At 46.0% G+C, this 70,427-nt stretch overlaps 5 protein-coding genes across 5 annotated transcripts; 4 read left to right on the top strand and 1 right to left on the bottom strand.

Moving 5' to 3' along the window:
• Positions 1 to 2,593: 2,593 nt before the first annotated feature.
• LOC129695093 (zinc-binding protein A33-like) lies at positions 2,594 to 9,394 on the top strand. Its single transcript, XM_055631843.1, has 6 exons — positions 2,594 to 3,070; positions 3,161 to 3,256; positions 3,852 to 4,085; positions 5,111 to 5,133; positions 5,237 to 5,355; positions 8,669 to 9,394. The coding sequence occupies exons 1-6, from the start codon at positions 2,660 to 2,662 to the stop codon at positions 9,196 to 9,198; spliced, it is 1,413 nt and encodes a 470-aa protein (XP_055487818.1). The 5' UTR covers positions 2,594 to 2,659; the 3' UTR covers positions 9,199 to 9,394.
• Positions 9,395 to 23,423: 14,029 nt separating this feature from the next.
• LOC129695092 (zinc-binding protein A33-like) lies at positions 23,424 to 31,723 on the top strand. The gene is made up of 6 exons (XM_055631842.1): positions 23,424 to 23,876; positions 25,242 to 25,337; positions 25,754 to 25,987; positions 26,947 to 26,969; positions 27,067 to 27,185; positions 30,996 to 31,723. The coding sequence occupies exons 1-6, from the start codon at positions 23,466 to 23,468 to the stop codon at positions 31,523 to 31,525; spliced, it is 1,413 nt and encodes a 470-aa protein (XP_055487817.1). The 5' UTR covers positions 23,424 to 23,465; the 3' UTR covers positions 31,526 to 31,723.
• A 5,742-nt stretch (positions 31,724 to 37,465) lies between these two features.
• LOC129695101 (zinc-binding protein A33-like) lies at positions 37,466 to 43,721 on the top strand. The gene is made up of 7 exons (XM_055631851.1): positions 37,466 to 38,152; positions 38,244 to 38,339; positions 39,289 to 39,522; positions 40,716 to 40,738; positions 40,836 to 40,954; positions 41,572 to 41,582; positions 43,002 to 43,721. Exons 1-7 carry the CDS (start codon positions 37,742 to 37,744, stop codon positions 43,524 to 43,526), a joined length of 1,419 nt encoding a protein of 472 aa, XP_055487826.1. The 5' UTR covers positions 37,466 to 37,741; the 3' UTR covers positions 43,527 to 43,721.
• Positions 43,722 to 48,969: 5,248 nt separating this feature from the next.
• On the bottom strand, positions 48,970 to 56,024 carry LOC129695096 (zinc-binding protein A33-like). The gene is made up of 6 exons (XM_055631845.1): positions 55,101 to 56,024; positions 54,918 to 55,013; positions 53,797 to 54,030; positions 53,120 to 53,142; positions 52,672 to 52,790; positions 48,970 to 49,703 (listed from the first exon to the last, which is right to left on the bottom strand). Exons 1-6 carry the CDS (start codon positions 55,509 to 55,511, stop codon positions 49,174 to 49,176), a joined length of 1,413 nt encoding a protein of 470 aa, XP_055487820.1. The 5' UTR covers positions 55,512 to 56,024; the 3' UTR covers positions 48,970 to 49,173.
• Positions 56,025 to 59,866: 3,842 nt separating this feature from the next.
• LOC129695089 (zinc-binding protein A33-like) lies at positions 59,867 to 66,656 on the top strand. The gene is made up of 6 exons (XM_055631839.1): positions 59,867 to 60,303; positions 60,394 to 60,489; positions 61,913 to 62,146; positions 63,359 to 63,381; positions 63,480 to 63,598; positions 65,923 to 66,656. The coding sequence occupies exons 1-6, from the start codon at positions 59,869 to 59,871 to the stop codon at positions 66,456 to 66,458; spliced, it is 1,443 nt and encodes a 480-aa protein (XP_055487814.1). The 5' UTR covers positions 59,867 to 59,868; the 3' UTR covers positions 66,459 to 66,656.
• The last annotated feature ends 3,771 nt before the right edge of the window (positions 66,657 to 70,427 follow it).

Raw genomic sequence — 70,427 nt, 5'->3', positions numbered from 1 at the left:
CAGCGCGGGCAGCCGCATGGTGCTCGCTCCGGCGCCACTTGTCGTCGCCCGTTAACCTCCCGCCGACCCAACTCTCCAGCCCGTTAAACATCCCGTCTCCCCCCGCCGTCGACGCTCTTTCGCTCAGCGCCCATCAACCTGTAAATCGAACTGTTGCCGACCTTTCCCGCCCGTACACTCAATCAATTGTTCAATGCCCGTCAACCGCCCCCCACCCAACACGACTGTCGTCCAGCTGTTGACCCTCGCTCATTCACCTACCTCAACAGTCGACCATCACTCCTGGGCGGCCCGAGACCACACTGTGGATCGCGCTCCCGGCCCGAGACCACACTGTCAACGCTCGCGCTCCCGGCCCGAGACCACACGGTGGACGCTCGCGCTCCTGCGCCAGACCAACTGTCAACGCTCCCGCCCCCGGCCCGACCAACTGTAGACGATCGCGCTCCTGCGCCAGACCAACTGTCAACGCTCCCGCCCCCGGCCCGACCAACTGTCGACGATCGCGCTCCTGGGCCAGACCAACTGTCAACGCTCGCGCTCCTGCGCCAGACCAACTGTCGACGCTCGCGCTCCTGCGCCAGACCAACTGTCAACGCTCGCGCTCCCGCGCAATGGTCGCTTCTTTTCTTTTCAAATCCTAAATGCCGAGTCATTTTGCCCGGCTTGGCGCTGCAGATACTGGTTTATACCGAAGATAGATTTAAAAAAAACAGCGGGTCAGGCAGCATCTCTGGAGAAAGGAAGGTGAGGTTTCGTGTCTCTCTCCCCCATCTCTTCCCCTCTCTCCCTCCTTCCCTCCCTCCAACCCGCACTGTCCCCTCATCCTCCCTCCTCTATCCGCCCCTCCCCCTCCCTGCTCTCTCCCCCTCTCCTTCCCCCTCTCCTTCCCATTCCCTTCCCTCCCCATCTCCCCCTTTCCACTCTCTCCCCATTCCCTCTCGTCCCTCCCCGCCCCCTCCCCCTCCCTGTTCTCCTCCCCCTCGCCATCCTCCCCCCTCACCTTCCCTTCCCCCCTCCCCCCTCCTCTCCCTCCTTCCCCCTCCCCCTCTCCCCATCACCCCCTTTCCCTCTCTCTCCCATCCCTCTTCTTTCCTCCTCCCCCTGTCCCTCCCATCTCCCCCCCATCCATCCCCTCCCTCCCTCCACCCCCACTGTCCCCTCATCCTCCCTCCTCTATCCGCCCCTCCCCCTCCCTGCTCTCCTTCCCCCTCACCTCACCTCCCCTTCCCCCTCCCCCCCCCTCTCCCCCATCCCCCTCTCACCTCTTCCTCCCTGTCCTTCTCCATCCCATCTCCCCCTCCCTCCACCCCCACTCTCTCCCCTCATCTGCCTCCCGCCTCTCTCCCCCAATCTCCCTCCCCCCCTCTCTGACTTTCTCATTCTAGCCCCCCTCTCTTTGCCCCTCGAGATAGGGTGGGGATGGGGTAAAAGGAGCCAATGAATAATAGTAATATAATATCAAGGGGGGGTGGAGGGTGATTAGTGTCCATGCACTTCAGCCTCCGGCGCTACAATTAATAAATCCTTCCCTGCCCAACCTCTCCCTTTCGCTCTGGCCCTCAAATCCTGGCACCATCTTCGTGAATCTACTCTGCAGTTTTTCCCAGCTCTTTATCCTGCCTTATATTGTCCCAAGCGCTACTCTCCGCTTTCATCTATATTCAGGACAGTTTAATGTGTAACTGACCCCTCCCTGCGGTCGAGAGCGGGAGAAGAACCCTCCATAGTTTCCGCGGGTGGATTTGTCTCCTTCCTTTAAAACGGTCGTAACGATGGTGACCCTCGGGTCCTGTGGCCGGCGCTCCTCTTCCCAGAGGAAGGCAGACATTGATGGTGAAATTCACCAGCGGCTTCAGTGCACCTGCACAACCTTTGGCCGTCTGAGGAGAAGAGTGTTTGAAGATCAGGACACAATTTGCAAGTCCTCGATCATTTTTAATAATAATAATAATAATAATAAATGTATTTGTATAGCACATTTAAAAACAACTCACGTTGACCAAAGTGCTACACATCAGTGCAGGTACTAATTTGATACATACAGTGGCCTAACAATACATGCATAAATCTGTTTACAGCGCCCACACAGAGGAGCTCAAAAACGCGAGGGAGTAGAAATAGGTTTTGAGGCGTGACTTAAAGGAGGGGGCAGTTCTGATGAGGAGAAGGATGCTATTCCAGTCACACACGTTCTGTGTTTCATCTCTGCTCTTTGTACAACTAAACCGTCTGCCTTTCAACTCCTCCCGCTCCCCCTCAACTGTGTCAACCTATTACCAGCCAGGCTTTGTCCTGCCAACCTTCCTCCATCGTTCTTCCATCTCCCACCCACCGCCCCTACAATCAGTCTGAAGAAGGGTCCAGACCTGAAACATCACCTGTCCACGTTCTTCAGAGGTGCTACTTGACCCGCTGAGTTAATCCAGCACTTTGTGCCTTTTTGTTGTGAAGCAGCATCTGCAGTTCCACGTTTCTGCATCTTCACACTGAACACTTGCAGCCGAATTACATTCATTCCCCGAGACGGCAGCGTGAGCAGTGAACACACGCGGTACCAAAGATCCTCTGCTATAGGATCTTGCGCTGTACTGCAGGAGGGGGTCAGCAGTTTAGGGAAAGGGAATCCTCTTTTGAACCAGGAAGAGGAGGAGTTAAAATGGCTTCGAACGACCAGGTCGAGAGTTGGACCGCGGAGATAATTTGTCCCATCTGCCTGGATTTCTTCACCGATCCGGTGTCACTGGATTGTGGGCACAACTTCTGCCGCTCATGCATCACACAGAGTTGGGACAGGGAGGGGAGAAACTCCTGCCCGGAATGTAGAGAGGAATTTACAGACCGCACCCTCAGGGTGAATCGGGCCTTGGCGAGACTGTCTGAGAAAGCTCGAACACTGAGCCTCATTCGGACAGAGAAGGCAAGAAAACTTCAGTGCGAGGAACATCAGGAAGAACTGAAGCTGTTTTGTGAAACTGACAAGAAGCTGATCTGTGTGATTTGTGCAGCCGGGCAGGAACACAAAGCTCACAACTTCACGCTGATAGCAGAAGCTGCAGAATTCTACAAGGTAAAGCAAATCGATGTTGATCGCATAATTGTTTAATTACATTTTAATTGTCTAACACTTTTATTCTCTGATTTTCAAACACAATCCCAGGATCAGGTGAAATCTTCCTTCGAATCTCTCACAACAAAGGAATCAGACATCCAGCAAATGGAGCAGCAACAGAAACAGAATATTTCTGGAGTACTGGTGAGACTTTCCAGTTTCGATTTCCTGATCTTTTGTAGATTTGATCCCTGTGGTGCGTGTAACGATAGTATAACCTTCATGCCTTCTCCCTGTGACCGCATCGGATTCCTTCCGCGACCCCAATACACGCTGCTTCAATGTTTAAGAAGGAACTGCAGATATTGGTAAAATCGAAAGCAGACAGAAAATGCTGGAGAAACTCAACTGGTGAGGCAGCATCCATGGAGCAATGGGTCTTGACCTGAAGGGTCGCCTACTTCTCCTTTCCATAGATGCTGTCTCACCCACTGAGTTACTCCAGCAATTTTAGTCATTTTCATTCATGCTGGTTCAATGGTCAATCGGCGACTGTAAATTACCCCTCGGAAAGTGGGCGGATGAATTGGAATTAAAGGGCACATGAAAAGGAATAGGTAGCAGGGAATTGCATTGGGGGTAGAGGATTGATGGGTTATAAGATTACCGTCATGATATTTCAGAAACATTTGGAATTGAATTGCCAAATGAAAAATGCACAGGACAAATGTCACGGTCAAAGTCGTGAGGAAACACAATCAGTGACATTATGTAGTGATCTTCACCTTTCATTTCACAGGAACAGTCACACAACCTTCAGTCCAAGATCACATCCCAGTTTGCTCAACTGCACCAGATTCTCACTGAGAAAGAACAGCGCGTACTGGCAGATATCCGAGAGGAAGAGAAGAAGATTCTAAATTCAATGGGGAAAAATCTTGGAGAGATTCAAGAGAATTTAAAATCTATTCAGGAGGACCTCTTTAAGTTGCAGCAACACATGGGTCAAAAAGACAGTGCGGTGTTTCTGAAGGTGAGGGGTTACACTACAGTTTGTCAAAGTGAAAGTGCAGTCACAAAATGGTGGGTGACATTTCCGAAATAAATGCTGCATTTACCAGTAATTGAGAATTAGGTAAATGTTCCCTCTTTTCCAGCAAACTGATTGGCCTCCCATATAATCCATGGCATCTCTGGAATGCCTGGCCGGAATGTAGAGAGGTGTTTGTATTCTGTAATGTTTTGAACAACGACGGGTGATCCTATATCTGATCCCAAGGACCATGAATGGACAGAGGGCAGTAAATATCTGGGATTCTCCAACCAAGAGACTCTGAGAGGTTTAACAATGTAATCTAGAAGTGGCGTGCACATCAGATTGATCATCTATATCTGGTTCCCATCAGCAGTGGGTGGTCACCTTGGGGGAATTTGCTCTTTTTGTTTTGTCCATCTTGTTTCACCATTGAATGAATCCCATTCTACATCATAGACAGGCCATTTGGTTCATCCCTCCCATCTAATCTCCACACCCGGTAACAATACCCCAATTCCAGGAGCCCTAATGTGTTTATCCCGCTTGCACTTAAATTTATCTCTGCTGTTGGCTTCAGTCCCTCCAATGCAAGTGAGGTCCATGTTCTCATGACTATTTCTTTCGGTATATATTGAAGACCACGTTACATTTCAACTTTGATTATTGGTCTCCCCTTCGATTTGAGATATTATTTCATCCCCACACATTTAAATCCACCGATAATATTAAATTCCCTCCCATCATTCCTGACATCTTCTCCAGATGAAATCCCATGACCTGTCCAGTCTTTTCATTAAGTTCCATCCTCTCAGTTATGGCGTCATTCTCATGAACATTCCTTGTGCTTTCCCCCATCGTTCTACATCTTTGCGGCAATATCCACTTTCTGTCTGCATGTCAGTGGCGATAAGAGTTGGGAAATGGGAATTATCAGAGGGTTGTAGAAATTTGGTGAAATTCCCGCTGTCGGGATGAGGACTGTCCATCTCAATCAATTGAGATTTGTGTTTTATTTCTTTCAGGAGGAAGCTGGTTGTAAGCGAAGGTAAGACATTGTCTTGACCGAAACATGGTACGTTTTTGTGGAACAACTCAAAACATTTCTAATGCTCAGTTTATGACCAGATGTTAAAATACTGTGTTTCCAGGGTTTGTGATGATGCCAAACCACTGTCGGTGGTAGATGAAGCCTTGCAGATTGAAAAGTTTAATTGCCCTGTTTTGTTCAACACGACATTCAAAGAAGTATCTGATGACTTCAAGCGAGGTAAATCCATTATTCTTGTGTCTCAGATTCACATTTATTGTCACGTGCACCAATTAAGGCACAGTGATATTTGAGTTACCATGCAGCCGTACAATTAAAAGAACACAACACAATTAAAACGAACGATAGAACTTAACGTAAACATCCACCAGTGTGGAAGGCAATAAAGTTCAGTCAGTCTTCCTCCTTTTGTTCTTCCCTGTTTGGGGCCTTGACCCTCCGCAGTCGCCGCCAGGGACGGCCCGATGTACAAGCCTTCTCGTCGGGATGATCGAAGCTCTGACGTCAGGACGGATGGAACACACTCCGCGGCTTGGAGCACCCGAATCGGACACTTTCTTACTGGAGACCGCGGCTGCTCGCTGATATAGGCCCCAAGCATGCCAGCGGTCGGAGCTAAACCACTAAACTCATCAGCCGGGAAGCATCACAGAATCAGATGTTTAGACTCACCTGCCTTGGGTAAAATACTCCGGCTACTCACCTTATCTGTGCACATTATATAAATCTTATATACATCTGTAAAAGCTGATGGACTCCAAAGACGAATGACCCTGCCTGTCCAACGTCTCCTTATAACCCAGCCCTTCAGACCTGATGAAATTATTTTAAATCCTTTTGCTCCCTCTCCAATTTGCTTACAAACTTATTGTGTCAAACTATATTTCTTATTCTGACCTTTGAAAATATGAGCAACAAACACATTCTTCACCACCCTGCCTGTCCCTGCTGCATCTTCCATGGCACTGTGTACCTGCAGCCCGAGATCTCTCAGTTCTATAAAGTTCCCCGTTTACTGTGTATGTCCTGCCCTGGTTTGTCTCAGCAAAGTGCATCACCTCACCTTCACATGAATAAATCCCACCTGCCGTTCCTGAGCCCATTGGCCCAGTTCACAGGGATCCTATTTACTCTCAGATAACCTTCTTCACTCTCCACAATGTCACCAATTTTAGTTTCATCTGCAAACTGACTAACCGTGCAACCTACATACACACCCAATCGTGTATATAAATAAGGAACAACAGTGGACTCTGTCTCCAGTCTGAAAAACAACCCTCTACCAACATCCTCTGTCTGCGACCTTCAGGTAAATGTTGTATTCCATCGGCTAGTTCACCCCGGATTCCATGAGATCCAACCTTCCAGAGCGGCCTCTCATGCGATGTGTGGAAGTTGCATCTCTCAGAGGGCAGTGAATATCTGGAATGTTGTGCCCAAGGTGGTGGTGAAACGCTGAGTTATTGGATATGTGCAACTTGGCTACAAATAAATATTTGATTGATCGAATATTTTAGATTATGGGGAACTCACACAAAAGAGGAATTGGTGCCAGTTTATATCAGCCATGATCACATTGAATGGAGAGGCAAGCCTGAGGAGCGGATCCTAAACCTGCTCCTGTTTTCTTGTGTTCCTATGCTTCTGTGTACCGATAAATTGACAGACTTGACACAGAGGAATTGAAGCAAAGAATAACAATACTTGTTCCTGGGACAATGATTTTGTTGTGCGGGGTGAGATTGAGTAGACTAGGTCTGGGTACTCGAGAGTTCGGGTGTATTGGAGGAGATCTCAGTGAAACAAAGTTCTTACAGGGCTCAGTGGGCTGGATGCAGGGAGGATGTTTCCACAGTCTGTGGGGTCTGGAGAACGGGCACCTTCTCAGAATGTGGGCTGCACCTTGTAGGACAGGGATAAGGAGACATTACTGCACGCAGAGACTGGGGAACCTTTGGAATTCCCTGCACCGGTGGCTGTGGAGACTCAGTTTTTCAGTGCTCTTGGTGCTGAGAACCATGGTTGTACATTACAGAATCAGGCCCTTCGGCCCATCACGTCCATGTCCACCTATTTCCCAGCTATACTAATCGATTTGCCCATTTACATTGCTATTCTGCACCTCACCTATTTAAGTGTCTCAAATATAGTGATTATATCTCACTCCACCATCTCTCTGTAGCATGTTCCAGATATCACCCACTCTCAATGTAAAGAAAACTTACAACTCAGAACCACTTTAAAATTCCTTGCTCTAAAGATAAACCTGCACTCTCTTGATCTGATATCCCTGCATGCGTATACGATTTTGATAATCTACATAGAACATAGAACATAGAATAAGGTGCAGGAGTAGGCCATTCGGCCCTTCGAGCCTGCACCGCCATTTAATATGATCATGGCTGATCATCCAACTCAGTATCCCGTACCTGCCTTCTCTCCATACCCTCTGATCCCCTTGGCCACAAGGGCCACATCTAACTCCCTCTTAAATATAGCCAATGAACTGGCCTCAACTACCTCTGTGGCAGAGAGTTCCAGAGATTCACCACTCTCTGTGTGAAAAAAGTTCTCCTCATCTCGGTTTTAAAGGATTTCCCCATTATCCTTAAGCTGTGACCCCTTGTCCTGGACTTCCCCAACATCGGGAACAATCTTCCTTCATCTAGCCTGTCCAACCCCTTAAGAATTTTGTAAGTTTCCCGATATCCTGCAGCAGACTTTGACAGCCATCCCTGCTATCCACAATTTTTCCATCCTGCACAAATTTACTAATCACACCTCCTACTTTCACATCCAAGCCATGAACATATAACATAAACAGCAAAGGTTGCAGCACCGATCTCTGCTGCACTCCACCAGTCACAGACCTCCAAGCAGAAAAATCATCTTTCTACCGCTACCTTCTACCTCCAACTACCAAACCAATTTGGGATCCATTTCACCAGCTCGCCTTGGATCCCACCTGCCTTTCTGGACCAGCCTTACATGCGCAACATTGTCAAGTTCCTCAGTGAAGATCATACATTGGTTCACAATGAGATCAGTGTGTTTTTGGTTGTAGATACCCATCAAATCCACCCGTGAATCCCCTCTCTTTCGGCGACCATACAACCACAAGTCTCCACCCATTCTGTCTAACGCCCGATCATTCAACCTCTGCTTCCTTCCATGGTCCAAGCCACCCCTCCCTCTCTCTCACCCTCCTCTCAAAGAAACAGGGGCAGGTCATCTGGCCCCTTCACTATGATCATGGCGGCTCCACCCCACACCTCTACCTCCTCTTTAACAACCGCAAATTACCACTCACCTCAATATCCTCTTGCTCCGTTCTGCCTCCATATCTATTTAGCCCGCTTCATTTCTCCATCCCCACCGCAATCTTGCAATTCTCCTCACTCTCCACACTTGTCCTTCCTGTCCACCCTCCCCCATGATGCTGAGCGGCTTCTCCCCCGGTCCCGGGGCTGCGCTGCCCGAGTCTCCCCCCCGACCCCCGGGGACTCTCTGATTCTCTTCTTCTCATCCCCAGTCTCCGTCACCATGGATATGGAATCAGCGCATCCGCGGCTCGAGGTGTCTGAGGATCGGAAGAAGGTGAGATGGGCCGAGACCCGGAGGAGTCTCCCTGACACCGGGAAGAGGTTTACAGTCGCGGTGTGTGTGCTGGGATCGGAGGGATTCACATCGGGGAGACATTACTGGGAGGTGGAGGTGGCGGGGAGTCGGGGCTGGAGTTTGGGAGTCGCCGCAGAGTCTGTGGAGAGGAAGAGAGGGGTCACACTGACCCCCGAGACTGGTGTCTGGAGGATCTGGCGGCGGCAAGGCGAGTTTGATGCACTCACCTCCCCAACATCCCGTCTCCCCGCCCGTCCCATCCCCGGGAGGGTGGGAGTTTATCTCAGTTACGAGTCCGGGACAGTTTCATTTTACGACGCGGACACCAAGTCCCATGTCCACACCTTCACTGGGAATAAATTCACGGAGAAACTTTATCCGTTCTTTGGGACTTGGGACGGAAATTGGCTGAGAATCTGCTCCGGTTCCGCTCTGGGTGTGTAAAATGGTCGGGTCCCAGGACCGGCGTCAGGAGCGGGGCACAGTGCTGTGGGGCAGAAACCCGGTGGACAACAGGTCGGCACTGAACGGCTCCCATTTAATCCCCAAATTCCGCGTCGTAAAATCCCAGTGAGCGTGGAAATAAAACCAAGAAGAATGTAAATGTGGGAAGATTGAAATAAACCAACTGAAATCAGAACTGTCTGTCGATCCGTTCATTTCAACGTGTTAACCGCGTCACCAAAGACCAGCTGTAACTTTGAGAATTAACTTTGACAATTGCAGAAACAGCGGGAATCTGATTTAATAAGTGACTTTTGTGACCTGTTACCACACCTGCGGCCCAAACCTAATGCATGGCTAAAATGTCGAGGCTTTAAAATGTGGGATAAAAGAAGAAATTGCCCCAAATGCTCAGCTGGTCAGACAGCATCTGCAAGGTGAAACAGACCTTCCATTTCAGATCTAATACTGATGATGAATGGTGTTGAACCTGAGTTATTAACTCTGCTTCTCTCTCAACAGAAGCTAACCGACCTGCTGAGCATTTCTTGAATGGTATGTCTTTATTTCAGATTTTCAGCATCTGTGTATTTTTTAGTTTTTCCAGTTGAATGAGAGATTGGAATGTATATCTGACCATAAACTACCAGCTAAAACAGAAAATGTTGTTGGCATTCAGCAAGTAGGCAGTATAGAGTATCTGGAACGGGAAGGGTTAATATTTCTGAGCTACTGTGGAGCAGTCGGGTTGAACCGCTGCCTTGCAGTGCCAGAGACCTGGGTTTGATCCTATCCTCGGGTGCTGTCTGTTCAGAGTTTGCTCGTTCTCCTTGTGACTGCGTGGGTTTCCTCCTGGTGCTCCGATTTCCTCCCACATCACAAAGACTTTCGGGTGTGTAGGTTAATTGCCCCTCTGTAAATTTCCCCAAGTGTGTTGGGAGTGCACGGCAAAGCGGTATATCAGAGTACAAGCTTAAATTGGTGATCGATGATCGGTGTGGACTCGGTGGGCCAAAGGGCCTGTTTCCATGCTGTATCTCTAAAGTAAAGTAAGCTCCACTCTGTAGGAATGTTACACGATTTTGAGATTTAAAAAATCAAGCCTGTAATTTATCCCATCAGATAAAGCACATAATAACTTTAATTTGATGCCTAATTCACTTTCATATCTTCAGTATTAAAAAAGTTATGATCATTTTCATACTCAGAAATTAGCATCTTGTTCCCTCTTGCTTTTCCATAAACTTAATACAAAAGCTGTGATCAAGGACAGCCAATTGACATAAAAGCCCATAACATTCTTAAAAAAATAAGAGAACTGAATGAAATGTTCAGTTATTATAGACTGAAACAAATATGATACATTTTAGGTACACAAAAAAGGAACTTCAGATGGTGGAAAATCGAAGGTACACAAAAAAGCTGGAGTTTCTCCAGCTTTTTTGTGTACCTTCGATTTTCCACCATCTGAAGTTCCTTCTTAAACACATGATACATCTTACTTGGATGACCTGAAATTAAAGTGTTTAATTACTTAGTTACCTAATTGTAGATAATTACAAAATTGACCTTTGTGACGGAAATAGTAATAAACACCCAGACTGCCTTGAAAATTCAAAAATGTGATATTCTCAAGATCAGAACTTTAATATTGTGGGCCCCCCTCGGTCATGACTGACCATGGGTGATGCTTCCTAGTTGTTGGCTTCTTGTTACAAACCTCGGCTGGAGCAGCGTCGCTTGTGGCTGAAGAGACCAATGTGGGAGTGACAGTCTCTGTCGCAAAGGTCACATTTGCGTGTGGTCTCTGGTTTGTTGAAGTTGCTGCGCTCCATTCTGCGTGCCCCACTTGTCTGCTGCTGCGTTCAACAGTTTCTCTTCCTCTGTTTTGAGATGTTGGTTCAGGGTACCTCTCCACCTCATGCGGACAGCTGCAAGGCTCTCCCAGGACACCACATCGATGTCGAGCACCTTCATATCTCTCTTGCAGACATCCTTGTAACGTAGCTGGGGAAGGCCAATGGTTCTCCTCCCAGATGCAGCTTTCCATAGAGGATGTCTTTATGGAGAGCCCACATCAGACTGCAATGCCTCCACCGTATGTGCCTCGACCACCACTCCAGCAGTGCGTTCCAGGCACCCACCACCCTGTGTAATAAAACATGCCCCGCACATTTTCTTGATAGATCCCCCTACAGTGCTAAATTCAATGTCGTCTCGTCTTTGACTTTTCCACGCTGGGAAAATAGCCCTGAATCATTCCAACGCTTCTGAAACTAAATTTATCATTAAAAAAATCTCCAGGCTTACATCGATCTGTATTCCTCAGTCAATATAATTGTGTTGTGACCAAGTATTAATGACGCTGCGTTCCTTTGAATAAAATTCACGGGAGAATTTCTTAAAACTTACTGTCATTAAGGGCTCCGTATCGCGAGCATAGGCTTCTTCCTGCTGTGCAGGTATAGGCATTCACCCATGTTATTTTAAGAAGGAACTGCAAATGCTGGAACAAACGAAGGTAGAAACAAAAATGTGGAGAAACCCAGCGGGGCGAGGCAGCATCTCACCCGCTGAGTTTCTCCAGCATTTTTGTACACCCACATTATTTAGTAATTTGTATGCGTTTTGTTTTATCTCTCTCCTTCAAGGTTAGTTCTTCTGTTTGCCTTTATTTGCTTCTGTTTTATTTAGAGTTATTTATCACGTTGTGGTTGTAGCCTTTGAACGATTTAAACCTATCGGATTTTTAAAATTCATATAAATTCATAGCGTTGCCAGAGCGCCAAATCTCTTCAGCTGTACCTGCAACTGTAGCTTCGGGTGGATTAGTAGAACTTGAAGAGGCATTGACACTTTGCTTTTATGTAGAAGGGTAATAGAGAAGGAGTCCGGACCGCGAGCTCGCTGACTGAATGATTCAGACATCCTGACTGAAAATCACACCCTTCCGATCAATTATTTTAGGATAAGCCTTTCTAGAGAACATGCTACTCTTTTCTTTGCCCATTTTCAACATGTAGAATTTTGAATTTGGCGTTTGATTGGTACAAGGAGTCTACAATTTTCCAGATATCTATTTTTTTACACACTGTAACTTTCTACATTTCTACTTTTGGGTATGTATGTGGCTTCTTCTTTCGTGTGGCGTGCACAGCCTAAAGTTGTTGGACAACTTGTTCTATTTGATCTTCCGTTTGTGCACGTCGAGTTGATTGCATTAGTCGAAACAGGGTGAAGGTTGCAATCTTCCACCCCGGTATGTATGTGGCAATTGTAGCTCATGGAATTTTACCCCACACTACTGGTTATATTTGTAACATAATATTTAAATACGTAAAATTTTGATCTTTCCCAACCCCTTAAAAATGCCTGAAGGAGGGACCCGACCCTCAACGTCGCCTAGCCATTCCCTCCATAGATAGACACAAGATGCTGGAGTAACTCAGCGGGTGAGGCAGCATCTCTGGAGAGAAGGAATAGGTGACGTTTTGTGTCGAGAACCTTCTTCGGACCATCCATTGATCCAGCTGGACCTGCTGAGTTCTCCAGCACATTATGTTTTGCTCTTAAAATAAATCGGTGGTCCACTGAAGAAACAACATGATAGACCACTCTGGAAGTGCAAGTTTTGCTGTACACTTCATACTGTGGAACACATCATAATACACCTTGAGTTAATTAATGGGGTTAGATTATTTTTTAAATCTGTTGTTTAGAATTAATCGATACCCACCCTATGTACCTTATATCAGATTTAAATTGCAATTCCGATTTTTTTTTTGTTTCCCTATTTGTCAGTTTTTGTGCCCGATTATTTGGCGGCCAATCAAGCGCTGTCTCGAAGGGGGTTGCGTCCAATCTCCGACCAGCTCCCCTTAAAATTCCCGTCCAATCAACAAATCGGTCTCCTCCCATCCAATCAGCTGCTGTCTTCAAGGGCATTGTGTCCAATCACGTAATGCGCTGGTCACTCCATGGCCAATCAGACACAGTCTCTGCGGGGGCGTTGTGACCAATCACCGAACAGGTTCCCTTAACATTCCCGTCCAATCAACAAATCGGTCTCCCTCCCATCCAATCAGCCGCTGTCTCCAAGGCCATTGTGTCCAATCACGTAACGCGCTGGTCACTCGGTGGCCAATCAGACACAGTCTCCGAGGGGCGTTGTAACCAATCACCAGCTTCCTTCACCGAAGCAGACGATGGCCAGAGCCACCGAGAGAGAGAGATGCAAGAAAGCAGCTGTGTCATATAATACACAATAAACAAGTTATGCATGCGTGTACTCTTACATGGGTATGACCGCACATTAAAAAAATCCCCCTCCTCCCCTTCAGCCTGACGGACCTTAGTGTACCCTCTAGTTCCATCACTGGAGGAGACCCTTCTTCATTATAGTATTTGCTGTATAAGTAACATTAGTGTGCAGCCTAACATAATGAACAATTCACGATAGGAAGCACTGATGTATTTAGTTTAAGGGAATGAAATTTACCCGCAGCCGATTACAAATGACATCCATTTTCTGGTCAGGGCTGTGATTGACGGGGCTGAGCTCCGCCTCCCCTCAGCCGGGCCCCGCCCCTTTCATTGATGGTACCAAAGATTATAGAGGATCTTTGGATCAAAGATCTTTGCTTTGGATGGTTCCGCCGCCGTTTCGCGCCCAAAACCCCATTGACCGCGGGTTCAGCAGCAGCAGCGGCGGCGGCTCCACAGCTCCGGGCTCCCCGGGTCTTAAAGCCCGCTCTCACGTTGTGTTTACATCGTGTTTGAAACATTTCCTATTCACGCAATAGATTCGTTTTCTAGTGAACTGATCTGTGCAAGAATGGGTCCAAAACAAATTCCAGATTCCGGGTGGGAACCCGTTAGGGATCAGGCTCTGCCTACCTCTCTGTAGACTACGGGGAACGTTCCTTGTTTCAGTCGTAGCCACAACCCTCCCCCGCCGCTTCCTCGGGTACTTTATGGCGGTTGTTTGAGGCATTTAAAATACATCTGGACAGGTGCATGGGCGGGAAAGATTAGATGGGGTGCATGGGCGGGAGAGATTAGATGGGGTGCATGGGCCAAACGCGGCAAATAGGACTAACTTAGATGGGGCATCTTGGTCGGCATAGAACAGCTGTGCTGAAAGTTCTGTTTCCGTGCTGTGTGACTGTATCGCTGCTGCTCTCGTTCACCACTTTAATGTTTTAGAAACATAGAAAATGGGTGCAGGAGGAGGCCATTCGGCCCTTCGAGCCAGCACCGCCATTCATTGCGGTCATGACTGATCGTCCCCAACCAATAACCCGTGCCTGCCTTCTCCCCATATCCCTTGATTCCACTAGCCCCTAGAGCTCTATCTAGCTCTCTCTTAAATCCATCCAGTGACTTGGCCTCCACTGCCCTCGATGGCAGGGAATTCCACAAATTCACAACTGGGTGAAAACGTTTTTTCTCACCCCAGTCTTAAATGGCCTCCCCTTTATTCTCAGACTGTGGCCCCTGGTTCTGGACTCGCCCAACATTGGGAACATTTTTCCTACATCTAGCTTGTCCAGTTCTTTATCTTTTTATCGTTTTATCTCCCTCACTTTCCAAATAGTCCCCACTTTCCTCTGTTTAGTTTCGCACTGCCCTCCTCCATTTCTCGGCGGCTCTGTCTCCATTTCTGGGCAAGGGCTTTCCAACTCCTACTTCTTCTTCTATGTAGTGTTTTTTGGCGGTTGGCAAACAAATTTTTTGGTGCCACCAACTGGCATGGAGTGTGGATCAAACAACACCATTACATACTAATAACCTATATCCTTCCGAACAAATTGGTTACCCTAAGAAAAAGCAGGGCTTTCCAACACTTCCACCTGGGCTTTTTATAAGGGAGGATTTGTACTTACCAAGTGGGTCAGCAACAGTCGTGCTGTTTTGGAAAGCATTCCACCAGATGACAGAGCGGAAGAAAGCAAGGAGTTGGATTTAGACAAAGACAACTTGCCAATGGAAAGGGCACTGGGACTGCACTGGTGCGTGGAAACGGATGTGTTTAAGTTTAAATTGTCGATTCAGGAACGACCATGCACAAGAAGGGGTGTCTTATCTGTGATTGGTTCAGTATATGATCCTTTGGGATTTCTTGCACCATTTACACTGCTAGCCAAGTTAATTTTACAGAATCTGTGTAGAGAAAAACTTGGTTGGGATGAGAGTATAACTCAAACATCCTCGCACAGTTGGACAGAATGGTTAAAAGACCTCCACAAAATTTCAAAGTTTAAAATAGATCGGTGTATAAAGCCTAAAACCTTTGGTAAAATCGGAAATGCACAACTTTTTGGATGCCAGCGAAAGTGGTTATGGGACTGTTTCATACTTAAGACTACAAAATGTAAACAAAAGAGTGCATGTTGCATTCTTAATGGGGAAAAGCCAGAGTAGCACCATTGAAGCAAATTATTCCCTGAATGGAACTTACAGCAGCAGTCTTAGCTGTTAAAATTGACATAATGCTGAGAAAGGAACTGCAATTTCAACTGAAAGAATCTACCTTCTGGACCGATAGCACTATGGTTTTGAAATACATTAACAATGAAAACAAACGTTTTATGACATTTGTTGCAAATAGAGTTTCCTTTGTACTAGGAGCTACTAATGTTTCTCAATGGAGATATGTTAATACAAAGGAAAATCCTGCGGATGAAGCCTCTAGGGGACAAACAGCAAATTGCTTTCTTAATAACAAGAGATGGATCAATGAGCCAAAGTTTCTTAGTAAGCCAAGTAGAGAATGGCCAAAGCTTGAACTCGGATCTGAAATCTCTACAAAAGATCCGGAAATTAAACAAAACATTTCGGTGAATGTGATTGAAAAAAAACTCATATGACACCGTGAATAATTTAATTACCCACTTTTCATCATGGAATAAATTGATAACATCGGTAGCCTGGTCTCTTAAAATAAAAACAAGATTGTTGATGAAGATTCGGGAAAAGAAACAAATAACAGAAAGTATCTTGGAGGAGAATCCTGAGGAAAGGGAAAAGGAGATCAAAGTCCAGATGCAAGTTTTTGAAGCTTCACATAGTCATCTATGTCTTGATGATCTCCTCAAAGCAGAAAATGCGATCATTTCTTTCTGTCAGACAGAAATACAAAGAAGAGATATTAACATTACAAGCTGGAGGAGAGGGGGTAAAAAGAAGTAGATGATTATCCATTCCACGCCCGCGGACACCTTCGGCTCGCAACTTCAGTTTCAGCATTGGAAATGGAGTGTTTCTTCCAAGCCCAAGTTCGTGCCACAAAGCACCTTCTTGCATTCATACAATATCCCCACAGGAGACTCCAAAGTGCTTTACTGACAAAATAATTTGGAAATACAGCCACTATTTTGCAATGTAGGAAATATTGCAATTACAAATTGCACGCAGGAATATTCAAAAATGGAGTTTAAAAACAAGCTGCACAGCCAAGCATTTTTGGGTTGATTTCCATCTTAAAAGCACCAAGGTACTTACTTTATTAATTTTTTTAAATTAATTTATTGAACATGTTAAAAAATACAAACACAAATAAACCTGTAAGCAATAAAAAAAGAAAATAAAACACAAAGGAAAACAAACAAATAAGTAACTCAAATAATACAAATACTTAATTCAGATGAAAACGATTTTTTCCATGAGATTCTTGTGCATGTTACATGTTGTGCACATTATCCAAATTCAGTGAAGTGACATCTACTTCTTCTTCTTCTATATAGTGTTTTTTGGCGGTTGGCAAACAACTTTTTTGGTGCATTACCGCCACCAACTGGCATGGAGTGTGGATCAAACAACACCATTACATATACTGATATCCTATACCCTTCAGAACAAATTGGTTACCCTAAGAAAAAGCAACATGATTTGATAGCACTTATTTGAACTCCCTTGCAAAATATCTACCAAATCAAATTGTACTCCTTCTTTTCTGAACTGCTCACTCATCCGTTCTCTCTCCTCCTCATACCTCTCACAATGTACAATGACATGCTCTATCGTTTCCTCTTGCCCACAGTATTCACATCTGCCTGTATTATGCTTGCCCATTACAAAAAGTGTACTGTTCAGACCAGTGTGTCCAAATCTAATTCTTGAAATCACTGTCTCCTCTTCTCTGTTCTTTCCTGCACATCTCATCTCTCCCACTTTCCTCTGGACTCTGTAGAACCACCGTCCTTTCCGCTCTTCCTCCCATTGCTTTTGCCATCTTTCCTTCAGTCTTTGCTTAATAATGTCTTTGATTTCAGTTTTACCTATGTTAATACTTAAATCAATCTTACTTCTTTTTGTTACCTCTTTTGCTACCTTATCTGCCATTTCGTTTCCTCTAATGCCAATGTGTGCTGGTACCCATAAAAATATGACTGTAAGCCCCATCATTTGAATTCTGAATAGTGTTTGTTGTATTTCTATCAAAATGTCTGGTCTACTGTCTGAATGGCTGTGCTGTAAACTCTTTATTGCTAAACTTGAATCTGAACAAATAACTGTCCTTAAAGGCCTAGTATCCTCGACCCACTGTACTGCTAACAATATTGCAATCATTTCACCTGTGTATACTGAGACCTCATTATTGATCCTCTTCCCTACTTTGATGTGAAATTCTGGTACAATAAATGCTACTCCTACTTTATCTACTGAATCTTTTGATGCATCTGTATAAATGTGGACAAAACTGTAGTATCTGTCAATGTATTCCTGTATGATGACTGAATTATACATATGCTGTTTATCCTTGTTTTTCTGTTCTAATATTGTAAAGTCTACTGTTGCATCTGGAAGTATCCAAGGTGGAATTGAAGGTAATGGAACCGTTGGAACCACATTTAATTGTGCTATGCTGATTTGTAATGCTCTCTGGGTCACTGTCCATCCAAAACTTTTTGTTTCCCTTCTCTCCTTTTCCCAGCATGGTTTGACAGTAACTTGTGCTGGGTGTTCTTGACTGTGGCCCTGTAGGTTAATCCAGTAATTCAATGAAAGCTGTATCCTTCTCATCTCTAGAGGCATCTCCCCCATTTCAACCTGTAATGCTGCTGTTGGAGTTGTTTTTATTGCACCTGTACATATTCTCAATGCCTGATATTGAATGTTGTCTATTTTCTTAAGAGAAGTACTTGATGCGGACCCATACACCACACAACCATAATCTAACACAGATCTAATTAACCCAGTGTATATAGCCTTCAAAGCTGTTCTATCTGCCCCCCAATCACATCCAACTAAACATCTCATTACATTAAGTATCTTCTTACATTTGTCCACTACTTTCTGAATATGAACCATCCATGTAATCCTCTCATCAAACCATAAACCTAAAAATTTATAGTATTTTACTCTCTCCAATTCCTGGTTATATAATTTTAGTTTTACCTCACTATCAATTTTCTTCCTAGTAAAAAACATTATCTTTGTCTTTTCCACAGAAAATTTGAATCCCCATTTATATGACCACTCACTCTTGTACCTTTATTATAGCCCTCTGTAGTTTCTGCACAATAAACTTCACATTTCTCCCCCTTTTCCAGATTGCCCCATCATCCGCAAACAGTGAAACTCCCATTTCATTTACAATTTCTTCATATACATCATTTATCATTACTAAAAATAGTAAAGGACTTATTATGCTCCCTTGAGGTGTTCCATTTTCAATATCTAATGTTCCTGAGTATTGATTTCCAACTCGTACTTGTATTGACCTCCCAAATAAAAAATCCTTAATCCATTTAAATATACGACTTTTAATCCCCAATTTACCTAGTTTTACTAATAACCCTTCTCCCCACATCATATCATATGCTTTCTCAATATCAAAAAACACAGCTACTACACTTTCCCTGTTAATTTGTGCTCTCCTAATTTCATGTTCTAAACATATAGCTGGATCCATGGTGTTTCTCCCCTTCCAAAAGCCACTCTGGTAATTGGATAAATATCCTTTATTTTCTACATAAAAGAGGGTGCTCAGGAAGAATAACATCAATCAGAGACTGCTGCTGTCCTTTTATCGGTGCTCCATTGAGAGCATCCTAACATACTGTGTATGCGTATGGTATACCAGCTGCACAGCGGCTCAGAGGAAAGCGCTCCAGAGGGCCATTGACAACGCCCAGAGGATTGTCGGCTGCCCTCTCCTTACCTTGGAGGACTTACACAGTTCCCGCTGCATCAAAAAATCCCAGAGTATTATAAAGGACATTTCCCACCCCGGACACTCCCTGTTTGAACTGTTGCCGTCAGGCAGACGGTACAGATCTACAAGGACAAGGACAAACAGACTTAAAAATTTATTTTAGTTGTTTATCTTTTAATATTTTATTTTTATCAATCCAATCAATCAACCTTATTGTCACTGCTATAAAAGCACTAAATGTAGCCGCCCAGTGAACGCCTCAGGGGCGATACATACTAAGGACTGTGGTACACTGTGTCCCTGATGGAGGAATAAATAGTTTAAAATGGGTGTTAAAAACAGTAAACCAATCATAAAAAAATGTCCGGGGCCGCTGATTTGCCCCAGTTATTGCCAGTTATTAACTGTGAGTGCAGAGGAAGTCAAGTCCGTGCTATTTTCATGAGCCTCACAGCCTGTGGTATTAGCATCCTTTAGTCCGGGCTTATCTTTTAATATTTTATGATTGTATGATATGTGTTAGCTTTTAGAAATGTTTGAATGGTATCGTTGACTGCTGACATTTTTAAATTTTGTTGTACATGGTTCATGTTACAATGACAATAAAGAAACTATTCTATTCTATTCTATAATATGTTAACCTTTCATTTACCATTTTTTCCATTACTTTACATATGTTGGATGTTAACGCAATAGGCCTATAATTCCCTGGGTTTGTCAGATCTTTACCTGGTTTTCCTATTTGGAATACTACTGCCTCCTTCCAGCTTTGCGGTAATTTCCCACCCTCCCACACTTTATTATAAAATTCTAATAAAAAAATCCTTGGATGTTTCACTGAGATGGTTTAACATGGTGTAACAAATCTGATCTTTACCTGGTGCTGACATCTTGGTTTTTCTAAGAGCTCGGTTGAATTCTGTCTTTGTGAATGGTTTGTTAAAAACATCGTTAGTGTCTTCCTCGTATCGTATTAACTGTATATTCTCTGCTATAGTATTTTCTTTTCCTTTTCTTCCTTCTTCACTAACATTGTCTGAACTGTGAATTTTAGCAAAAGATTTTGCCAACATCTCTGCTTTCTCTTCATCTTTCACTGCTGTAATTTCACCGTCAGTTAGGATTGGATATTTGTATTCTCTTTTAATTCCTTTCATTCTCCTTATCATTCCCCAAACTTGACCTACTTTTGTCTCCCTTCCCACTGAGTTACAAAATGTCCTCCAAAATTCCCTCTTTGCATTTTTTATTACTCTTCTTACACTTGCTTGCAACCTTTTGTATTCAATAAGATTCTGAAAATTGTGATTTATTTTCAAAATTTTAAAAGCTTTATTTCGACACTTAATTGCTTTGTCACACTCCTTAGTCCACCATGGTACACTCTTCTTGTTGCGCTTACCTCCTTTCTTTTTAATGGACTTCGTTGCTGCCTCTAAAATGGCTTCACAAACAGAAATATTTAAATTATCCACATCTTCATAAATATCAATTTTCTCCATTTCTTGATCACTAATAATCTTAAACTTCTCCCAATCAGCACCACTAAAAGACCACTTCTGTATTCTCTCTGTATTATACTCCTCTAAACTCACTCCTACTACTATTTCTATCGGGTAGTGGTCACTTCCTACCGTTGTTCTTCGAATTACTTCCCATGAACAAACACCCGCCAATGAGCCCGACACTAGTGGTGAGGTCTATGGCTGATTCTGACCCTGTTCTGATGTTGATTCGTGTCCCACTTCCATCATTAAGACACACAAGGTTTTTATTCTCCATTAAATCCTCAATCACCATCCCATTTTCATCATTAGAATCATCCCACAACGTGCTATGAGCATTAAAATCTCCACAACATATAACTTTCCCCCCTAAATACCCAGCAAGTTCGTCCATCAACTCCATTGAAAGCCTTTTACACGGATTATAAAAATTAACAATTTTAACCTTACCTTTTCTTGTCCAAATTTCAACCACTAAATATTCTAATTCTGTTCCTTTCACCAACAATCTATAATGTATTCCTTACCTTATAAATATTACACACCCCCCTCCACCCCTATCTCTACGGATACTATCATAACCTTTGATGACAAAGTCTAATGAAGGCTTAAGCCAGGTTTCTTGAATACATATGACTTCTGGTTTCTTCTTTAACTCTTTAATGAATCCTTTAAACTCTTGTCCATTTGCTATTATGCTCCTTGCATTCCATTGTAATATAATCAATTTGACCTATCACCAGAACCTTCCTGCCTTCCATCTGCTTCAAGCTTTTTATTGATACTCTCCCATGATACTTCTTTTAAACCCAAAAACTTCTCTGCTCCCTTAACAATGATTTTTATTTTTTCTGTTTTGTGTTTAACCTGATCAGTACAGTTGATTACATATGCAATGAAAACAATAAGCTTATCAGCTGTCAGTTCTGTGTGAGTTTTGACTGCTTGACTTTCCTCTAATCTCAAAACCGGATGATTCTCTCTCCCAATTATATCCACTCTTCCCCTTTGTCCTTGCACCTTCTTCACTGCCTCTGAGTAGCTTATGTTACTTACTGTTTTCACTTGCTGAATCTCCACAGCCCTCTTCCTGACTTCACATCCCCCATACGTTACCCTGTGCGGTCCTCCGCAATTGCAGCATTTATCCTGCATATTTTCTCTGCACTCTTCAAATCTATGCTCTCCTCCACACTTTGGGACACCTCTGCTTCCCCTTACACACCGCTGCTATATGTCCATACCTTTGGCATTTATAACATCGGAGCGGTGGAGGTATATAAGGCCTCACTGGAAAACTCGTGCATCCGATTCTCACTTTTTCTGGTAGTTCAGACTGCTGAAACTCCAGAAGCACAGACAAGCTCTCTACCCTCTTACCCTCCACTGTCCTTAACAATCTCTTAGCTACACTCACCTGGCCACCAAAAATACTCCATTTGAGTTTCTCCTGGTCTTCATCTACAGGAATACCTGTTATTACTCCCCTTGTCACTCTACTCTCACCCAGAGTCTTTCTTTCACTCACCATCTTCTTGCAAACACTTTCAATCTTCAGAGCCTTATTTTTCTGCTCCTCCGTTTTACATATTATTAACAAGTTCCCGTCTCTCAAAATCTTAGCTGTTTCCACCTCTCCTACCTTCTTCTTTAGCTCCCTGGATAAAGCTATCGGACTTAAATTGACATGCTCATCTTCCTTTCTAAATGTCAGTATTATTTTAACCTCCTTCCTTTCAACCTTTTTCCGAACCGTTCTCCTATCCTCCTCTGAACTGTTCCCTTCAAAACCTCTTTTGCTGCTTTGGCTGAGCTCGTTTTGCCTGACTCCTCCTTCTCCTTGATTCCTCCCTGATCTCTGACTAGATACTGACGTCCATCATCTTGGTCTTCGCCATCCTCTAATCCTACCTGAGTTGCCATTTGATCCAGTTACAAACCAGTTTATGCCAACCGCCAACTCCTAGTCCCCCTCTCCCTTCCACACGGGAGCTCCCCTCGCCCAGCCGCTCTCGGCCGGGCCGAAACCCGACTGCAATGAATCGACATTGAACATCTCCATTGAATTCATCTATTAAATTGAATATAGTTAATGATACCTCGTGCATTTCATTTGAAAGGTCCAAAGACATTTTTACGACCCTGACCATTCTGCCCCTCTCCCACCCACCGCCCCTACAATCAGTCTGAAGCTCGGTCCAGACACGAAACATCACTTGTCCTTGTTCTTCAGAGGTGCGCGACCCGCTGAGTTAATCCAGCGGAGGTAGACAAAAAATGCTGGAGAAACTCAGCGGGTGAGGCAGCATCTACAGAACGAAGGAAATATGCAACATTTCGGGCCGAAACCTGCATTTTGATAATCCAGCATTTTGTGCATTTTTGTTGTGAAGCAGCATCTGCAGTTCATTGTTTCTGCATCTTCACACTGAACACTTGCAACTAAAGATCTTTGCTTGCAACCGGATTACATTCATTCCCTGAGGCGGCATCGTCAGCAGTGAACACTCGCGGTACTGCAGGAGTTCAGCAGTTTCAGCCAATCTTTGGTTTCAGCGAAAGGGGACGTGTGTTTTTTTGAACCAGGAAGAGGAGGAGTTAAAATGGCTGCGAACGACCAGGTGGAGAGTTGGACCGCGGAGATAATTTGTCCCATCTGCCTGGATTTCTTCACCGATCCGGTCTCCCTGGACTGCGGGCACAACTTCTGCCGCTCATGCATCACACAGAGTTGGGACAGGGAGGGGAGAAACTCCTGCCCGGAATGTAGAGAGGAATTTACAGACCGCACCCTCAGGGTGAATCGGGCCTTGGCGAGATTGTCTGAGAAAGCTCGAACACTGGGCCCGAATCGAACAGAGAAGGCGAGTAAACTTCAGTGCGAGGATCATCAGGAAGAACTGAAGCTGTTTTGCGAAACAGACGAGAAGCTGATCTGTGTGGTTTGTGCAGCCGGGCGGGAACACAAGTCTCACAGCTTCACGCTGATAGCAGAAGCTGCTGAATTCTACAAGGTAAGCCAAATCGATGATTGTTTAGGGATATTACAAAATGTTGAGATGTTAAAAATCAAGCCTGTGAATTTATCCCATCAGATAAAGCATAAAAAAAAACCTTTAATTTGATACCTAATTCACTTTCATATCTCCTGTATTAAAAATGTTATAGTCAATTTCAAGTGAGTTTATTGTCATGTGTCCATGATAGTACAATGAAATTCTTGCTTTGCTTAGCACACAGAACATGGTAGGCATTTACTACAAAACTGCTCGGAAATAAGCATCTTTTCCATTAACTTAACACAAAAGCAAAAAAAGGGGTTGGAAAAATTCTTAAGGGGTTGGACAGGCTAGATGTAGGAAGATTATTCCCGATGTTGGGGAAGTCCCGAACAAGTGGTCACAGTTTAAGGATGAGGGGGAAGTCTTTTAGGACCGAGATGAGAAAAACATTTTTCACACAGAGAGTGGTGAATCTGTGGAATTCTCTGCCACAGAAGGTAGTTGAGGCCAGTTCATTGGCTATATTTAAGAGGGAGTTAGTTGTGGCTAAAGGGATCAGGGGGTATGGAGAGAAGGCAGGTACAGGATACCGAATGGCCTACTCCAGCACCTAATTTCTATGTTTCTATGGGCAAGGGTCATTTAACACAGACATGTGTTCAAAATCCTCAAACATCCACTTAAGATAATCAAAAGCATTATTTTTTGCACAACCATGTCTTAAGAACATCTAATTATCAGGATTTTGTGCAATTGCCTATCCATTATCAATATTTTCATACTAAAAACACAGTACATACAAATCGGTGAGGCAGCTGCCATGTTCAACATATTCAGTATGAAAATAGTGTTTGTGGGTAGACAATTACACAAAATACATATAATGATCATGTGGCTCACACTCACAGCTGGCAGGCAGGACACAGCCGTTATCAGGGCTAAATTAACTTATTTTGCATCAACAGATTAAAATGAAATTACACCAAAAACTAGATAAGATGTTAAATAAACGTCCTACATTTTGTTTTGTCCTGAACCTGCGATCTGTGATTTTGAAGGCGTTTAAGTTGTGCCTGACTTTCAAGCCCAGCGATTCAATAGACCAGCAACGTCGTGTTGGAAAAAAACACGAATGGAATGACAGACCGAGATTTCCTTTACGTCATAAGCGTGTCGTATGAGGAAATCCCTCCCTGACCACTAATGAAAAACATGCAGTTAACTCACCCCCCCCCCCCCCCCCACAACCTCTCGAGTTGCGCGCACAGCACTTGGTAGATCTAGAGCCCCACTGATCGCGGGGATTGTAACAACGCTACATTGTTTAATTCCTTTTTTATTGTCTAACACTTTTCTGATTTTCAAACACAATCCCAGGGTCAGGTGAAAGCTTCCGTCCAGACTATCACAAAAAAAGAATCCGAGGTCCAGCAAATGGTGCAGCAACAGAAAAAGAATATTTCTGGAGTTCTGGTGAGGCTTTCCAGTTTTGATTTCCTGATCTTTTGTAGATTTGATCCCTGTGATGCGTGTAATAATAGGGCAGCCTTCACGCCTTCTCCCTGTGACCACGTCGGATTCCTTCCACGTCTCCAATACACGCTGGTTCAATGGTCAATCGCAGACTGTAAATTAACCCTGGGTAAGTGGGTGGTGGGCGGATGAATTGGAATTAAAGGGCACGTGAAAAGGAACAGGCAGGAGGGAATTGCATTGGGGGTAGAGGATTTATGGGTTATAACAATATAAGATTACCATCACGATATTTCAGAAGCATTTCGACAAAGAATTGAATTGCCAAAGCAAATAAATATTACACAGGGCAAATGTCAAAGTCTTAGGGAAACACAATCAGTGACATTTATTGATCTTCACCTTTCATTTCACAGGAACAGTCACACAACCTTCAGTCCGAGATCTCATCCCAGTTTGCTGAACAGCACCAGATTCTCACTGAGAATGAGCAGTGCGCACTGGCAGATATCCGTGAGGAAGAGAAGAAGATTCTTAATACAATGGAGAAAAATCTTGGATCAATTCAAGAGAATTTAAAATCTATTCAGGAGGATCTCAATAAGATGCAGCAACATATGGATCAAAAAGACAGTGCAGTGTTTCTGAAGGTGAGGGGTTACACTACAGTTTGGTAAAGTAAAAGTGCAGTCACAAAATGGTGGGTGACATTTCCGAAATAAATGCTGCATTTACCAGTAATTGAGAACTGGGTAAATGTTCTCTCTGTTCCAGCTGTGTTGTTCCTAAACTAATTGGCCTCCCATATAATCTATGGGATCTGAGGAATATCTGGCCGGAATGTAGAGAGGTGTTTGTGTTCTGTAGCGTTTAGAACAACGACGGGTGATCCTATATCTGATCCCAAGGACCACGAATGGACAGAGGGCAGTAAATCTCTGGGATTCTCCAACCATGAGACTCTGAGAGGTTTAAAATGTTAGACAAATTTAAACCAGAGGAAGATACATTTTTGAAAATTCTGGGAATTGAAATCAAAGGGAATTGGGCAAAGAGGAGGAGTTCAGCCCTGGGCTAGATCAGCCATGACCACATTGTGGGGATTAACATTGAAATCTAGAACGTGGCGCACACATCAGATTGATCATCTATATCCGGTTCCCATCAGCAGTGGGTGGTCACCTTGGGGGAATTTGCTCTGTTTGTTTTGTCCTTCATAGACAGGCCTTTCGGCCCATCCTATCCGGTCAGATTTCTGCTCCACTCATCATCCCTCCCATCTACTCTCCTCCCTCCATTTAAATCCACCGATAATATTAAATTCAGTCTCATCATTCCTGACATCTTCTCCAGATGAAATCCCACGACCTGCCCAGTCTTTTCATTAAGTTCCATCCTCTCAGTTATGACGTCATTCTCATGAACATTCCTTGTGCTTTCCCCCATCGTTCTACATCTCTGCGGCAATATCCACTTTCTGTCTGCATGACAGTGGCCATAAGAGTTGGGAAATGGGAATTATCAGAGGGTTGTAGAGATTTGGTGAAATTCCCGCTGTCGGGATGAGGACGGTCCATTTCAATTGAGATTTGTGTTTTATTTCTTTCAGGAGGAAGTTGGTCGCAAGCGAAGGTAGGACATTGTCTTGATGGAAACAGTGCAAGTTTTTGTGGAACAACTCAAAACATTTCTAATGCTCAGTTTATAACCAGCTGTTCAATATTTCCAGGATTCGTGATGAACCCAAACCACTGTCGGTGGTGGATGAAGCCATGCAGATTGAAAAGTTTCTTTGGCCTGTTTCATTCAACACGACAGTCAAAGATGTATCTGATGACTTCAAGCAAGGTAAAGCTTATACCTTTTCCATTATTCTTGTTTCTGATATGTTTAAGCCATGCACCAGACACCTTATCATTTCCAAGCCTCGCAAAGGGGTTTTACCTTCTCCCCAAAATCCATAAACACAACTCTCCAATCCCACTGAAATGATTTTCACTATTCCATCCTATCTCTCCCCCCCCCCCCCCCCCTAGTCCAATCCCTATGTCCAAGGACCTCACTTGCCTTTCAGAGCCCCCACCCCCTCATCTTTACCATGTCACTCTACACCTCCATCCCCCACCAGGAAGAGCTTAAAGCCCTCCGTTTCTTCCTCAACCATAGAATCATCCACTTTCCCTCTACTAACACTACTCCGCCCAGCGGAGCTGGTTCTCACTCTTAATAACTTCTCCTTTGAACCCTCCCACTTCCTCCAAGTCCAAGGCCCTATCCCCAAACTCTATCTCCATTACATTGATGACTGCATTGGTGCTACCTCCTGCACCCATGCAGAACTCATGGACTTCATTAACCTCACCAATTTTCATCCTGCAATCAAATTTACTTGGACCATGATCAACACCTCCCTCCCCTTTCTTGATCCCACAGTCGCCATCACAGGAAATAGACTATCGATAGACGTCTATTACAAGCCTACTGACTCCCACAACTATCTCGACTGCACTTCACCCCACTCTGCTTCCTGCAAAGACTCTATCCCCTACTCCCAATTCCTCCGCTAACGCCGCATCTGCGCCCAAGATGAGGGGTTCCATACCAGGACATCCGAGATGTTCTCATTCTTTAGGGAACGGGGGTTCCCTTCTCCCATCATAGACAAGGCCCACAATCGTGTCCCCTCAGTATCCTGCAGTTCTGCCCTTGCTCCCCCTAGTCACAACATAGACAGAGTCCCCCTTGTCCTTACCTTTCACTTGATCAGTCGCCGCATACAACACATAATCCTCCAAAATTTCCGCCACCTCCAACGGGATCCCACCACTAGCCGCATTTTCCCATCTCCACCCCTTTCTACCTTCCACAGAGACCATTCCTTCTGCAACTCCTTGGTTAACTCATCACTTCCCACCTAAACAACACCTTCCCCAGGTACCTTCCCCTGCAACCGCAGAAGATGCAACACTGGTCCCTATATCGCCTCCCTCGACCCTGTCCAGGAACCCCAACAGTCCCTTTCAGGTTAGGCAGGGATTCACTTGCACCTCCTCCAACCTCATCTGCTGTAACCATTGTTCAAGATGTGGACTCGGATACATCAATGAGACCAAACGCAGACTGGGCGATCGTTTCGCTGAACACCTTTGCTCAGTCTGCCTGAACCTACCTGATCTCTTGGTTGCTGAACACTTTAATTCTCCTTCCCATTCCCACACAGACCTTTCTGTCCTAGGTCTGCTCCATTGTCAGAGTGAGGTTAAATGCAAATTGGAGGAACAGCATTTCATATTTCGCTTGGGCAACTTACAGTCCAGTGGTACGAAATGTTGATTTCTCTAACTTCAGGTAGCCCGACATCTCCTCTCTCTGTATCCAGGCATGATATTCTTCCGATTTAAATCGTAATTCCAATTTATTTTTTTGGTTTTCCTATTTTTCAATTTTTGTGCCTGATTATTTGTCAACTAATCAACCGCTGTCTCTAAGGGGGTTGCATCCAATCACCGACCCTTATTTCCTTTAAAATTCCCGATCAATCAACAAATCGGTTTCCTGCCGTCCAATCAGCCGCTGTCTCCAAGGACGTTGTGTCCAATCAGATAATGCGCCAGTCACTCGGCGGCCAATCAGACGCAGTCTCCGAGGGGCGTTGCGGCCAATCATTGACCAGCTTCCCTTACTGAAGCAGAAGTTGGCTGCAGCCCAAATCGCTTTTTCTCTGCTGTCTGCACACAGTGCTGGGCAAAGAGACATTTCTGGTAACCCTTTTTGTAAAGATTTTTTTAGCTGTATGAAGTCATTTATTTCATGAAATATTTATCTTTTGGGGGTTATTTTACTGGTTATGTGTTAGAAAAATTCTACGCCTCTGTTATGTAAACTACCAGCAGAAAGCTTGGGAATCACTTTCAATTTATTGAAAATACAGGAGCTCTCTAAACCCCCATTGGGGGACCTAACCAGCTTCCCGGACCCTCGGATAACACTTCCTACTTTTTTTCTGGAGGTGAATATCATGCCCGTCTACCCCTCACCCGCCCAAGTCACACTAGTTTCTCGTTTTCACCTAACAAAGAGTTAACAGTGGCCTGTTTCCTCTCTCATTGTTATTTTTTGCATAACTTCTATTCATTGTTCCTCCAGTTTTTGAGTCTATCTTCGGTTTAAACCAGCATCTGTAGTTCATTCCTATACATGTTTAAGCAATATCTAGATGCAAAGATTACTTCTATTGTGGACTGAAGGGAAATTGGAGATTTGATCTAACACTAAACTCATCAGCTGGGAAGCATCATAGAGTCAGAGGTTTAGATTATCCTGCCATGGGTAAAATACTGTGGCTATTCACCTTATCTTTGCACCTTATATAGATCTTATATACATCTATAAAAGCATTCTGATGGGCTCTAAAGAAATATGTCCTTGCCTGTCCAACGTCTCCTTATAACCCAGCCCTTCAGACCTGATGAAATGATCATAAATCCTTTTGCACCCTCTCTAACTTGCTAACAACCTTATAGTGTCAAGGGGCAAGCCTGAGGAGAGGATCCTAATCTTGCTCCTGTTTTCTTGTGTTCCTATGCTCCTATGTACCGACACGGAAGAAAATGCAGCCAAGATTGACAATACTAATTCCTAGGAGAGTGAGTTTGTTGTGCGGGGTGAGATTGAGTAGACTAGGCCTGTGTACTCGAGCGTTTGAGTGTATTAGAGGAGATCACAGTGAAACACAAAGTCCTTACAGGGCTCAGTGGGCTGGATGCAGGGAGGATGTTTCCCCCCCGTCTGAGGGGTGTGGAGAATGTGGGCTGCACCATGTAGGACAGAGATAAGGAGACTTACTGCATACAGGGACTGGGGGAACTTTTGGAATTCCCTGCAGCGGTGGCTGTGGAGACTCAGTCATTCAGTGCTCTTGGAGCTGAGAGCCATGGTTGTACATTACAGAATCAGGCCCTTTGGCCCATCACGTCCATGTCCACCTCTTCCCCAGCTATGCTAATTGATTTGCCCACATTACATCGGTATTCTTCTACACCTCACCTATTTAAGTGCCTCAAATATAGTGATTATATCTCACTCCACTACCTCCTCTGGCATGTTCCAGATATCACTCACTCTCAGTGTAAAAAAACCTAAATCTCAAATATACTTTAAAATTCCTTGCTCTCAATATAAATCTGCACTCTCTTGATTTGATATCCCTGCATGCGAATACGATTTTGATAATCTACCCGATATCCTGCTGCAAACTTTGACAACCTTCCCCGCTATCCACACATTTGAGTCCTCCACAGACTTACTAATCACACCTACATTCACATCCAAGCCAAAGGTTGCAGCACCGATCTCTGCTGCACACCACCAGTCACAGACCTCCAAGCAGAAAATCTCATCTACCGCTACCTTCTACCTCCAACCACCAAGCCAATTGTGGATCCATTTCACCAGCTCGCCTTGGATCCTACCTGCCTTCACTTTCTGGGCCAGCCTTACATGCGCAATATTGTCAGGTCCCTCAGTGAAGTTCATATATTGGTTCACAATGAGATCAGTGTGTTCTTGGTTGTACTCACCAATGACTTTAGACTCTCTCCAGCCCAAGTCTCCCCCCAACCCACGAGGACTCTCTGATTCTCTGCTTCTCCCCCCCAGTCTCCATCACCCTGGATATAGAAACAGCGCATGCACGGCTCGAGGTGTCCGAGGATCGGAAGAGGGTGAGACTGACCCGGTCCCGGAGGAATCTCGCTGACAACAAGAAGAGGTTTTCAAGCAGTCCGTGTGTGCTGGGATCGGAGGGATTTACATCGGGGAGACATTACTGGGAGGTGGAGGTGGCGGGGAGTCGGGGCTGGAGTCTGGGAGTCGCCGCAGAGTCTGTGGAGAGGAAGGAGCAGGCCACACTGACCCCGGAGACTGGAGTCTGGAGGATCAAGCTGGCGGCTGACGACTTTGAAGTATTCACCTCCCCTCCATCCCGTTTCCCCGCCCATCCTCTCCCCGGGAGGGTGGGAGTTTATCTCAATTACGAGTCCGGGACTGTTTCGTTTTACAACACAGAAACCAAGTCCCATCTCCACACCTTCACTGAGAATAAATTCACGGAGAAACTCTATCCTTTCTTCGGGCCTTGGGATGGAAATTGGCTGAGAATCTGCTTTGATTCCGCTCCGGGTGTGTAAAAGGGTCGGGTCCTGGGACCGGCGTCAGGAACGGGGCTCGTGCTGTGGGGCAGAAACCTGGTGGACAATAGGTCGGCGCTGAACGAACGGCTCCCATTTAATCCCCAAATTCCGCGTCGTAAAACCCCAGTGAGCGCGGAAATAAAACCAGGGGGAATGTAAACATTTTAAGAACGAAATAAACAGCGACTGAAATCAGAGCTGTCTGTTGATCTGTTCATTTCAACGAGTTAACTAAGTCATGTCCGCAAAGCCATGTGGTCCGACCACAGACCAGCTGTAACTTTGAGAATTAACTTTGACAATTGCAGAAACAGTAGGAATTTGATATAATGAGTGAATTTTGTGACCTGTTACCACACCTGGGGCCCAAACCAAATATGTAGATAAAAGCAGCAGTTGCCCCACATCCCACATTCAAAAGACATGCGGGTTTGTTGGTTAATTGGCCTCTGTAAATTGCCCTTTATGTGTAGGGAGAGTTGTGACATTTAGCACAGTGCTATCTGTCTATAATGTGCATTGGAACAGTGGGCTGTGGCTCAGACTGAAGGAGAACCAGCTGGGAATAGACTTCACGACCTTGTAAATTGACTGTTGCACCGTACATCACAGCCTCACCCGGCTGGGACCTGCCCCGAAAAGCGTGGGTCGCCCTGACCCGTCTCCGTACAGGGGTCGGCCGGTTCAACGCCAACATGCGTCGCTGGGGGCTGCGTTCATCAGCAGCCTGCATGTGTGGAGCAGACCAGCAAACTGCGCAGCTGCTCATTGGGCTGTCCTTTCCCCCCCACCCCCGGTGGAGGGGTAGATCTCACAGCCCTCGACAACAGCACATTGAACTGGCTGCAGCGCCTGGAGGCCGTTACATAACCTCTGCTGCCTCCAACGCAAGAAGAAGAAGAACCACACCTAGACTATTGCAGTGTTCTTTATGTATTCTGTACCAAATCATGCCTTGGAACTAGAGGAAGTGTTTCAAGAAAATATAATCACGTACAAAATGCAAAACCTACAGAACAGTTATGAGACACAAGCATTTACAGATGCTTTCAATCCAAGAGTCCCAGACAGAACAATGAAATTCTTACTTGCAGCAGCACAACAGAATATGTAAACATATTCACCCGTATTATATAAAGAAGGAACTGCAGACTGATGAAGGGTCTCGACAGTAGGGGCCACACAGTCTTAGAATAAAGGGGAGGTCATTTAAGACTGAGGTGAGAAAAAACATTTCCACCCAGGGAGTTGTGAATTTATGGAATTCCCTGCCACAGAGGGCAGTGGAGGCCAAATCACTGGATGGATTTAAGAGAGAGTTAGATAGAGCTCTATGGGGCTAGTGGAGTCGAGGGATATAGTGAGAAGGCAGGCACGGGTTATTAATAGGGATGATCACAATGAATGGCGGTGCTGGCTCGAAGGGCCAAATGGCCTCACCCTGCACCTATTTTCTATGTTTCTATGACCTGAAACATCACCTATTCCTTCTCTCCAGAAATGCTGCCTGACCTGCTGAGTTACTCCAGCACTTTGTGTCCATCTCGAAATCTTTCCTGTCTATTTAATCTGGCCTAATTAGATTATTGTCCATTTGGGAATGCTTGTGCCTCTGATGAAGAGCGGGACGGCTTCAAACTTCTTGAAGATGTCAGCGTATATCCGTAGAACACTAGGACAACAGCACAAGGACTGGCCCTTCGGCCCACAATGATGCCAACATCAACTCTTAACTGCAGGGTTGTTACAAGGGAACAGGTTCAAGGATCTGACTAGTAGAACAGAAAAAGGCTCACTTGTCTATTTAGTTGCAAATCATTTTTATTGGCAGGAGCACAAAACAATAATTGACTCGGTTTGCACTGTGTCCAGTTTTACAGCAGTAACCTCTCTCTCTCCCCCTCTCTTCCTTGCGCTGCCTTGCCTTACTCACCAGTGCGGCAGCGTGTGTTGTCCATGTCAGAGCTTCTGAGATGTGGGCTCCCTGGTATTTAATGCAGCTCACCCTATCCACAATATCCCCATTTATCTTCAGTGGAGTGTACGTCCTCGGATGTTGTGCCCTCCTAAAGTCCACGATCAGCTCCTTAGTTTTTTTGACATTCAAGAGGAGGCTGTTGCCCTGACACCAGAGTGCCAGATCAGCCACCTCCTCCCGGTAGGCCTTCTCATCGTTATCTGAGATCAGGCCCACCACCACAGTGTCATCAGCCAACTTTATAATAGAGTTGGAGCTGAACCTGGCCACACAGTCGTGTGTGTACAGGGAGAACAGTAGGGGTCTGAGGACTCAACCCTGGGGGGGTTCCTGTGCTCAGGGTGAGGGACTTTGATGTATTTCCTCCCATCTTGACTACCTGGGGCCTGGCGGTGAGAAAGTCCAGGACCCAGGAACACAGGGGGGTGTTGAACCCGAATTCCAGCAGCTTCTCAGCAAGTCTGGTGGGGACTATCATGTTGAAGGCTGAACTGAAGTCTATGAACAGCATCCTCACATAGCCCCCCTTCTGGCTGTCAAGGTGAGAGAGAGCGGTGTGCAGGACCTGGGAGACCGCATCGTCCGTGGATCTGTTCGGACGGTATGCGAATTGTAACGGGTCCATGTTGCGAGGGACGGAGGCACAGATGTGTTTCTTGACCTGCCTCTCAAAGCATTTCATGACCACTGAGGCAAGGGCCTCGGCAGACAGGCTCTTCGACCCACATAGACCGTGGAAGAGTATGAGTTCTAATCTCAGCCATTGCCAAGCAAATCTCCTCTGTTTCCTCCGGTTAGATACATAGAAAATAGGTGCAGGAGTAGGCCATTCGGCCCTTCGAGCCTGCACCGCCATTCAATATGATCATGGCTGATCATCCAACTCAGTATCCTGTACCTGCCTTCTCTCCATACCCCCTGATCCCTTTAGCCACAAGGGCCACATCTAACTCCCTCTTAAATATAGCCAATGAACTGGCCTCAACTACCCTCTGTGGCAGAGAGTTCCAGAGATTCACCACTCTCTGTGTGATAAATGTTTTTCTCATCTTGGTCTTAAAGGATTTCTTACTTACCCTTAAGCTGTGACCCCTTGTCCTGGACTTCCCCAACATCGGGAACAATCTTCCTGCATCTAGCCTGTCCAACCCCTTAAGAATTTTGTAAGTTTCTATAAGATCCCCCCTCAATCTCCTAAATTCTAGCGAGTACAAGCCGATTAGTTGATCCCGTTTCCTTCCACATCCCAGACGTGCAGGTATGTAGGATATGTGGCCTCTTTGAAGTAGCCCCTGGTGTGTTGAGAGTGGATGAGAAGGGATAACATCGTGTGAGCGATGGTCGGTGAACAGACATTGCATCTCAGATCTAATTCTGATGACGAATGGCTATTAAACTGAGTCAATAACTCTATTTCTCTCCCTGGATAAGCAACTGTTGAAATGATCAGACTTACACATAGAGATTCGAACATATACTTTTATTAGTAATTCCACGGAGAAAACACCTTGTGCTTTTGTCTCCGTAGCATTCAGCTAATGAGAGAGAGAGAGAGAGAGAGAGAGTACCAAACGCAGGCTTTTGGGGCAGCGGTAGGGTTGAAGATCCGGACTGGATTTCATAAGGAATGTGCAGCATGCATAATCTGTGTGGTCATATTTATATAGTAGAGACACACTGATCTACAGCAACCTTGATGTCCTTTTCACAATGGCAGGCAGTGACTAGTGGGGTGCCGCAAGGCTCAGTGCTGGGACCCCAGCTATTTACGATATATATTAATGATTTGGACGAGGGAATTGAATGCAACATCTCCAAGTTTGCGGATGACACGAAGCTGGGGGGCAGTGTTAGCTGTGAGGAGGATGCTAGGAGGCTGCAAGGTGACTTGGATAGGCTGGGTGAGTGGGCAAATGCATGGCAGATGCAGTTTAATGTGGATAAATGTGAGGTTATCCACTTTGGTGGCAAAAACAGGAAAGTAGACTATTATCTGAATGGTGGCCGATTAGGAAAAGGGGAGATGCAACGAGACCTGGGTGTCATGGTACACCAGTCATTAAAAGTAGGCATGCAGGTGCAGCAGGCAGTGAAGAAGGTGAATGGTATGTTAGCATTCATAGCAAAAGGATTTGAGTCTAGGAGCAGGGAGGTTCTACTGCAGTTGCAGGGTCTTGGTGAGACCACACCTGGAGTATTGCGTACAGTTTTGGTCTCCTAATCTGAGGAAGGACATTCTTGCCGTAGAGGGAGTACAGAGAAGATTCACCAGACTAATTCCTGGGATGTCAGGACTTTCATATGAAGAAAGAGGCTCGGTTTGTACTCGCTAGAATTTAGAAGATTGAGGGGGGATTTTATAGAAACTTACAAAATTCTTAAGGGGTTGGACAGGCTAGATGCAGGAAGAAGTGGCGCTTTCCCCTACAACCCACCAGGGGAAGCGCCACTCTGTCCCTACTCCTCGACCCTCACCACCATTCAGGAACACAAACAACCCTTTCATGGGAGGCAGAGATTCACTTGCATCTCCTCTATCCTCGTCTATGGCACTCGGTTCTCTCGATGTGGCCTCCTTTACATCTAAACGCCTCTACTTCCTCAGAAGACCGAGGAAGTTTGGCATGTCTGAAACTTAGAATAATTCCGAGTCCGCTGTGCCAGAGTGAATGAATTGGTGTTGATGTTGATCGGACGAGGACAGTATAGGTCTTACTGAGGATGTGGAAATGGGAGCAGGGAATGAAATTGGATAAAATAATCCAAGAGAGGAAAATAACGCTGAATTCACTGAACTTCTCGCAACTTTGTCGGCGCCAGAAACGTGGCGACTCTCTCTGTACTGCCTGGGTGAGGTCTGTATTTTACCGGATTACATGCAAAAACAACGAATTTCACCGTCCCTTGATACATGTGACAATAGAGTATCATTGAATCATTGAGTTGAATTCAAGTTTGCACATGAGACTGTTAAATAAAATAACAGTGTTTGCTATAGAACGAATATTATTGTGCAGCCTAATATAATGAACAATTCACGATAGGAAACACGGATGTATTTAGTTTATGGGAATGACATTTACCCGAAGCTGATTACAAATGACATCGGCTTCCTGGTCAGGGCTGTGATTGACGGGGCTGAGCTCCGCCTCCCCTCAGCCGGGCCCCGCCCCTTTCATTGATTGTTCCACAGCTCCGGGCTCCCCCGGGTCCTAAAGCCCGTCCACACGTTGTTGTCCAGCCCCACTTACCTCCTCTGGCAGCTTGTTCCATTTCCCCACGACCTTCTGTGTGGAAATATTGTTCCTCAGGTTCCGATTAAATCTTGCACCTCTCACCACAAACCTGTGTCCTCTAGTTCCCGACTCCACTACTCCGGGTAAAAGACTGTGCATTCACCCTATCCATTCACCTCTTGATCCCATGAACTTCAGCCTCCGGCGCTCCAATTAATAAATCCTTCCCTGCCCAACCTCTCCCGTTCACTCAGGGCCACAAATCTTGCCAACGTCCTGGGAAATCTACTCTTGCAGTTTTTTCCAACTTTTTATCCTGCCTTATATTGTCCCAAGCGCTACTCTCCGCTTTCATCTATATTCAGGACAGTTTAATGTGTAACTGACCCCTCCCTGTGGTAGAGAGCGGGAGAAGAACCCTCCATAGTTTCCGCGGGTGGATTTGTCTCTTAAGATCGGTGGGGGAGGACCACAGTCTAGAGTCCTTCCGCTGCTGGACATGGGGGGCAGGGTGTGGTGGAGACGCCCCCTCAAAATAACGAAGGGATTCCACGACAGTGGGTCACATGAGTGACAAGGGTAGGGGGTAAAATGGTGATTTGTGGAAACTGTATTGTATGTATGTATAGCCTCCGAGAATGTCGGATGGAGTTTTGTAAGGATCATGTATTCTATATATCTATTTCTCGAATAAAGTCTATCATGACATTAAAAAAAAGTTCTTCAGAGGTGCTACTTGACCCGCTGAGTTAATCCAGCACTTTGTGCCTTTTTGTTGTGAAGCAGCATCTGCAGTTCCACGTTTCTGCATCTTCACACTGAACACTTGCAGCCGAATTACATTCATTCCCCGAGACGGCAGCGTGAGCAGTGAACACACGCGGTACTGCAGGAGGGGGTCAGCAGTTTAGGGAAAGGGAATCCTCTTTTGAACCAAAGATCCTATAGCAGAGCTATGCTATAGGCTCTTTGTTTTGAACCAGGAAGTGGATAGTTAAAATGGTTTCGAACGACCAGGCCGAGAGTTGGACGGCGGAGATAATTTGTCCCTTCTGCCTGAATTTCTTCACCGATCCGGTGGCGCTGGAGTGCGGGCACAACTTCTGCCGCTCATGCATCACACAGAGTTGGGACAGGGAGGGGAGAAACTCCTGCCCGGAATGTAGAGAGCAGTTTACAGACCGCACCCTCAGGGTGAATCGGGCTTTGGCGAGACTGTCTGAGAAAGCTCGAACACTGGGCCCGAATCGGACAGAGAAGGAAAGTAAACTTCAGTGCGAGGAACATCAGGAAGAACTGAAGCTGTTTTGTGAAACTGACAAGAAGCTGATCTGTGTGATTTGTGCAGCCGGGCAGGAACACAAAGCTCACAACTTCACGCTGATAGCAGAAGCTGCAGAATTCTACAAGGTAAAAGCGAATCAATTTTGATCGCATAATTGTTTAATTCCTGTTTTTTTGTCTAACACTTTTATTCTCGGATTTTCAAACCCAACTCCAGGATCAGGTGAAATCTTCCTTCGAATCTCTCACAAAAAAGGAATCAGAGATCCAGCAAATGGAGCAGCAACAGAAACAGAAGATTTCTGGAGTTCTGGTGAGGCTTTCGATTTCGATTTCCTGAACTTGTGTAGATTTGATCCCTGTGATGCTTGTAATAATAGGGCAGCTTTCACGAGAAAATGAATAGGCAGCAGGGAATTGCATTGGGAGTAGAGGTTTGATGGGTTATAAGATTACAGTCACAATATTTCAGAAGCATTTGGAATTGAATTGAATTGCCAAAGCAAATAAAAAATGAACAGGACAAATGTCACGGTCAAAGTGGCGAGGAAACACAATCAGTGACATTATATATTAGAACCATAGACATAGAAACATAGAAAATAGGTGCAGGAGTAGAGGCCAATCAGCCCTTCGAGCCTGCTCCGCCATTCAATATGATCATGGTTGATCTTCCAACTCAGTATCCTGTACCTGCCTTCTCTCCATACCCCCTGATCCCTTCAGCCACAAGGGCTACATCTAACTCCCTCTTAAGTATAGCCAATGAACTGGCCTCAACTACCTTCTGTGGCAGAGAATTCCAGAGATTCACCACTCTCTGTGTGAAAAATATTTTCCTCATCTCGGTCCTAAAAGATTTCCCTCTTATCCTTAAACTGTGACCCCTTGTTCTGGACTTCCTCAACATCGGGAATAATCTTCCTGCATCTAGCCTGTCCAACCCCTTAAGAATGTTGTAAGTTTCTATAAGATCCCCCCTCAATCTTCTAAATTCTAGCGAGTACAAGCCGAGTCTATCCAATCTTTCTTCATATGAAAGTCCTGACATCCCAGGAATCAGTCTGGTGAACCATCTTTGTACTCCCTCTATGGCAAGAATGTCTTTCATCAGATTAGGAGACCAAAACTGTACGCAATACTCCAGGTGTGGTCTCACCAAGACCCTGTACAACTGCAGTAGAACCTCCCTGCTCCTATACTCAAATCCTTTTGCTATGAATGCTAACATACCATATTGATCTTCACCTTTCATTTCCCAGGAACAGTCACACAACCTTCAGTCGAAAATCACATCCCAGTTTGCTGAACTGCACAAGGTTCTCACTGAGAAAGAGCAGCGCGTACTGGCAGATATCCGGGAGCAAGAGAAGAAGATTCTAAATACTTTGGAGAAAAATCTTGGAGAGATTCAAGAGAATTTAAAATCTATTCAGCAGGATCTATTTAAGTTGCAGCAACAGATGGATCAAAAAGACAGTGTGGTGTTTCTGAAGGTGAGGGGTTACACTACAGTTTGGTGAAGTGAAAGTGCAGTCGCAAAATGATGGGTGACATTTCTGAAATAAATTCTGCATTTACCAATAATTGAGAACTGGGCAAATGTTCCCTCTGTTCCAGCTGTTGTTGTTCCCAAACTAATTGTCCTCCCGTATAATCTATAGGATCTCAGGACTGTCTGGCTAGAATGTAGAGAGGTGTTTGTATTATGTGGAGTTTCGAACAATGACAGGTGATCCTATATCTGATCCCAAGGACCACGAATGGACAGAGGGCAGTGAATATCTGGGATTCTCCAACCAAGAGACTCTGAGAGGTTTAACCTGTTAGATGTATTAAAACCAGAGGAAGATACATTTTGAACATTCGGGGAATTGAAATCGAAAGGAATGGGGCTAAGAGGAGGAGTTGGGTCCTGGGCTAGATCAGCCATGACCACATTGTGGGGATTAACATTGTAATCTAGAACGTGGCGCACACATCAGATTGATCATCTATATCCAGTTCCCATCAGCAGTGGGTAGTCACCTTGGGAGAATTTGCTCTTTTTGTTTTGTCCACCTTGTTTCACCATAGAATGACATCCCATTCTACATCATAGACAGGCCATTTGGCCCATCCTATCCAGTCAAGATTTCTGCTCCACTCATCATCCCTCCCATCTACTCTCCACACCCGGTAACAATACCCCAAATTCCAGGAGCCCTAATGTGTTTATCCCACTTGCACTTAAATTTATCTCTGCTGTTGGCTTAAGTCCCTCCAGTGCAGTGAGGTCCATGTTCTCATGACTGCATTCCTTTCAGTATTTATGAAGTTACATTTCAGTTTCGATTCTTGGTCTCCCCGATTTGAGATATTATTTCATCCCCACCCATTTAAATCCACCGATAATATTAAATTCCCTCTCATCATTCCTGACATCTTCTCCAAATGAAATCCCACGACCTGCCCAGTCTTTTCATTACTTTCCATCCTCTCAGTTATGGCGTCATTCTCATGAACATTCCTTGTGCTTTCCCCCATCGTTCTACATCTCTGCGACAATATCCGCTTTCTCTCTGCATGGCAGTGGCGATAAGAGTTGGGAAATGGGAATTATCAGAGGGTTGTAGAAATTTGGTGAAATTCCCACTGTCGGGATGAGGACGGTCCATCTCAATTGAGATTTGTGTTTTATTTCTTTCAGGAGGAAGTTGGTCGCAAGCGAAGGTAGGACATTGTCTTGTGGAAAACATTGTGAGTTTTTGTGGAACAACTCAAAATATTTCTAATGTTTAGTTTATAACCAGCTGTTCAATATTTCCAGGGTTCGTGATGAAGCCAAACCACTGTCAGTGGTGGATAAAGTCTTACCGATTGAAAAGTTTCATTGCCCTGTTTCAGTCAACACGGCATTCAAAGAAATACCTGATGACTTCAAGCAAGGTAAAGCTTGTACCTTTTCCATTATTCTTGTTTCTGACACCTTTAAACCGTACACCTTATCATTCCCCAGCCTCACACAGCCCGGTTTTACCTTCTCCCCAAAATCCATAAACACAACTGTCCTGTCCCACTGTAATGATTTCCACGTACCTCGACTCCATCCTCTCCCCCCTGGGTCCAATCCCTTCCGACCTTTGTCCAAGATACCTCACATGCCTTTGTCCCTTTAACGACTTCCGCTTTCAGAGCCCCCACCTCCTCATCTTTACCATGGACGTTCAGCCACTCTGCACCTCCATCTCCCACGAGGAAGAGCTTAAAGCCCTCCGTTTATTCCTCGACTGCAGAACCATCCAATTTCCCTCTACTAACACTACTCCGCCCAGCGGAGCTGGTTCTCACTCTTAATAACCTCTCCTTCGAATCCTCCCACTTCCTCCAAGTCCAAGGCCCTATCCCCAAACTCTATCTCCATTACATTGATGACTGCATCGGTGCTACCTCCTGCACCCATGCAGAACTCATGGACTTCATCAACTCCACCACCAATTTCCATCCTGCAATCAAATTTACTTGGACCATCACCGACACATCCCTCCCCTTTCTTGATCTCAGAGTCTCCATCACAGTTAATAGACTATCGATAGACGTCCATTACAAACCCACTGACTCCCACAAATATCTCGACTACACTTCTCCCCACCCTGCTTCCTGCAAAGACTCTATCCCCAATTCCTCCGTCTACGCTGCATCTGCATCCAAGATGAGGGGTTCCATACCAGGACATCAGAGATGTCCTCATTCTTTAGGGAACGAGGGTTCCCCTCTCCCATCATAGATGAGGCCCACACTCGTGTCTCCTCGGTACCCTGCAGCTCTGCCCTTGCTCCCCCTCCCCCTAGTCGCAACATAGGCAGAGTCCCCCGTGTCCTTACCTTTCACCCGATCAGCCACCACATACAACACACAATCCTCCAATAGACAATAGGTGCAGGAGTAGGCCATTCGGCCCCTCGAGCCACCACTGCCATTCAATGTGATTATGGCTGTGTATCCACAATCAGTACCCCGTTCCTGCCTTCTCCCCATATCCCTTGACTGCTATCTTTATATAACTCTCTCTTGAAAGCATCCAGAGAACCAGCCTCCACCGCCCTCTGAGGCAGATAATTCCACAGACAAACAACTCTGTGTGAAAAAGTTTTTCCTCATCTCCGTTTTAAATGGCTTACCCCTTATTCTTAAACCTGGTTCTGGACTCCCCCAACATCGGAAACATGTTTCCTGCCTCTAGCGTGTCCAAACCCTTAATAATCTTATAATGTTAGTATGTTTCAATAAGAATGACCCCTGCTCATCCTTAACAAAATAATAAAACTCCATGAGTATGCAATCCCAGCCATTCCCCCCCCCCCCCCCCCCCCCCGTGGACTCCATTCTTTCTTCAAGATTGTGGGTTGAGATTTAAAGTCCCCGCCGCAAAGGTTATTTCTGATGGTAAATCCTGGCCCACGGTAGAAGTTATGCAAGCTTCTTCTTCAGGGATCCCCGGCTGTACTTCAGGCTGCGACTTTTTATCCCCTGAAGGGTAGCTGGTTCGATCGGGAAAATGATGGAGCAACACCAGTTTTCAGGGCACGTTGTAAGCCAGCCTCTATATCGGGAGTGAGGGCAAGGACTTGATTTGCGCAGTTTCTACCAGGTCTAAAGCTAGCTTGCTCTCTGGGCAAGACAGATTCTGCCAATGGAGAAATCCTGGCAAGCAGGTGGCACTCAAACAGCAAGTAAGATATACTCAGGGAGAATGGATCGGTAACTAGTTGGATCATCAGCAGATTTCCCAGGCTTGAGGATGGTGATGCCTTTAGACCTAGCTTTCTGCTTTGGGCTGCAATCCCAGCCCGAGTCTTGATTTGCGCAGTTTCTACCAGGTCTAAAGCTAGCTTGCTCTCTGGGCAAGACCCCCCCAAGCACCCACGCAAGGAACTCTCTGATCATCTCTGACTCTTCTCCCCCCCAACCCCCCAGGAACTCTCCGTCCCCCCAGTCCCTGGATGTGGAAACAGCGCATCCGCGGCTCGAGGTGTCTGAGGATCGGAAGAGGGTGAGATGGAACTGGACCCGGTGGCGTCTCCCTGACACCGGGAAGAGGTTTACAGTCAGTCATTGTGTGCTGGGATCGGAGGGATTCACATCGGGGAGACATTACTGGGAGGTGGAGGTGGCGGGGAGTCGGGGCTGGAGTCTGGGAGTCGCCGCAGAGTCTGTGGAGAGGAAGAGAGGGGTCATACTGACCCTGGAGACTAGAGTCTGGAGGATTGAGCGTTGTGATGATGGGTTGAATGCACTCACCTCCCCTCCATCCCGTCTCCCCGCCCGTCCCATTCCCAGGAGGGTGGGAGTTTATCTCAGTTACGAGTCCGGGACAGTTTCATTTTACGACGCGGACACCAAGTCCCATCTCTACACCTTCACTGGGAATAAATTCATGGAGAAACTTTATCCTTTATTCTGGCCTTGTAATGTAAATCAGTGGCTGAGAATCTGCTCCGGTTCCGCTCCGGGTGTGTAAAAGGGTCGAGTCCCGGGACCGGCGTGAGGAGCGGGGCTCAGGGGCTGTGGGCAGAAACCCAGTGGACAACAGGTCGGCGCTGAACGGCTCCCATTTAATCTCAAAATTCCGCGTCGTGAAACCCCAGCGAGCGCGGAAATAAAACCAGGGGGAATGTAAATGTGGGAAGAGTGAAATAAACAGCAACTGAAATCAGAGCTGTCTGTCTGTCTGTCGATCCGTTCATTTCAACGCGTTAACTGCGTCACTTCTTGGTTCCGCCACTAGACCAGCTGTAACTTTAAGAATTAACTTTGACAAATGCAGAAACAGCGGGAATATGATTTAATAAGTGACTTTTGTGACCTGTTACCACACCTGCGGCCCAAACCAAATGCATGACAAAATATGGAATAAAAGTAGAAATTGCCCCAAATACTCAGCAGGTCAGGCAGCATCTGCAAGGTGAAACAGACCTTCCATTTCAGATCTAACACTGATGACAAATTGTGTTTCCATTTGGATTTTCAGCATCTGTTTTTTAAAAAATATTTTCTAGTTGAATGGGTGATTGGAATGTGAGTCTGACCATAAACTGCCAACATAAAACAGAAAACGTTGTGGGCATTCAGCAGGTTGGGCAGTATACAGTGTCTGGAAAGGGTTAATATTTCTGAGGTACTGTGGAGCTGCGGGTAGAGCCACTGTCTCACAGGGCCAGAGACCAGGGTTCGATCCTGACCTTGGGTGCTGTCTGTTCGGAGTTTGCATGTTCTCCCCGTGACCACGTGGGTTTCTCCATTATCCAAAAGACATGTGGGTTTGTTGGTTAATTGGCCTCTGTAAATTGCTCTTTGTGTGTAGGGAGAGTTGCGACATTTAGCACAGTGCCATCTGCTTATAATGTGCATTGGAACAGTGGGCTGTGGCTCAGACTGAACCACGCCAAGACTATTGCAATGTTCTTTATGTATTCTGTGCCAAATCATGCCATGGGACTTGAGGTGTTTCTAGAAAATATAATCACGTACAAAATGCTAAAGCTACAGAACAGTTCTGAGACACAAGCATTTACAGATGCTTTCAGTCCAAGAGTCAAGAGTGTTTTATTTCCACATGTCCCAGACACAACAATGACATTCATACTTGCAGCAGCACAACAGAATATGTCAACATATTCACCCATATTATATAAAGAAGGAACTGCAGACTGATGAAGGGTCTCGATCCAAAACATCACCTATTCCTTCTCTCCAGAGATGCTGCCTGACCCGCTGAGTTACTCCAGCAATTTGTGTCTGTCCCTCAAAACCTTTCCTGTCTGTGGATCTGCCCGAATATCTTTTGATTATTGTCCATTTGTGAATGCTTGTGCCTCTGATGAAGAGTGTGACAACTTCAAACTTCTTGAAGATGTCAGTGTATATCCGTAGAACACTAGAACAGCACAGCACAAGGACTGGCCCTTCGACCCACAATGATGCCAAACATGATGCCAACATCAACTCTTAGCAGCAGGGTGCTGGGTGAATGAGATGCTGGCGTTCAGGAGTTTTGTTAAACTCAGTGGCATCTGCTCTATTGGATGGACTTAGTTTCGTATCGTTTGGTTCAGTTCAGAGATGCTAGGAAACAGGCCCTTCGGCCCAACCAGTCCGTGCTGACCAATACCATTAACATTAACTATGATCATTACCATCAACACTATCATACACACTGGGGACGTTTTAAAAATTATTATTACCTACAAATCCATGTCTTTGCAATTGGAGGAAAGAAACCTACCCCGAGGAAATCTGCATGTGGAACTTTGCAGAATGTGGGATTGGCTATAAGAGGGAGTTAGATGTGGCCCTTGTGGCTAAGGGGATCAGGGGTATCAGGCAGGTACGGGATACTGAGGAAATCAGCCCATATGAATGGTGGTCAGGCTCACGAATGGCCTACTCCTGCACCTAATTTCTATGTTTCTAAACCCCATGTGGTCACACAAAGAACATACAAACTCTGTACAGACAGCAACCATAGTCAGGATTGAACCCTGACGCTGTATATCTAAAATTGAAAAGACTCAGACAGGTACCCGATTAGAAAATGTTTAGAGGGTTATGGGCCAAATTTGGGGCAGGCGGGAGCAGTGTAGACGGGGCAAGTCGGGCTGTGGGGCCTGTTTCCACACCAAATTACTTAATTGTTCCATCAGGCTTGATTTGGGTCAAGGAATATTTGAATAGGCAGCATCCCCGAAGAACATTGATAGATGACATTTCAGAGGTTATCGGGAGAAGGCAGGAGAATGGGGTTAGGAGTGAGAGATAAATCAGCTATGATTGAATGGCAGAGTAGAAGATTGCCGGATGTCCGAATTCAGTTCCTATCACATGACCCGCTGAGTTACTCCAGCACTTTGTGCCTTTTGAACATAATATTCTCGAGTGCAGCCATGAACAATGAATTGGTCAAAGTGAGTGCTGTGGTCTCTGCAGATGGGACACTGACCCTCACCACCATTCAGGAACACAAACAGCCCTTTCATGGGAGGCAGAGATTCACTTGCATCTCCTCTATCCTCGTCTATGGCACTCGGTTCTCTCGATGTGGCCTCCTTTACATGTAAACGCCTCTACTTCCTCAGAAGACCGAGGAAGTTTGGCATGTCTGAAACTTAGAAGAATTACCAGTCCGCTGTACCAGAGTGAACGAATTGGTGTTGATGTTGATCGCACGAGGACAGTATAGGTCTTACTGAGGTTGTGTAAATGGGAGCAGGGAATGAAATTGGAATAAATAATCCAAGAGAGGAAAATAACGCTGAATTCACTGAACTTCTCGCAATTTTGTCGGCGCCAGAAACGTGGCGACTCTCTCTGTACTGCCTGGGTGAGGTCTGTATTTTACCGGATTACATGCAAAAACAAAGAATGTCACCGTCCCTTAATACATGTGACAATAGAGTATCATTGAATCATTGAGTTGAATTCAAGTTTGCACATGAGACTGTTAAATAAAATAACAGTGTTTGCTATAGAACGGATATTATTGTGCAGCCTAATATAATGAACAATTCACGATAGGAAACACGGATGTATTTCGTTTAAGGGAATGAAATTTACCCGAAGCTGATTACAAATGACATTGCCTTTCTGGTCAGGGCTGTGATTGACGGGGCTGAGCTCCGCCTCCCCTCAGCCGGGCCCCGCCCCTTTCATTGATGGTTCCGCCGCCGTTTCGCGCCCGAAACCCCATTGAGCAGCAGCAGCGGCTCCACGGCTCCGGGTTCCCATGGGTCCTAAAGTTCGCTGACACGTTGTTGGCCAGCCTGACTTACCTCCTCTGGCAGCTTGTTCCATTTCCCCACGACCTTCTGTGTGAAAATATTGTCTGAATGGTGGTATTATCTGAATGGTGGCCGATTAGGAAAAGGGGAGATGCAACGATACCTGGGTGTCATGGTACAGCAGTCGTTAAAAGTAGGCATGCAGGTGCAGCAGGCAGTGAAGAAAGCGAATGGTATGTTAGCTTTCATAGCAAAAGGATTTGAGTATAGGAGCAGGGAGGTTCCACTGCAGTTGTACAGGGTCTTGGTGAGACCACACCTGGAGTATTGCGTACAGTTTTGGTCTCCTAATCTGAGGAAGGACATTCTTGCCATAGAGGGAGTACAGAGAAGGTTCACCAGACTGATTCCTGGGATGTCAGGACTTTCTTATGAAGAAAGACTGGATAGACTCGGCTTGTACTCGCTAGAATTTAGAAGATTGAGGGGGTATCTTAAAGAAACGTACACAATTCTTAAGGGGTTGGACAGGCTAGATGCAGGAAGATTATTCCCGATGTTGGGGATGTCCAGAACAAGGGGTCACAGTTTAAGGATAAGGGGAAAATCTTTTAGGACCGAGATGAGAAAAACATTTTTCACACAGAGAGTGGTGAATCTGTGGATTTCTCTGCCGCAGAAGGTAGTTGATGTGGCCCTTGTGGCTAAAGGTATTAGGGGGTATGGAGAGAAGGCAGGTATAGGATACTGAGTTGGATGATCAGCGATGATCATATTGAATGGCGGTGCAGGCTCGAAGGGCCGAATGGCCTACTCCTGCACCTATTTTCTATGTTTCTATTGTTCCTCAGGTTCCGATTAAATCTTGCACCTGTCACCACAAACCTGTGTCCTCTAGTTCTCGACTCCACTACTCCGGGTAAAAGACTGTGCATTCACCCTAGCCATTCACCTCTTGTTCCCATACACTTCAGCATCCAGCGTTCCAATTAATAAATCCTTCCCTGCCCAACCTCTTCCTGTCACTCAGGGCCTCAAATCTTGCCAGCGTCCTTGGAACTCGACTCCGCATTTTTTCCAACTTTTAACATTGTTTACACTGTCCCAAGCGCTACTCTCCGCTTTCATCTATATTCAGGACAGTTTAATGTGTAACTGACCCCTCCCTGCGGTAGAGAGCGGGAGAAGAACCCTCCATAGTTTCCGCGGGTGGATTTGTCTCCTTCCTTTAAAATGGTCGTAACGATGGTGACCCTCGGGTCCTGTGGCCGGCGCTCCTCTTCCCAGAGGAAGGCAGACATTGATGGTGAAATTCACCAGCGCCTTCAGTGCACCTGCACAACCTTTGGCCGTCTGAGGAGAAGAGTGTTTGAAGATCAGGACACAATTCGCAAGTCCTCGATCATTTTGTCACACACTTTCTGTCTTTCATCTCTGGACTTTGTCCAACCGTCTGCCGATCAACTCCCCCCTCTCCCCCTCAACTGTGTCAACCTATTACCAGCCAGGCTTTGTCCTGCCCCCTTCCTTCCATCGTTCTTCCATCTCCCACCCACCGCCCCTACAATCAGTCTGAAGAAGGATCCAGACCCGAAACATCACCTGTCCATGTTCTCCAGAGGTGCTACTTGACCCGCTGAGTTAATCCAGCACTTTGTGCCTTTTTGTTGTGAAGCAGCACCTGCAGTTCCACGTTTCTGCATCTTCACACTGAACACTTGCAGCCGAATTACATTCATTCCCCGAGACGGCAGTGTGAGCAGTGAACACACGCGGTACTGCAGGAGGGGGCCAGCAGTTCAGGGAAAGGGAATCCGCTCACTCCCTCTCCCCGGGCCACACACTCCCCCTCCCCGCTGGAAGCAAGATGGCGGAACAAGATAACGGGGGCTGGTTGCTAAAATGGGTCCTATAATTACCCATGAATCTGCCCATGAGCGTACTATGCATTTGCGTGCCATCTTGCCTGCTCTAAGATCTTTGGTTTTACCTGCCTCCAAGTTAAAGGGGGGGGGGGGAGCCCGGAGCTCAGGACCCGCCGCCCGCGGCTGCTGCTGAACCCGCGGGAAGGGAGATTGTTTCAATCTTTATATTTTCACAAAAGTAATTTCTGTTCCGTTGCCGGATGCGGTTAACGCGTTAAAATGAACGGGTCGACAGACAGACAGACAGACAGACAGACAGCTCTGATTTCAGTTGCTGTTTATTTCACTCTTCCCACATTTACATTCCCCCTGGTTTTATTTCCGCGCTCACTGGGGTTTGTTTCACGACGCGGAATTTGGGGATTAAATGGGAGCCGTTCATTCAGCGCCGACCTGTTGCCCACCGGGTTTCTGCCCCACAGCCCCTGAGCCCCGCTCCTGACACCGGTCCTGGGACCCGACCCTTTTACACACCCGGAGCGGAACCGGAGCAGATTCTCAGCCACTGGTCTTCATAAGTCTCGAAGAAAGGATAAAGTTTCTCTGTGAATTTATTCCCAGTGAAGGTGTGGAGATGGGACTTGGTGTCCGCGTCGTAAAATGAAACTGTCCCCGACTCGTAACTGAGATAAACTCCCACCCTCCCGAGGATGGGACGGGCGAGGAGAGGGGATAGAGGCGAGGCGGCTGCATTAAACTCGTCACCCTGCCGCCAGATGCTCCAGACTCCAGTCTCCGGGGTCAGTGTGACCTGTCTCTTCCTCTCCACAGACTCTGCGGCGACTCCCAGACTCCAGTACCGCCTCCCCGCCACCTCCACATCCCAGTAATGTCTCCCCGATGTGAATCCCTCCGATCCCAGCACACACGGCCAGTATGTAAACCTCTTCCCGGTGTCAGGGAGACGCCTCTCGGGTCCGGTCAGTCTCACCCTCTTCCGATCCTCAGACACCTCGAGCACCGGATACGCTGTTTCCACATCCAGGATGACGGAGACTGGGGGGAGAAGCAGAGAATCAGAGAGTCCCCGGGGGACAGGGGGAGACTCGGGCACAGGCGGGCGGACAACTGATACCTGACACCTTGCCCGGGGTTTCACCCACAACCACATCGGATGGAAAACAGACATCATTCCAGGAGTTTGACAACCGGGGAGGAGAGGGGGGATTCTGCGGGTTATCGGGAACAGGAGGGGGCGGGGACGTGCGGACGGGGAAAATGAATACGTAAAGTGAGGATGAACGAGATATTGCGGGTGGCGATGGAGAAATAAGGCGGGTATTCAAATATCAGTAGATGGCAAAGGAGAGGCAGATTGGAAGATGAGGAGACGGATGTGAGGGGTAATTAGAGGTGGTTAAAGAGGATGTAGGGATGTGGGGTGGAGTTGCTGTGATCATACTGAACGGGAGTGGACTGGACGCACGAGGCCATCTGCTACTCTTTACTTGCTTTCTATAGTGGAGCGTGGATTTGATGCGTCTGTACAACCAAGAACACTCTGATCTCATTGTGAAACAATATATGAACTTCACAGAGGGACTTGACAACGTTTTGCATGTAAGATTTCCAGAAATCGAATGCAGGTGGGATCCAAGACGAGTTGGTAAAATGGACCCACAATTGTCTTGGTGGTTGGAGGTAGAAGGATGATTTTGCTGGTTGGAGGTCTGTGACTGGTGGAGTGCAGCAGAGATCGGTGCTGCAACCTTTGCTGTTTATTTTATGTTTTCAAGGGTTGGATGTGAATGTAGGAGGTGTTTGTGGAGAACAGGTAATGTTGTGGATACCAAAGATGTCTGTCAAAGTCTGCGGCGGGATATAGGCTCATTCATCTAAACCTTATTGTCATGCAGGTATATCATTACTGGGGGACACAGTTTTCTTCACACAAAGAGTTGTTAATACCTGGAATATTTTGCCAGAGGAGGTGGTGGAATCAGATGTAATCAGTACATGTAAGAGGCATCGCGATTTAGCAAACGAGGTGTAGAATAATATGGTTCTAATGTGGGCAAATGGGATTTGTGTAGCTGGGGAAAAAGGTCAAGTCAAGTCAAGTCAAGTTTATTTGCCACATACACATACGAGATGTGCAGTGAAATGAAAGTGGCAATGCTCACGGACTTTTGTGCAAAAGACAAACAACCAATCAAACTGTAAACACACTCATAACACACATATTCTTTTACATAATAAATAATGGAAGGAAAAACGTTCAGTAGAGTTAGTCCCTGGTGAGATAGGCGTTTACAGTCCGAAAGGCCTCTGGGAAGAAACTCCTTCTCAACCTCTCCGTTCTCACCGCATGGCAACGGAGGCGTTTGCCTGACCGTAGCAGCTGGAACAGTCCATTGCAGGGGTCGAAGGGGTCTCTCATGATATTGTTGGCTCTGGAGGTGCACCTCCTGATGTATAGATCCTGCAGGGGGGCAAGTGAAGTTCCCATAGTGCGTTCGGCTGAACGCACTACTCTCTGCAGAGCCTTCTTGTCCTTGGCAGAGCAATTCCCAAACTAGATGGTAATGTTCCCGGACAAGATGCTTTCCACCGCCGCTGCGTAGAAGCACTGGAGGATCCTCGGAGACACTCTGAATTTCCTCAATTGCCTGAGGTGGTAAAGGCGCTGCCTTGCCTTACTCACGAGTGCTGAGGCGTGTGATGCCCATGTCATATCCTCGGAGATGTGGACTCCCAGATATTTAAAACAGTTCACCCTATCCACAGGATCCCCATTTATCCTCAATGGAGTGTACGTCCTCGGATGATGTGCCCTCCTAAAGTCCATGATCAGCTCCTTCGTTTTTTTGATGTTCAAGAGGAGGCTGTTATCCTGGCACCAGAGTGCTAGATCAGCCACCTCCTCCCGGTAGGCCTTCTCATCGTTGTCTGAGATCAGGCCCACCACCACAGTGTCATCAGCAAACTTAATTAATGAGTTGGAGCTGAACCTAGCCACACAGTCGTGTGTGTACAGGGAGCACAATAGGGGGCTGAGGACGCAACCCTGGGGCGATCCTGTGCTCAGGGTGAGGGACTTCGATGTATTCCCTCCCATCTTGACTACCTGGGGCCTGGCAGTGAGAAAGTCCAGGACCCAGGCACACAGGGAGGTGTTTAGCCCCAATTCCAGCAGCTTCCCGGCCAGTCTGGTGGGGACTATCGTGTTGAAGGCTGAACTGTAGTCTATGAACAGCATCCTCACGTAGCCCCCCTTCTGCCTGTCCAGATGGGAGAGAGCAGTGTGCAAGACCTGGGAGACCGCATCGTCCGTGGATCTGTTCGGACGGTATGTGAACTGCAACGGGTCCATGTTCCAAGGAAGGAAGGCGCAGATGTGTTTCTTCACCAGCTCCTCAAAGCATTTCATGACAACCGAGGTAAGGGCCACTGGACGGTAGTCATTCAGACAGGCTGGGGAGGTATTTTGTGGTACCGGTACAATGATGGATTGTTCATGTCACATTCATGTGATGGGCCGAAGGGCCTGACTCCGTAATGTATAATCATGGCTCTCTGGCTCCAAGAGCACGGAATAACTGATTATCCACAGTTATCGGTGCAGGGAATTCCAAAGGTTGCCCAGTCTCTGCGTGCAGTAATGTCTCTTTGTCTCTGTCCTAAATGGTCCAGCCCACATTCTGAGAGAGTTTCCGCTGGCTTCAGACTCCTCAGACAGGGGAAACATCCTCCCTGGATCCAGCCCACTGAGCCCTGTAAGAACTTTCACTGAGATCTCCTCTAATATACCTGAACTCTCGAATACACAGGCCTAGTCTACGCAATTTCACCCAGCACAGCAAACCCATTCTCTCAGGAGCAAGGATTTGCTCAAGTGCAAACAAACTTCACTCTCTGTCTCTGTGATGCTTTCTCCAGAGTCCATTAATACCATTAACCTTCACATATAAGTATTGCATAAAGATGTCTTAAAAATGAACAATGGGAAAGGTATTAGTTTTACCTCGATTGATGATATCAGATGTTTCTCTCAATGCCACGTTGTAGAAAAAGGTGCGATCATACTTTTCAATGGGCATTACGCCATCTACCACCAACATTGATTTGGTTTCATCAATAACCCTGCAAATATTTAACCATATATAACCATATAACAATTACAGCACGGAAACAGGCCATCTCGGCCCTACAAGTCCATGCCGAACAACTTTTTTCTCTTAGTCCCACCTGCCTGCACTCATACCATAACCCTCCATTCCCTTCTCATCCATATGCCTATCCAATTTATTTTTAAATGATACCAACGAACCTGCCTCCACCACTTCCACTGGAACCTCATTCCACACCGCTACCACTCTCTGAGTAAAGAACAGCTGGTTATAAACTGAGCATGAGCTGTTTTGAGCTGTACTATAAAAACATACAAAGTTTCAGTCAAAAGCATGTCCTACCTGCTCTTGCAACCAGCTTTCTCCTGAAATAAATAAAACACAAATCTCAATAGACTGAGATGGATCGGAATGATCCCGACGGCGAGTATTTCACTAGATTGCTACAAAATACCCTCTGATAATTCCCATTTCCCAACTCTTTGCCACTGTCACACAGACAGAAAGTGGATATTGTCGTAGAGACATCGAACACGGGGGAAAGCATTAGGAATGTCGATGAAAATAACTGCGAGTATGCAACTTACGAGTAAGACCGGGCAGGTCGTGGGATTTTATCTGGAGAAGATGTCAGAGATAATGGGATGGAATATTTTAAGATCAGTGCTGGATTTAAATGGGCGGGGGTTGGAAATATTATCACTACTTGTGGGGAAAAGAAAAATAAATCCTGAAATGTATGATGGCCTTTAATAAATTCCACAAGAAATGCAGTAAACAGAACGTGGAACTCACAGGGTGGCCTGAAGACAACATTGCAGATAAATTGAAGTTGAAGTAGGATAAATACACGAGGATTCCTGGAATTTGGGGCATTATTGTCGGATGTGGTGAGTAGTAGATGGAACATTGACCCAGTACTGAATTACTGGTAAATGCAGCATTTATTTCTGAAATTTTAACCCACCACTTTGTGACTGTGCACTTTCACTTCACCAAACTGTAGTGTAACCCCTCACCTTCAGAAATATCACTCCGTCCTTGTGGTCTATCTGCTCCTGTAACTTTGAGAGTTCCTCCTGAATGGAATTTAAATTCTCTTGTATCTCTTGAAGATTTTTCTCCATTGTTTTTACAATCTTCTCCTCTTCTTCCCGGACATCTCCGAGTAATCGCTGCTCTTTCTCAGTGAGAATCTGGTGCAGTTCAGCAAACTGGGATGTGGTCTGTGACTGAAGATTGCGTGATGCTTCCTGTCAGATGAAAGATGAGAATCAATATATTGTGTCACTCTGCTGTGTTTCCTCGTGACATGGAAGGTGACATTTAACAACTGAATCTCTAGTCCTGAAGTGCAGAAATAGGCCCTTCGGCCCAACATGTCTATGCTGGGCTCTGTACGTATCTACACTAATCCCATCTCCATCTATTTAATCCATAGTTTTCATTACCTTGGCAATTCAAGGGCTCGTCGTGATAATTCTGAAATATTTGGTGAAAGTAATGTACAAGCACATCATTCCCATTTCCCCAGTACAATTCCCTGCAACCTATTCCATTTCATGTGCCCATTAACCCTCACTAGACAGAACCAGGTCCCCAGAACTAGCAGACAGCAGCAACACTTAGAATGACCGACTTCATAGAGTCATAGAGCAAAGGGGGTTAGATATCGACCAACACGTCCCATCTGCGCTATTTCCACTTGTCCGCATTTGGTCACCTGGTGCTAAAATCTTCTCTCCATGAATTTGTTCAAATATCTTTTAAATATTGTTATGGTACCTGAATCAACTACCTCCCCTGGCAGCTCGTTCCATATACCCACTATCAAAGTTGCCCTTAATGTTCATATTAAATCTGTTCCCTCTCACCTTAAACCTATACCCTTGCATGCTCAACGCCCCACTTAGTGTAAAAGACTGAGTATTCACCCTGACATTTTGTTTCGTGATATTATACACCTGCCACAGATCAGTCTTCAGACTCCTGCGCTCCAGGGAGCAAAGTCCTTGGCTGCCCAACCGCTCCCAAGATCTCAGGTCCTCGACTACTGAGCTCTATAGAGGTGCCCATAATTACAGACATCACAGGGATCAAAACTACACAAAATAATGAAATCGACAGTACAAAGCCTCACCTGAACTCCAGAAATGCTCTCTTTCTGTTTCTGCTCCATTTTCTCGATCTCTAATTTCTTTTCTGTGAGAGATTCGAAAGAAGCTTTCACCTGTTCCTGGGGTTGGGTTTCAGATAAGAGAATATGTCAGACAATAAAAAAAAAGATTACACAATGAAGTGATCGAAGTTCATTTTGTTTTACCTTGTAGATTTCAACAGCTTCTTTAACCGGCATGAAGCTGTGAGACTTGTGTTCCCGTCCAGCTGCACAAACCACACAAATCAGTTTCTTGTCCATTTCACAAAACAGCTTCAGTTCTTCCTGATGGTCCTCGCACTGAAGTTTACTTTCCTTCTCTTTGAGATTCAGGCTCAGTGTTCGAGCTTTCTCAGACAGTCTCGCCAAAGCCCGATTCACCCTGAGGGTGCGGTCTGTAAACTGCTCTCTACATTCCGGGCAGGAGTTTCTCCCCTCCCTGTCCCAACTCTGTGTGATACAGGAGCGGCAGAAGTTGTGCCCACACTCCAGTGTCACCGGATCGGTGAAGAAATCCAGGCAGATGGGACAAACTACCTCTTCAGTTAAACTCTCGACCTGGTCTTTCGCAGCCATTTTAATCCTGCACTTCCTGGTTCAAAGTGTTTTCTCTGACATGGAGCTGCTGAATATGGGCGGTCACGTGATCAGATTGGTCATCTATATCCGGTTCCCATCAGCAGTGGGTGGTCACCTTGGGGGAATTTGCTCTGTTTCTTTTGTCCATCTTGTTTCACCATAGAATGACATCCCATTCTGCTTCATAGACAGGCCATTCGGCCCATCCTATCCAGTCAGATTTCTGCTCCACTCATCATCCCTCCCATCTACTCACCACACCCGGTAACAATACCCCAAATTCCCGCTTGCACTTAAATTTATTTCTGCTGTTGGCTTCAGTCCCTCCAATGCAAGTGAGGTCCATGTTGTCATGACTGCATTCCTTTCGGTATTTATTGAAGACCACGTTACATTTCAGCTTTGATTATTGGTTTCCCCTTCAATTTAAGATATTATTTCATCCCCACCCATTTAAATCTGCCGATAAACTTAAATTCCCTCTCATCATTCCTGACATCTTCTCCGGATGTTTGGGCGGCGCTGACCAACATCGTGGGGTCCTGCGACTCTGCCCGGCTCGGCCTGCGGATTCGGGAGCTGCGGACACCGGCTGCGGGAGGCGGCTGATCAGGAGGTCTGGGCCGCTGAGGAGGAGGATGTTCACCGTCGGGGATCGGCGTCGGCGTTCCACCAGCCCGGCGTGAGGGCCTGAACATCGGGCCACCCGGGGCGGTGACTGCGGGTGCTCGGAAGGACCCGACCACGGATGAACATCTGGGAAGATCGGAGGGGAGGCTGGCTGGACAATGGTGCCTTCCTCACCTTGGTGCCACTGTGTTGTGTTGCGTTGTGGACTTTCTGTGTTTGTGCTTTTTTTTAAATTCTATTTTATTTTTTTTAATATGTTTTAATATTTATTATTTATTAATTTTTATGATACTGACTGTAAAGGGAAATTAATTTTGTTGTCTCTAATTGAGACAATGACAATAAATTTGAATACAATACAATACAAAGATGAAATCCCACAACCTGCCCAGTCTTTTCATTAAGTTCCATCCTCTCAGTTATGGCGTAATTCTCATGAACATTCCTTGTGCTTTCCCCCATCGTTCTACATCTCTGCGGCAATATCTACTTTCTGTCTGCATGATATTACTGGAAGGTGGAGGTGGCGGGGAGTTGGCACCGTCCCATTCCCAGGAGGCTGGGAGTTTACCTCAGTTACGAGTCCGGGACAGTTTCATTTTACGACGCGGACACCAAGTCCCATCTCCACACCTTCACTGGGAATAAATTCACGGAGAAACTTTATCCTTTCTTCTGGCCTTGTGATGGAAACTGGCTGAGAATCTGCTCCGGTTCCGCTCCGGTTGGGTCGGGTCGGGTCCCGGGACCGGCGCCAGGAGCGGGGCTCAGGGGCTGTGGGGCTGAAACCCGGTGGACAACAGGTCGGCGCTGAACGAACGGCTCCCATTTAATCCCCAAATTACACGTCGTGAAACCCCAGTGAGCGCGGAAATAAAACCAGGGGGAATGTAAATGTGGGAAGAGTGAAATAAACAGCAACTGGAATCAGAGCTGTCTGTCTGTCTGTCGATCCGTTCATTTCAACGCGTTAACTGCGTCACTTCTTGGTTCCACCACTAGACGGCAGCAAAGCCACGTGGTGCGACCACAGACCAGCTGTAACTTTGAGAATTAACTTTGACAATTGCAGAAACAGCGGGAATCTGATTTAATAAGTGACTTTTGTGACCCGTTACCACACCTGCGGCTCAAACCAAATGCATGTCTTAAATTGTGGAATAAAAGCAGAAATTGCCCCAAATACTCAGCAGGTCAGGCAGCATCTGCAAGGTGAAACACACCTTACATTTCAGATCTAATACGGATGATGAATGGTGTTTCCATTTAGACTTTCAGCATCTGTGTTTAAAAAAAAATATTTGCCAGTTGAATGGGTTATTGGAATGTGAGACTGACCATAAACTGCCAACAAAAAACAGAAAACATTGTGGGCATTCAGCAGGTTGGGTGGTATACAGTGTCTGGAAAGGGTTAATATTTCTGAGGTACTCTGGAGCTGCGGGTAGAGCCGCTGTCTCTAAGGGCCAGAGACCAGGGTTCGATCCTGACCTTGGGTGCTGTCTGTTCGGAGTTTGCACGTTCTCCTTGTAACCACTTGGGTTTCCTCCAGGTGCTCCGTGTGCATTCACCCTATCCAGTCACCTCTCGATCCCATACACCTCCTATGCTTGTTGTGGTTACTGATACTCAAAATCAACTCAGGCCACGCAGAGAATTCTTCAAGAAGTTCAAACAAATCGAGGCTGGAACATTCAAAGAGTAAATCACTCGAGAGTTCTCTCCAAACCAAGAGCTGCCCCATTTTATGGCACTCTGTGTGTCCCAACCCCGGTGCGTTTCCATACTCAATCACTTGCAAACATTCCCTTATCGATAACCAATCACTTGCAAACATTCCCTTATCGATAACCAATCACTTGCAAATATTCCCTTATCGATAACCAATCACTTGCAAGCAACGATTCCCTACTTTTCTCCTCCTTCCCAGTTATTTCCCATTCCGTAATCCACCCTTATTTAAACCAAAGATCCGATAGCGAGCTATATGATCTTTAGTTTAAACCGCATGTCTTTCCCTTTCTTGGGCCCCTTATTTCTCCTAGCTAGGGCTTGATACCAAGGTCATATAACTGTCACCAATGATTTACGTTAATGGCTACAAGAGGATCTTGAGTCTCCATTATCTCTTACAAAAAACAATCAAGCAGGTTACAGGGGACAAAGGCCTTCACATAGAGTACAGACAAGCAGAGTTTCCAATTTATAAATATACACCAAAGTATAAAAGTTAAATGCCTCAATATTACAAACACCAAGAACATCAAATATAAAAATACCACACTTCTATACCCTCCAATTAATAAAGTCCTACCCTGCCCAACCTCTCCCTTTCGCGCAGGGTCATAAATCTTGCCAACGTTCTTGGAACTCCACTCTGTATTTTTTCCAACTGTTAACCTTGTTTATATTGTCCCAAGCGCTACTCTCCGCTTTCATCTATATTCAGGACAGTTTAATATGTAACTGACCCCTCCCTGTGGTAGAGAGCGGGAGAAGAACCCTCCATAGTTTCTGCGGGTGGATTTGTCTCCTTCCATTAAAAATGGTCGTAACGATGGTGACCCTCGGGTCCTGTGGCCGGCGCTCCTCTTCCCAGAGGAAGGCAGACATTGATGGTGAAATTCACCAGCGGCTTCAGTGTATCTGCACAACCTTTGGCCGTCTGAGGAGAAGAATATTTGAAGTGTATTTCGTACAGTTTTGTTCTCCTAATCTGAGGAAAGACATTCTTGCCATAGAGGGAGTACAGAGGAGGTTCGCCAGACTGATTCCTGGGATGGCAGGACTTTCATATGAAGAAAGACTAGATAGACTCGGCTTGTACTCGCTGGAATTTAGAAAATTGAGGGGGGATCTTATAGAAACTTACAAAATCCTTAAGGGGTTGGACAGGCTAGATGCAGGAAGATTGTTCACGATGTTGGGGAAGTCCAGAACAAGGGGGTCACAGTTTAAGGATAAGGGGGAAGGAAGTCTTTTAGGACCGAGATGAGAATTTTTTTTTCACACAGAGAGTGGTGAATCTGTGGAATTCTCTGCCACAAAAAATAGTTGTTGAGGCCAGTTCATTGCTTTATTTAAGAGGGAGTTAGATGTGGCACTTGTGGCTAAAGGGATCAGGGGGTATGGAGAGAAGGCAGGTACAGGATACTGATTTGGATGATCAGCCATGATCATATTGAATGGTGGTGCAGGCTCGAAGGGCCGAATGGCCTAAACCTGCAGCTATTTTCTGTGTTTCTAAGATCAGGACACAATTCGCAAGTCCTCGATCATTTTGTCACACACTTTCTGTCTTTCATTTCTGGACTTTGTCCACCCGTCTGCCGATCAACTCCCCCCTCTCCCCCTCAACTGTGTCAACCTATTACCAGCCAGGCTTTGTCCTGCCCCCTTCCTCCATCGTTCTTCCATCTCCCGCCCACCGCCCCTACAATCAGTCTGAAGAAGGATCCAGACTCGAAACATCACCTGTCCATGTTCTCCAGAGGTGCTACTTGACCCGCTGAGTTAATCCAGCACTTTGTGCCTTTTTGTTGTGAAGCAGCATCTGCAGTTCCACGTTTCTGCATCTTCACACTGAACACTTGCAGCCGAATTACATTCATTCCCCGAGACGGCTGCGTGAGCAGTGAACACATGCGGTACTGCAGGAGGGGGCGGGGGGGGGGAGAAGGGGGAGAGTGGGGGTCAGTCTTTCAGGGAATGGGATTGTGATTTTATGAGCCGGGTAGAGGAGGAGTCAGGAAGAATGGCTTCGAACGACCAGGTGGAGAGTTGGACCGCGGAGATAATTTGTCCCATCTGCCTGGATTTCTTCACTGATCCGGTTATACTGGACTGTGGGCACAACTTCTGCCGCTCCTGCATCACACAGAGTTGGGACAGGGAGGGGAGAAACTCCTGCCCGGAATGTAGAGAGGAGTTTACAGACCGCACCCTCAGGGTGAATTGGGCCTTGGCGAGACTGTCTGAGAAAGCTAGAGAATTGAGCCTGAACACGGAAGAGAAAAAACTTCAGTGCGAGAAACATCGGGAAGAACTGAAGCTGTTTTGTGAAACAGACAAGAAGCTGATCTGTGTGATTTGTGCAGCCGGGCAGGAACACAGAGATCACCGCTTCACGCTGATAACAGAAGCTGCAGAATTCTACAAGGTAAAGAAAATCGATGTTGATCGCATCATTGTTTAATTCCATTTTTATTGTCTAACACTTTTATTCTCTGATTTTCAAACACAATCCCAGGATCAGGTTAAAGCTTCCTTCCAGTCTCTCACAAAAAAGGAATCAGAGATCCAGCAAATGGAGCAGCAACAGAAACAGAAGATTTCTGGAGTTCTGGTGAGGCTTTACATTAGACAATAGACAATAGGCGCAGGAGTAGAGGCCATTCGGCCCTGCGAGCCAGCACCGCCATTCAATGTGATCATGGCTGATCATCCCCAATCAGTACCCTGTTCCTGCCTTCTCCCCATATCCCCTGACTCCGCTATCTTTAAGAGCCCTATCTAGCTCTCTCTTGAAAATATCTAGAGAACGGGCCTCCACCGCCCTCTGAGGCAGAGAATTCCACAGACTCTCAACTCTCTGTGAGGAAAAGTGTTTCATCGTCTCCGTTCTAAATGGCTTACCCCTTTTTCTTAAACTGTGGCCACTGGTTCTGGACTCCCCCAACATGTTTCCTGCCTCAAGCGTGTCCAAACCCTTAATAATATTATATGTTTCAATAAGATCCCCTCTCAGCCTTCTAAACTCCAGAGTATACAAGCCCAGTCGCTCCATTCTCTCAGCATATGACAGTCCCACCATCCCGGGAATTAACCTTGTAAACCTACACTGCACTCCCTCAATAGCAAGAATGTCCTTCCTCAAATTAAGGGACCAAAACTGCACACAATACTCTCGGTGTGGTCTCCCCAGGGCCCTGTTCAACTCCAGAAGGACCTCTTTGCTCCTACACTCAACTCCTCTTGTTATAAAGGCCAACATGCCATTTGCTTTCTTCACTGCCTGCTGTACCTGCATGCTTACTTTCATTGTTTAAGAAGGAACTGCAGATGCTGGAGAATCGAAGGTTACACAAAAAAGCTGGAGAAACTCAGCGGGTGCAGCTATTTCCTTCGCTCCATAGATGCTGCTGCACCCGCTGAGTTTCTCCAGCTTTTTTGTGTAACCTGCTTACTTTCATTGACTGATGAACAAGGACCCCCAGATTCCCGTTGTACTTCCCCTTTTCCCAAATTGACGCCATTTAGATAGTAATCTCTTTTTGCTACAAAAGTGGATAACCTCACAGTAAACTGCATCTGCCATGCATCTGCCCACTCACCCAATTTGTCCAACTCACACTGCCACCCAGCTTTGTGTCACCCAATTTAGATTTCCTGATCTTTTGTAGATTTGATCCCTGTGATGCGTGAATAATAGGGCAGCCTTCACGCCTTATTCCTGAGACGGTGTCGGATTCCTTCCACGTCCCCAATACACGCTGGTTCAATGGTCAATCGGCGACTGTAAATTATCCCTGGGAAAGTGGGTGGTGGGTGGATGAATTGGAATTATAGGGCACGTGAAAAGGAATAGGCAGCAGGGAATTGCATTGGGGGTAGAGGATTGATGGGTTATAAGATTACCGTCACAATATTTCAGAAACATTTCGACAAAGAATTGAATTGCCAAAGCAAATAAAAAATGCCCGGGACAAATGTTACGGTCAAAGTCGTGAGGAAACACAACCAGTTGATCTTCACCTTTTATTTCCCAGGAACAATCACACAACCTTCAGTCCAAGATCACATCCCAGTTTGCTGAACTGCACCAGATTCTCACTGAGAAAGAGCAGCGCACACTGGCAGATATCCAAGAGGAAGAGAAGAAGATTCTAAATACAATGGAGAAAAATCTTGAAGCGATTGAGGGGAATTTAAAATACATTCATCAGGATCTCTTTACATTGCAGCAACAGATGGATCAAAAAGACAGTGTGGAGTTTCTGAAGGTGAGCGGTTACACTACAGTTTGGTGAAGTGAAAGTGCCCAGTCACAAAATGGTGGGTGACATTTCAGAAATAAATGCTGCATTTACCAGTAATTCAGAACTTAGTAAATGTTCCCTCTGTTCCAGCTGTTGTTGTTCAGAAACTAATTGGCCTCCCGCTGAATCTATGGGATCTCAGGACTGTCTGGCGGGAATGTAGAGAGGTGTTTGTATTATGTGGAGTTTAGAACAATGACAGGTGATCCTATATCTGATCCCAAGGACCACGAATGGACAGAGGGCAGTGAATATCTGGGAGTCTCCAACCAAGAAACTCTGAGAGGTTTAACATGTTAGACATATTTTAAACCAGAGGAAGATACATTTTTGAAAATTTGAGGAATTGTAATCGAAGGGAATGGGTCAAAGAGGAGGTGTTCAGTCCTGGGCTAGATCAGCCATGACCACATTGTGGGGATTAACATTGAAATCTAGAACGTGGCGCACACATCAGATTGATCATCTATATCCGGTTCCCATCAGCAGTGGGTGGTCACCTTGGGGGAATTTGCTCTGTTTGTTTTGTCCACCTTGTTTCACCATAGAATGACATCCCATTCTACATCATAGACAGACCATTCGGCCCATTCTATCCAGTCAAGATTTCTGCTCCACTCATCATCCCTCCCATCTACTCTCCACACCCGGTAACAATACCCCAAATTCCAGGAGCCCTAATGTGTTTATCCCGCTTGCACTTAAATTTATCTCTGCTGTTGGCTTCAGTCCCTCCAATGCAAGTGAGGTCCATGTTGTCATGACTGCATTCCTTTCGGTATTTATTGAAGACCAGTTACATTTCAGTTTCGATTCTTGGTCTCCCCTTTCGATATGAGATATTATTTCATTCCCACCCATTTAAATCCATCGTCAAACTTAAATTCCCTCCCATCATTCCTGACATCTTCTCCAGATGAAATCCCACAACCTGCCCAGTCTTTTCATTAAGTTCCATCCTCTCAGTTATGGCGTTATTCTCATGAACATTCCTTGTGCTTTCCCCCATCGTTCTACATCTATGCGGCAATATCCGCTTTCTCTCTGCATGACAGTGGCGATAAGAGTTGGGAAATGGGAATTATCAGAGGGTTGTAGAAATTTGGTGAAATTCCCGCTGTCGGGATGAGGACGGTCCATCTCAATCAATTGAGATTTGTGTTTTATTTCTTTCAGGAGGAAGCTGGTCGCAAGCGAAGGTAGGACATTGGCTTGATGGAAACAGTGCAAGTGTTTTGTGGAACAACTCAAAACATTTCTAACGCTCAGTTTATAACCAGCTGTTCAATATTTCCAGGATTCGTGATGATGCCAAACCACTGTCGGTGGTGGATGAAGCCATGCAGATTGAAAACTTTCATTGCCCTGTTTCATTCAACACGGCATTCAAAGAAATATCCGATGACTTCAAGCAAGGTAAAGCTTATACCTTTTCCATTATTCTTGTATCTTGTATTATTCTTGTTTCTGACATCTTTAAACCATACACCTGACCTTATCATTTCCCAGCCTCACACAGCCCGGTTTTACCTTCTCCCCAAAATCCATAACACAACTGTCCTGTCCCACTGAAATGATTTCCACTACTCCATCCTATCCCCCCTGATCCAATCCCTCCCGACCGATGTCCAAGATACCTCACATGCCTTTAATGACTTCCGCTTTCTGAGCCCCCACCCCCTCATCTTTACCATGGACGTTCAGTCACTCTACACCTCCATCCCCCACAAGGTTTCAGTTGTCCGCCCGCCTGTGCCAGAGGCTGAGTGGATTCTTCCCCGGTCCTGGGGCCGCGCTGCCCGAGTCTTCCCCATGACCCATATAACCATATAACAATTTCAGCACGGAAACAGGCCATCTCGGCCCTTCTAGTCCGTGCCAAACACTTATTCTCCCCTAGTCCCATCTACCTGCACTCAGACCATAACCCTCCATTCCTTTTCCATCCATATACCTATCCAATTTATTTTTAAATGATAAAATCGAACCTGCCTCCACCACTTCCACTGGAAGCTCATTCCACACCGCTACCACTCTCTGAGTAAAGAAGTCACCCCTCATGTTACCCCTAAACTTCTGTCCCTTAATTCTCAGGTCATGACCTCTTGTTTGAATCTTCCCTACTCTCAATGGGAAAAGCTTATCCACGTCAACTCTGTCTATCCCTCTCATCATTTTAAAGACCTCTATCAAGTCCCCCCTTAACCTTCTGCGCTCCAGAGAATAAAGTTCACTTCTTCAAAGTTAAACTTGTTCAACCTTTCTCTGTAACTTAGTTGCTGAAACCCAGGCAACATTCTAGTAAATCTCCTCTGTACTCTCTCTATTTTATTGACATCCTACCTATAATTAGGCGACCAAAATTGTACACCATACTCCAGAATTGGCCTCACCAATGCCTTGTACAATTTTAACATTACATCCCAACTTCTATATCCCCGGGTACTCTCTGATTCTCTGCTTCTCCCCCAGTCCCGGTGAAAAAGTTACTTGTATAACAACTAAACAGGTTGGCTTCTTAATAAACAGACAACACACAAACTGTTTGGTAGACACAGTTCAAAACGTTACTTATTATCGGCCGATGGAAGGGAGGGAGAACTCCAGTCAAGTGACCAATGTAGACACTTCACTGTCCTCAGTCCACTTCTCTGAACAACAGAATTACATCGTATTATATAGTGTTTTTTTGTCACCTTAGCACATTCCACAGACATAGAAACATAGAAAATAGCTGCAGGAGTAGGCCATTCGGCCCTTCGAGCCTGCACCGCTATTCAATATGATCATGGCTGATCATCCAACTCAGTATCCCATCCCTGCCTTCTCTCCATACCCTGATCCCTTTAGCCACAAGGGCCGCATCTAACTCCCTCTTAAATATAGCCAATGAACTGTGGCCTCAACTACGTTCTGTGGCAGAGAATTCCACAGATTCACCACTCTCTGTGTGAAAAATGTTTTCCTCATCTCGGTCCTAAAAGATTTCCCCTTTATCCTTAAACTGTGACCCCTTGTTCTGGACTTCCCCAACATCGGGAACAATCTTTCTGCATCTAGCCTGTCCAACCCCTTAAGAATTTTGTAAATTTCTATAAGATCCCCCCTCAATCTTCTAAATTCTAGTGAGTACAAGCCGAGTCTATCCAGTCTTTCTTCATATGAAAGTCCTGACATCCCAGGCATTAGTCATGGTCAGAGGTACAGGAAACGGTTTCTACAGAATGCATCACATCAAAGGCATTTTGTCACATGGTACAAGATATATTAAAAACATTGGCCATTTGGTTTACAACATTTTATTTTTCTACTTCTCTGGTTCCTCTTTTGTCACCTCGTCCCTCATAAACATAGGACACTTGGTTTACGACATCTTACTTTTCACATACATCAAAGAGCAAAGAGATCTAGCTACTTCTCTGGTTCCTCTTTGTCACCTCCTCCCTCATAAACATAGGACACTTGGTGCCAGGCATCTTACATCAAAGAGATCAATCTAGCTCCTTCTCTGGTTCCTCGCTCGTCACCTGGGAGACAATGTTATAGTATTTATTATCTCACACACCACAACCTGAGGAAAGCCTAATTTGAGACTAAATATAAGCTGTAAGCTAGCCCAGAATCCAATTTAATATCTTCTTATATTTTTAACCAAAATTCGGCTTTTATCACCGGGACCGCGCTGCCCGAGTCTCCCCCCGACCCCCGGGGACTCTCTGATTCTCTGCTTCTCCCCCCAGTCTCCGTCATCCTGGATGTGGAAACAGCGCATCCGGAGCTCGAGGTGTCTGAGGATCGGAAGAGGGTGAGATGGACCGGGACCCGGAGGAGTCTCCCTGACACCAGGAAGAGGTTTACAGGCCGGGCGTGTGTGCTGGGATCGGAGGGATTCACATCGGGGAGACATTACTGGGAGGTGGAGGTGGCGGGGAGTCGGCGCTGGAGTCTGGGAGTCGCCGCAGAGTCTATGGAGAGGAAGAGACCGGTCACACTGACCCCGGTGACTGGAGTCTGGAGCATCTGGCGTTGGGGGGGTGACGGGTTTGATGCACTCACCTCCCCTCCATCCTCTCTCCCCGCCCGTCTCATCCCCAAGAGGGTGGGAGTTTATCTCAGCTACGAGTCCGGGACAGTTTCATTTTACGACGCGGACACTAAGTCCCATCTCCACACCTTCCCTGGGAATAAATTCACGGAGAAACTTTATTCTTTCTTCGGGCCTTGGGATGGAAACAACTGGCTGAGAATCTGCTCCGGTTCCGCTCCGTGTGTGTAAAAGGGTCGGGTCCCGGGACCGGCGTCAGGAGCGGGGCTCAGGGGCTGTGGGGCAGAAACCCAGTGGACAACAGGTCGGCGCTGAACGGATCACATTTAATCCTCAAATTACATGCCGTAAAACCCCAGCGAGTGCGGAAATAAAATCAGGGGGAATGTAAATGTGGGAAGAGTGAAATAAACAGCAACTGGAATCAGAGCTGTCTGTCGATCCGTTCATTTCAACGCGTTGACTGCGTCACTTCTTGGTTCCGCCACTAGATGACAGCAAAGCCACGTGATGCGACCACAGACCAGCTGTAACTTTGAGAATTAACTTTGACAATTGCAGAAACAGCGGGAATCTGATTTAATAAGTGACTTTTGTGACCTGTTACCACACCTGCGGCACAAACCAAATGCAAGGCTAAAAATGTGGAATAAAAGCAGAAATTACCCCAAATACTCAGCAGGTCAGGCAGCATCTGCAAGGTGAAACACACCTTACATTTCAGATCGAATACTGATGACGAATGGTGTTTCCATTTGGATTGTCAGCATCTGTGTTTTTTTCAGTTTTTCCAGTTGCATTTTCCAGTTCCAGTTGTAATGTGCATTGGAACAGTGGGCGGTGGCTCAGACTGAATCACGCCAAGACTATGATGTATTCTGTGCCAAATCATGTTTAGTTCAGAGCTACAACATGTAAACAGGCTTTGATGTATTCTGCGCCAAATCATGCCATGGAACTTGTGGAGTTGTTTCTAGAAAATATAACCACATACAAAATGAGAAAGCGACAGAACAGTTATGAGACACAAGCATTTACAGATGCTTTCAATCCAAGAGTCAGCAGGAGTGTTTTAATTTCAGTTGAACGACTTGAACTTTGGCTTATTGGCGCCTGCATTTATACAGGTAAGAACTCAGGTGTTTAACAACTCACCTGCTGACTGCAATAATAGAGAGACTCTTGATTAGTCTGGGTGTCGGAGATTATCGGGAGAAGGCAGAAGAATGGGGTTAGGAGGGAGAGATAGATCAGCCGTGATTGAATGGCGGAGTAGACGATGGGCCCTATGACTTAATTATGTTCCTATCACTTATGACCCACTGAGTTACTCCAGCACTTTGTGTCTTTTTCAACATAATAATCTCGAGTGCAGCCTCACCAATGAGTTGGACAAAGTGAGTGCTGTAGTCTTTGCAGATGGGACACTGAGACATGTGAAGCTCCCACTGTCAGTCCAAGCTTAGGTTGGGTTACAGTGCAGAGAAGAAAGTGAAAGGTATGTTAGCATTCATCACAAAAGGATTTGAGTATAGGAGCAGGGAGGTTCTACTGCCGTTGTGCAGGGTCTTGGTCAAGTCAAAGTCAAAGTCAAGTCAAAGTAACCTTATTGTCAATTCAATTATGCAACAGTAGTTACACATAGGATCGAAATTACGTTTCCCCATACTCCAAATGTGCAAGTAATATTAAGAACACAGACAGACAACATATCAATAAAAATAGACAATAGACATACATTATTTAAAATATTAAAATATTCACAGTATGCCAAAATGTAGCAAAAACTTTGAGGTATTTTAAACAGGGTGCAACAATGAAAGGTGCAATATAGAAAAAGGTCGGATTCCGTACTGGAGACATTGAGCCAAAGTTATTTTCACAGTTTGTTGTCTTTGTTTGGGTACTGTTCATGGAATTTACTTAAGTGTGTTGCTCCTATACTCAAATCCTTTTGCGATGAATGCTAACATACCTTTCACTTTCTTCTCTGCACTGTAACCCAACCTAATCTGATGGCAAAAGCTGTTTTTGAATCTGGTGGTTTTGCTCCGCATGCTGCGGTAGCGCTTACCGGAAGGTAGGAGGGTGAACAGTTTGTGTGCTGGGTGAGTGGTGTCTTTGATAATATTGCTTGCTCTCTTGCGACAGCGAGAAGGGTGTAGGTCCTGGATTGCTGGTTGGGGTGATCTGGTGATCTTCTCCACTGTCTTCACCACTCTCTGTAGGGCCTTCTGGTCAGCAGCAGAGCAACTGCCATACCAGACTGAGAGACTGCTGGTAAGAATGCTCTCAATGGCACCCCTGTAAAAGGTCGTGAGGGCACAGGGGGGGGAGGCCAGCTCTCCTCATCTGTCGAAGGAAGTGGAGGCGTTGCTGTGCTTTCTTGACTAGGGAGATGGTGTTGGTGGACCATGTCTGATCATCTGTGATGTGCACTCCCAGGAACTTGGTGCTTTTCACAGACTCCACTGCACTGCCATTGATGGTAAGTGGGGTGTGTGTTGTCTGTTTCTTCCTGAAGTCCACAGTTATTTCTTTTGTTTTGTTGACATTGAGTTGAAGGTTGTTGATATCACACCAGTTGATGAGTTGTTGAACCTCCTCTCTGTAGGCTGAATCGTCATCGTGGCTGATGAGGCCCACCACTGTAGTGTCATCTGGAGTATTGCGACAGTTTTGGTCTCCTAATCTGAGGAAAGACATTCTTGCCGCAAAGGGAATACAGAGAAGGTTCACCAGACTGATTCCTGGGATGTCAGGACTTTCATATGTAGAAAGACTGGATAGACTCGGTTTGTACGCGCTAGAATTTAGAAGATTGAGGGGGGAACATATAGAAACTTACAAAATTCTTAAGGGGTTGGATAGGCTAGATGCAGGAAGATTGTTCCCGATGTTGGGGAAGCCCAGAACAAGTGGTCACACAGTTTAAGGATAAGGGGGAAATCTTTTAGGACCGAGATGAGAAAAACATTTTTCACACAGAGAGTGGTGAATCTGTGGAACTCTCTGCCACAGAAGGTAGTTGAGGCCAGTTCATTGGCTATATTTAAGAGGTAGTTAGATGTGGCCCTTGTGGCTAAAGGGATCAGGGGGTATGGAGAGAAGGCAGGTACAGGATACTGAGTTGGATGATTAGCCATGATCATATTGAATGGCGGTGCAGGCTCGAAGGGCCGAATGGCCTACTCCTGCACCTATTTTCTATGTTTCTATGTTGCCAAGTCAAGGGTTCCCAGGAGAGCTTTTAATTAATGAACACGTTTAATTACAATACAATACAATTTATTTGTTATTATTTGAACCTCATTGAGGTTCAAACGAAATGTTGTTTCTGCAGTCATACACACAAGAAAAAGAACCAAGACACAACACAATTTACACAAACATCCATCAAAGTGAATCTCCTCCTCACTGTGATGGAAGGCAAAGTTTAACACTGCTGTCTGCCTGTCCCTTTTCACTGAACAGAATGATTCAGAAATAAACACAACAGTTTTGTTGAATGTCACTGTGGATAACTTCCTGGATCTTCACTTCTGTAACTTGTGTCACCCCCATGACCAAAGCTTCACAGTTGCCAATCTTTGCAGCCGGGATGATGCTGGGGGCGGGGCTCTAGTCACGTGTGGAGGGGGGGGCAGGACAATGGGAGCGCCGTGAGTTACGTCATTCGGCTGTCACGTGTCGGGGGCGGGTGAATGGCGGTCTGGTGTCACGTGTCGGGGGCGGGTGAATGGAGGTCTGGTGTCACGTGTCGGGGGCGGGGCGAATGGTGTTCTAGTGTGACGTGTCGGGGACGGAGTGACTGGAGGTCTGGTGTGACGTGTCTGGGGGCGGGTGAATGGGGGGTCACGTGTCGGGTGCGAGTGACGAGGTCTGGTGTGACGCTTCGGGGGCGGGTGAATGGGGGGTCACGTGTCGGGTGCGGGTGACGAGTCTGGTGTGACGTGTCGGGGGCGGGGTGAATGGGGGTCTGCTGTCACGTGTGGTGGGGGTAGGGTTGAATGGAGCTGTGACGTGTCCTGGGGAGGGGTGAATTGTGGTCTGTTGTCACGTGTGGGGGGCGGGCGGGCGGGTTCGCGGCGCTGGCTGGTGACGCGTTGTCAGGCGCGCAGGCGGGCGCCGGAGCAGGAAGCGGAGAGAGGGGGTGAGTAACCATGGCGACCCGGGTAGGGGGGGCAACGGCGGGGTCCG

This window comes from Leucoraja erinacea, unplaced genomic scaffold (genome assembly GCF_028641065.1).
Source record: "Leucoraja erinacea ecotype New England unplaced genomic scaffold, Leri_hhj_1 Leri_93S, whole genome shotgun sequence".
Classification (NCBI taxonomy): Eukaryota; Metazoa; Chordata; class Chondrichthyes; order Rajiformes; family Rajidae; genus Leucoraja; species Leucoraja erinaceus.
Note: the sequence above shows the minus strand (reverse complement) of the source record. Positions and strands in the feature narration are given on the sequence as shown.

Coding starts and splice junctions, on each gene's coding strand:
- LOC129695089 (XM_055631839.1), top strand. CDS start 59,869: ATGAGCCGGGTAGAGGAGGAGTCAGGAAGAATGGCTTCGAACGACCAG. Junction 60,490..61,912: donor AGAAGATTTCTGGAGTTCTG/GTGAGGCTTTAC, acceptor TTTATTTCCCAG/GAACAATCACACAACCTTCA. Junction 63,599..65,922: donor ATCCGATGACTTCAAGCAAG/GTAAAGCTTATA, acceptor TTCTCCCCCCAG/TCTCCGTCATCCTGGATGTG.
- LOC129695101 (XM_055631851.1), top strand. CDS start 37,742: ATGGTTTCGAACGACCAGGCCGAGAGTTGGACGGCGGAGATAATTTGT. Junction 38,153..38,243: donor AAGCTGCAGAATTCTACAAG/GTAAAAGCGAAT, acceptor ACCCAACTCCAG/GATCAGGTGAAATCTTCCTT. Junction 39,523..40,715: donor ACAGTGTGGTGTTTCTGAAG/GTGAGGGGTTAC, acceptor TATTTCTTTCAG/GAGGAAGTTGGTCGCAAGCG.
- LOC129695092 (XM_055631842.1), top strand. CDS start 23,466: ATGGCTGCGAACGACCAGGTGGAGAGTTGGACCGCGGAGATAATTTGT. Junction 26,970..27,066: donor GAAGTTGGTCGCAAGCGAAG/GTAGGACATTGT, acceptor CAATATTTCCAG/GATTCGTGATGAACCCAAAC. Junction 27,186..30,995: donor ATCTGATGACTTCAAGCAAG/GTAAAGCTTATA, acceptor TCTCCCCCCCAG/TCTCCATCACCCTGGATATA.
- LOC129695096 (XM_055631845.1), bottom strand. CDS start 55,511: ATGGCTGCGAAAGACCAGGTCGAGAGTTTAACTGAAGAGGTAGTTTGT. Junction 55,014..55,100: donor AAGCTGTTGAAATCTACAAG/GTAAAACAAAAT, acceptor ACCCAACCCCAG/GAACAGGTGAAAGCTTCTTT. Junction 52,791..53,119: donor AAAGCTGGTTGCAAGAGCAG/GTAGGACATGCT, acceptor AAATATTTGCAG/GGTTATTGATGAAACCAAAT.
- LOC129695093 (XM_055631843.1), top strand. CDS start 2,660: ATGGCTTCGAACGACCAGGTCGAGAGTTGGACCGCGGAGATAATTTGT. Junction 3,071..3,160: donor AAGCTGCAGAATTCTACAAG/GTAAAGCAAATC, acceptor ACACAATCCCAG/GATCAGGTGAAATCTTCCTT. Junction 5,356..8,668: donor ATCTGATGACTTCAAGCGAG/GTAAATCCATTA, acceptor TCTCATCCCCAG/TCTCCGTCACCATGGATATG.